Here is a 60,948-nt window from a genome sequence, read left to right on the forward strand (position 1 = left end):
ACTAAAGGTCTGCTGTAGTAAGACAAATGTTAATAACAAACAAGTAGTAAAATACTGTTTTGATCAGACAAGTAAAATAAATTTCTGTGTTTAAAATTATATAATTCACTGCTAATTTATTAGTAGCAAAATATGTTTTCAGTCAGACAGACGTATAATTTTGACTAATTTGCTAAAAGGTAATTAAAATATTTTTTTTGTAAAATCAATATCAAATAGTGGGGGAAAATTTTAATCGGACAAAGTGGAATAAATTTGTGAATTCAGTATTAGTAGAAAAATACAGTTATAGACAGACATAAAAGTGTGAAGATTAATTGTATTATTTTAAAATACTTTGGGTACGATTAAAAAAATGAAAAATTTTTTTTTTTTTTTTACTAAAATTACTACTTGAAATGTAAATGACTATAAACGGTGTGAAAAAATAAAAATGCTTGATGCCTGAGAGAAATGTTGAATGTTCGTTGAGTTATTTCGATGGGTATAAAGAAATTGCCAACAAGCGAAACAAGCTCTTTGGTATGCATCCTCCGTTGTGTCTAAACTAAAGTACACAACAAGGCCAAGGGACTTTACTTTTGTACGAGGTCGACCATATTTCCCTTTACGTGCATTTATTTATACAATACAAATAAAAAAATTCATCGTTTAGTGAAAACATTCGTTTTCTTTTAATATTTTCACCAAAATTATCATACTACAATTTTTTCCCCTTTTTTATGCTCCCAAATTTTTGAAAATTATTTCTACCCTCTTTTTAGCCACCAAAGAAGTAAATTGAATTATATCTCGAGCAATATATATATATATATATATATAAAAATTGTAAAAGCAATTTGAAAAAAAAATTAAATTAATTCAATAATAAAAAAAAGTGCTGAGTTTCTGTATAGAACCCTGGTCATCTTTATTTCATGAGAAAAAAAAATGAATGCCCAATGGTACGGAAACATGATGATCTATACAAGATTTTTAGTAAAACTTTTTTTCGAGTGGCCGCAACCAAAATGCCACAAAAAAAAATGAAAGAGGAAGGAAAAAAAGAGCTTGACTTATACTCGATTGAATGGTATGTATGTAACCAAAGGAGAAGAATTGTATGGCACGTGGCATTGTTCCAAATTGGATTGGATCCTTCATTTTACTATACGAGCCATATGTTGGTAGATTTTTTTTTTTCGAGTAAGAGAGAAAAAAAAGAACGATCCTATCTTTGGCAAGAAGAGGCGTTAGATATATTCAATGTAATGAAATATACGTTGAAAAGTGAGGGGCTAAAAGGCGCCCTTATACCTTTCGGACAAAACGAAAGGAGCCCCATTATAGACTATATATACTTCGTTCCGCTCTATGCTCGATCAACGACACACACCGGTTGGGAGGAATCCTCTCTCTCTCTCTCTCTCTCTCTCTCTTTAGGATCTCCCTTATTTTTTTTTCTTTTTCACATCAAAGAGAAAAATACTCCCTTTGCTTCGTCTCATCGTTTCAATGTCCAAGCATTTTCATCTCCTTTTCCTGGACCTCGAGGCGAACTTTTACGATCGGACAGCATCCGTACCGAAACATGTAAATACGAGTTAGATCCTTTTATTTTATGTACACTCGCTACCATTTTATTTTATACCAAAAGGAGAATGAGAGGGGATTTTTTTGATAGGGGATGAAGGGGGTTGAATTCTCTCTCCTCTCTTTTTCTCTTATACTATTTCACGTAGAAAATACACAAGATACGCTTTATTGGGTCCAGTTTTACGAGAGGAAAGCTTTTAGAAATATTTTTTTTCCTTCTCAATTCCAACTTTCTGCTCCATAAGCCGGATTGCAACTTATCGTATTTGATTTCCATTCAAGTGAATCGGGTGATTCGGATGTTGTATTTTAATCCGTGATCCAAATAGTTGTAGAAGCAAAATTTTGAAAAAGAAAATTTAGTCATTTTTGGAAATGGTAAGTTACTGTTTAACCCCTTCACTGTTATTGACCTCTATAGAGGCAAAAAAATGTCGTGCCACCAGTGTGCATGACCGCTATAGAGGCATCTCAAAAAAAATAAGTAGACACAAAATATGATAAATTATCGATAGTTAACTTCATTATTTTAATAATCGTTTACTTCATTATTTTAACAATACAATAAACTTGTCAATAGGTATTCTTAGATTTTCTGGTTTTTTTTAATATCAATTTAAAAAAAAATAATTTTTTTTTCCACATACGGGGCACTGAAGCTTTATTTTTGCTACACTGCGAAGGGGTTAATCAGATGGAATACAATAAAATTATGTAGTTTTAATATCAGAAATTTTTTTTTTTGTTATATTTGGTCCATTTTAAAGCGGATGCTGTTGGTTCTATCGAAAAGTGCCTCGAAATTTTTTTTTGTAGACTCTTAGGATAATTGTCCTAGTAATCCCTGTGTTATTCTCGAAATTTTATTTCAAAAATTTGTAATTTCGAACTTTTTGGTCCATCGTAGCTCGGATGCTGTTGGTCCTATGGAAAAGTGCCCCATACATTTTTTGTAGAACACATCTTGGAATAACTCTCCTGATATTCTCGAGGCGGTATCTAAAAAATTTTTAATTTTTGGTCCATTGTAAGCCGGATGCTGTAGGTTCTATCGAAAAGTATCTCCTACATTTTTTGTAGAAAACTTTCTTAGGATAACTCTCTTAGTAATCCCTATAATATTCCCGAGAGTTAATGTCGAAAATTTTTGGTCCATCGTAACTCGGATGCTGTTGGTTCTATTGAAAAGTATATATTTTTAGTAGGGCCCCATCTTCGGATGTCTCCAATGGTATCCCCGAGAGTTTTTCTCGAAAATTTAAAATTCCAAAATTTTTTGTCTAATTTAGTCCATCATAGCTCGGATGCTGTTGGTCCATACAAGAAGCGTTCTATACATTTTTGGTAGGTATCTGCAGATACCTCCTTTGGTATTCCCGAGAGTTTATCTCGAATGTTTCAAATTTTTTTTGTACACTGGTCCATTCCATCACGGATGCTGTTCGTCCTATCGAAAAGTGCTCCATTTTCAGTAGAGAATTCTCTCAGGATAACTCTCCTTGTAATTTCGGAAGCGATAAATTGAAAATTTTTATATTTCAAAAATTTTTGTTCACTTTGGTCCATTCTAACTCGGATGCTGTTGGTTCTATCGAAAATAGTTTTTACTAGGAAACTCTCTTGGTATAACTCTCATAGTAATACCGAGAGTTTATATCGAAAATTTCAAAATTTTTTTCTCCACTTTGGTCCATCATAACTCGGATGCTGTTGGTACTATCGAAAAAATTTGTAAATCTTTTCCTCTTTCTGAATGGTGTATGTTTTTTTTCTGGACCAATTATCGAATAAAATTGAAATTTTTTTTTAAATTAATTCAAAAATTGTATTCATTTGGAGTATTTTTTTTCCATTGTTTTAAAATACATTATCCAATGAATTTTAATTAATATTTATCATCTTTGCAAATTTATTTTTGACATTTGTTGTTACGTTTAAAATTGTCTGTGGATTTACTTAAAAATATTGTGAGTAGACAAGTTTTTTTTTTTTTTTTTCATACACATAAATATGAGAAATATTAAGTGATTCTTTTTCTTGGGTAAAGTATGAATAAATATTCAAATTTTGAATAAATTTTTAACACATTTCTCAATGATTCAGATGTTACGAGTTGTATTTTACCCTACATCTGACTGCTCGACCCGTGTTCTTCATTCATAAATAATAAAGCTGTTTGTTTGTGTGACCGGCCATTTGCCCTTGAGTTGAACGAAACTTCCATCTTTCGCAGACTACATCGTTTTATAAAGATTGATTCTTATCGTCCTCTCATTTTTTATTGACTCCAACATCATTAGCCATTTCTCACTGACTTTGTTAAATCCTAATTGCTTTTTATTTATAGATAGACAACGTCCATTAAAAAGAGATTAATATTTACTTATTAATATTAATATATAATTTTTTATATTCATATAATAATATATTTTTATTAATATACGATAATATTAAATAATAGTATTTAAATAATAGAAAAAAGTAGTAAATTTATCTGGCAAAGATAGCTTTTTGTTATTATCTTGGAAGAAAATCACAGAAAATTAAAAGGCATTTAAATAAGCTGCACTGCTTATTATTTTAATCTAATTTTGCTTATTTTAATATCAAAATGGATTAAAATAAGCAAAATTGGATTAAAATAATAAGCGTTGCGGCTTATTTTAATGCCTTTTAATTTTCTGTGATAATACCCATTTGGAAAGATTCCCGGAAAGTGCCCCATGGAGGTTCTATCAGAATTCCGCCGGAACTTCCAACGTAACTCCGTCGAAATTCCGTCGGAATTCCATCGGAGTTCCAAAGAATTTCCGATGGGATTCCGACGGAATTAGGACTCTAAAAATTTTGAAAAAAAATTAATCGGAATTCCGTCAGAAACTCATCGGAAATTCTTTGGAACTCCGATGGAATTCCAACGGAATTACGTTGGAAGTTCCGGCGGAATTCTGATAGAACCTCCAGAGGTCACTTTCCGGGGAATCTTTCCAAGATCGGAATGTTTTGATTGTAAACGCTAATATTTTGTGAATTATTATTTTATATGTCATGGTCACTCAATTTCAAGGACAATGAGACCCTTCTGGTGACTACTTGAATCATCAATTTTCACATAAAATGACCTCTTAACCTGAGGTCTTTTGTTACTGTCAGCCAGCTGACTATCGGGGAGAGTTAATTACTCCGAAGGGGTTGAACTCCTCGAGCCGGTATTTCTGACTTATTATAAATGAATTTGAGAGATTAAAATGGATTTAGGCAATTGGGAGGGGGGAAGGGAAAGGGATGAAAATCGACCCCTACACAACGAATTAACGATACACCAACGATCAGTCATGATATTAGATTGAGATTCATTCTTGTCGAATGATCAATTTTATAAAAATCAATTTTATAAAAAATAAAAAAAAATAAAAATTTTTTTTTTTTATAAACGTTTTTGAAATTATATCCCAAATTATATTTTTTGGTGAGATAATAAATAATTTTTTTTCTTCAAATTTTAATAATTGAAAAAATTAAATAGTCTTAGAAAAGGATTCCTAGCAATATTTTCGAAAAGAAAAATTTATTTTAAAATATAAAAAAAAATTGTATGTAATTAATATAACACGGAAAATTAATAATTTTAAATAAATATAATACTAACCTTAGACTGTAACGGATGTTGGTATTTCGATGATTTTCAGGTTGAAAACACACACGCAATTTAAAAAATTTCGTACACTCCCGAAACGAGGTTTAAATTGTTAACAAAATACTTTTACTTAAAATTTAAGCGATCGCGATTTAAAGAATTTCGAACACTCCCGGAATAGAAAAAAAAAGTTTAATACACGATTCAAAATTTTGAAATTATATTTACAATCAAGTTAACCACGTCTGAACAGGTCAATACACGAATTACAACTGATTTAATTGTCTTTGAAATTTTCCAGACGCTCATTGTTATGATTTTATTTAAAATGACCTTTGTACCTTTAATATAAAAATACAACACGAGATGCAGGTATAAAGGTAATAAAATTTCAAAATCAATAAATTTAGAATAATTTTGAAATTATAATTAATTTAAAAAATTATTTATATAAACGACTCAATGTATTACAAATTTTGAAATATTTGTTATAATCGGTTATAATTAAATTAATTAATGATTCTTGTTTGCTTTAATCAAAAAAAATTTTTTTTTCAAATTATATTAAATTATAAACATTTTTAAATAAATTATATTTATTATTATGTTATATTATTAATATATAATATAATTTTTTTTGTAGAATTAAAAAAAAATGACTGATTTGATCATAAATATTCATAATCAATATTAATTTTATTTTATTAATTTTCAATATTTTCAATATATTCGTGATAGCATTTTTTTTAGTGTTGTTTGTTTTTTTTATAGATACATTTCTCTGCTAAGGAAAAATCGAAGTGAGTCGTGGCAAAAGTGAAAGATAAGAATCCATTTTTTTTTTTTTTTTTTTTTTTTTTCTTTAAGAATCACACTTGTCTTTAAGGTCGACTGCGTTTGATTCCCACAAGACACTAAAAAGACCTCTTGCTTGATCGTTAAGTACGGTCGTTAGCTGACAGATCCACCCCCCAAATGTCCCGCGTCGATTTGTTTCGAGACACTCTTCGTTTTCTGAGAACGACCTCCGATGGTTTTATGCGCGATAAAGTCATCGCAATAGGCTGTGTAACAAAGGAATTTTTGCTCGAAACAAGGCAAAAAAAAGCTAACTATTACACGCATGAGATACTCTCTTCATCTAACTTGGTGAATTGAGGTGTATTTTATTTCTTCCATTGAGAATTTTTCCCATAAAAAAAAAGAAAACTAAGAAAACGAAATTTGTTGCAAATTGTATATCGTACAATCTTCATGAGAAAAAAAAAATTTTATTCATTGTATTAAAAATATGAAAATTTAATAAATTCTTTTTAACTTCTTTTTATATTTTTTTATAATAAAAAAATTTGATATTTTTCAACTCCTACTTTTTAGGAGAGACAGAATTTTTTTTTGTTTTATAAATTACAGACAAGAAATTTTTTTTTTTTTTTTAATTTTCCTTCGCAGGGTATTATTTTACATATATTGAGAAAATGTAAGTCGAGTAAACTATTGATTACTTTTGAAAATCATAGGTGGATGTTTAGAAGGTTGTTTCTTCGATTTTTTACTATAAACGGAAACGTGGAAAATTTTACAGTTCTTCATTGGAAATCAAAAGCACAAGTCATAAAATTTTTTTGCAAACAGACTTTTCAAAAAACGGTATACCAAAAAATTTATCATCAAATTTTAAGGTAAGATAAATTTTACTATTCTTTAAAAGAAAGGAACGATAAAAAAAATATTTCTAAAGCTTCAAAATTTATCTAATGAAAATATCAATTTTTACAGTGAACGAACTAGTTTAATTTTGAAAATTTTTCTTAAATTCTATCGAATTGTTAAAAAAAAAGTTGATTCGGTTTAAAAAGTTGAAATCAAATAAATAAAATGATTATTTAAATATAAATATTCAAAATAAAAATGTCAATAAAATTTATAATATGGATTCTAAATGTTTACATCATATTAAGCATCGGTGGTAAACAATTTCAATGGATAGACAATTTTATCGAATACATAAAAATCAATAAAAAAGAACATCAAGTATTGCTTCTTTATGAACAGAAATCAATACACGAATCATTGACAACAGAAATTATAATTAAAAAATTCTCAAAAAAATTGAATATCCAACAAATAAGTTATAAAAATTCAACTCTACAATTGGCACAAAATTTAAGTCGATTGCCCGATTTTTTGGAACCCCGTACAACAATGATTGTCATTATTCTATCGCAGGGAAATGAAAATTTTCGCAAAATTATTGAATTTTCGACACAAATTTCAGAAGCAAAAAAACGATCACGATTTTTAATTGTCAGTACTGTGAAACAGGAGAAATTAATTTTAAAAAATTTACTACGTTTTATGTGGTTAAAGAAAATTTTAGATGCAACAATTTTGGAAACTATTGAAACTCTGGAAACTGAAAATTATTTTGCCAAAAAGATAAATTTAGATGAAAAATCATTTCTGGTCCATCAGTATAATCCGTTTAGAAAAATTTACAAAAAAACAAATTATTCAAAATCTATTGTTTGGTTTCCGGCAAAGGATCGCGATTTAAATAAATATTTAATGAAAATTGGAGTAACAGAATATTCTCCATTTATTATGATCGATGAAAATAATAATGTAATTAATCCTCGTGGAAATAATATAGAAATGATTAGAGCACTCTCAGAAGCAATGAATTTCGAAATAATTTGGAAATCATCTGATTGGGGTTATATAAATTGCAAAAAGGAAAATAGCTTTGGTATTTTGAAAATGTTATTGTTGAATGAAATAAATTTTATTGCACTTGAAGCAACGTATTATCAATCATGTCAAGAGCAAATGCTTGAATGGACCAAAAGTGGTAGTCGAATTGTAAGTCTTGGTATTTTGGTACCAAATTTTCCAGCAACATCAAAAGTTGTTTTATTGTATGATCGAATTATTGGCACATGTTTTGTCAGTGTTTATTTTTTATTAACTTGGCAATTATTTCAAAGTTTTTCAAATAAAAAATTAAAATTAATGGAATTACTAGCCATTGTGTTTGGCATGACATCGTCAATTCAACCACATAAATCTGTTGAGAGAATAATTTTTGGATCAATTCTATTGGGTTGTTTTGTTTTTTCCAGTGATTTTCTTACAATGTTGACAAGTTTTAGTCTCAAGGAATATTTAACAAAGGAAATAAATAAAATTGACGATGTTCTTTCATTGAATTTACAACCACGCATTGATGTAGCACATTATCGAAAATTACAAAAGTTTAGTGAGGGAAAATTAAAAGAATTACTTGAAAAAGCAATTCATTATGAAAGTGATGATGGAAGTTGTTTTCAACAGGTTTTTAATGGTGAAAATGTTGCTTGTATTGAGAGAACTGAATATTTAGAAAAAAGATCACAATATGTTAAGGATCATTGTGGTCAATCATCAGCTAAAGTGATAGAGGAATTTATATTTTCAAATCCATTATCATTGTTACTTGAACCAGCGTCACCGTTTGTTGAACGAATTGAGAATTTAATGCGAATTTTTCTACAATCTGGACTTTCTAATAGGTGGCTTAATATGAAATTTTTGCCAACATCTTATCAAAATGGAAGTGGAACAGCATCATGTGAAACTCGAGGCAGTGAAGTTGGACTAAATTGGCAAATTTTGAGTCTTGTTTTAATTGGATATGTTCTATCGATCGTTGCTTTTGTTACGGAAATGGTTTACAATTTTATGAATTCGGTCAATTTCTTTCGTCGAGGAAATGTAGTCAATTTTTCTTAGACAAAAAAACAAAATGAGAGAAATAGGCACAACCGTTGCTAAGAAAAAAACGGTTAGGCAACATGGTGGTTGTCATGAAACTTTAAATATGAAAAGTGTTACTATGGAAACTGTTACTATGGAAACTGTTACTATGGAAACTGTTACCATGGAAACAGTTGACAGGGAAACGGTTACTATGGAAACGGTTGTCAAGGAAACGGTTACTATGGAAACGGTTGTCAAGGAAACGGTTACTATGGAAACGGTTGTCAATGAAACGGTTACTATGGAAAACGTTGCTATGATAACGGTTGTCATGGAAACGGTTACTATGGAAACTGTTACTATGGAAACAGTTGTCAAGGAAACGGTTACTATGGAAACGGTTGTCAAGGAAACGGTTACTATGGAAACGGTTGTCAAGGAAACGGTTACTATGGAAACGGTTGTCAATGAAACGGTTACTATGGAAAACGTTGCTATGATAACGGTTGTCATGGAAACGGTTACTATGGAAACTGTTACTATGGAAACAGTTGTCAAGGAAACGGTTACTATGGAAACGGTTGTCAATGAAACGGTTACTATGGAAAACGTTGCTATGATAACGGTTGTCATGGAAACGGTTACTATGGTAACTGTTACTATGGAAACTGTTACTATGGAAACAGTTGTCAAGGAAACGGTTACTATGGAAACGGTTGTCAAGGAAACGGTTACTATGGAAACGGTTGTCAATGAAACGGTTACTATGGAAAACGTTGCTATGATAACGATTGTCATGGAAACGGTTACTATGGTAACTATTACTATGGAAACGGTTACTATGGAACCAGTTGTCAAGGAACAGGTTACTATGGAAACGGTTGTCAAGGAAACGGTTACTAAGGAAACGGTTACTATGGAAAACGTTGCTATCATAACGTTTGTCATGGGAACGGTTATTATGGAAACAGTTGTCAAGTAAAGGGTTACTATGGAAACGGTTGTCAAGGAAACGGTTACTATGGAAACTGTTACTGCAGAAACTGTTACTGTGGAAACAGTTACTATGAAAACTATAAGGCTATCGGGCCTGGTCAACGGAACCCTAAAAAAAGCCATTAGGTTTAGAACCATTGTTAAAAATTTGGTTAATATGTATGTTTTGAAAAAAAATGTAACGTAATAATAAAAAATTAAAAAAGATTTTTATTTTAATGTCAATTTTTCTTATTCCAAATGTTTTTTTTTAAAAAAAGACAACTAGCATTTATGAAGAAATATGCAGAACATTGCGCGAGTATTATATAAGTCGTTCGGAGCAGTATAATGGGTCGTATGTATGCGCTCGAGAATGTTACGGACATTTGTTCCCTCGAAATGTAACAGAGAGAGAGAGAGAGAGAGAGAGAGAGAGAGAGAGAGAGAGAGAGAAGCTGGCCAAAACAGTCGAAGCAGGTCTTTGCGGGCAGTTCACAGAACTTCCTGATAGTATACACGAATTGGCCTTCTCACATTCCAAAAGCTTGTCGTGAGAATCCCACGTGTTTCCACATCCTTTGTCACATTAGTCTCCTATTACATGAAAAGGGGTTGACGCGCGGTTAAAACAGAAATTTTAATTAAAATCCTCCCCTCTTTCTTTATATGTATATATATACTTATCTGTTAGAAAATTAAATTTGGCCCAGAATTTTTTCATTTTAAAAATTATTAATACAAAAAATAATTAAGAAATTTTTAAATCTAATCTATAACTAATCTTCGTAAGTCGTGAAAATGTTTTTTTAAACTGTTATTAAAATTTCAAATTAAAAAAGAAAAAAATTCGTAAATGAAAAAATTTTTGTTGTCTCTAGAAAATTTTGATTGTCTCGTTCAATAAACTTTGGTTGATAATCAAAATTAGACGAAAAGAATTTGACAATTATTTTTAGATAAAAAAAAAATGTGATTCATAAAATTAGATAACGAATGTATTTTTCTCACAATTTTTTATTTTTTTTTCGTCATCATTCGTTATTCCCGTTGACTAATTACATCAAGTCATCACTGTGGCCATAAAAACTTTTTTCTCCTACACATAAAATAAATATAAATGGAAGGGGGTGTCAAACGTCGAGAATGACGAACGTTCTTTGTCTTGTTTCCTTCAAAGAGAGAGGGATATATATATATATATGCGAGTCGAAAATAATGTCCGAAAGAATAAGAAAATCTTCTGCTTTTTCTCATGTGTGAAGTTGAGCATCTGCAGCTATTTATTTCCCAGTTTCCTTAACTAGATTCTTTTGACATAAGGGGAGGAGGATTTTTTTTTTTGAAACTCTGGCAAACAAAAAATTTGACAATAATATTATACAAACTCTGCAGATTAATTAGTTTTATTTAGAAGCCTAAATTGACAATTTGCGGTTAGATAATAATTTCCAAAGATCGGGATAAAGGGGAAAGAGAGAGAGAGAGGGGGGGGGGAGAGAAGTACGATAATGTGTTCGAATATTACCCCATCTGGCTGGTAACTGTCGTAACAATAAACATCGTTGTCTTTAGCTTCGGGCAAAATGGTCTTTATTTGCAAACTCGATACCACTATACCAAGTGTCCATATATAGTAGAAAGGAAATTAGTGTAGATAGCGTTGAGAGAGGATCTTATCATTTTGATATTTACAAGGTTTTGGGTCATTCACGAAAATGTGAATTGAACCAAAAGTTATATTGTGAGGGAGAATAAAAGAAGAATGAAGGGTAAAACTATCCAAATTGCTCAATATCAGACAAAAGAAAACGATATCGTCATGATGATTGTACTTGTTGATGACACAAACTTTCCTTCATTACCGAACTTTTCATTTTTCTACAAAAGTCCAAAAAAACAAAGATAATAATAATAAATCACTATAATTTACTATTTTTTTTAATAATAATTAATACGATTAATGATAACAATTTATTTTTTTTTATAATTTATAAAACCATTTGGAAAAAAAAGAACAAGGTGATAATAATTATATTGTATCTCAATATTTCATCTCCTTGATTTTAAAATGATTGATGAATCGTTATGATTGAAGTATAACGGAGATAAATTTCCAATATTAATATATTGCAATTATAATTAAAAGTAGTTAATAAATTATTGTCTATAATTTAAAGATGATAATAATAAAAGTCACGTTCATTGGATCAAGGAGCGGATTATCCAAGTTATTTCCGTCGCCTTTCTATCTTCATCAGCACCAACTCATTAGAAGTCGGATCATTACTTCAAACAGTAACCAACGAACGCGACTTTCTCTCTCTCTCTCTCGACTTTGATCCAATTCTCTCATTAGGCTCTCATCCTAGCATTGACACATGGACAAGGGTCAACAAAACGCTATTAACGCCGCAATGGATTTTAGGCCAAAATCCTCTCCTTTTCCTGAACGTGAAGAGGATACTCTTCAGCCTATATACAGTTGTAACGATCACCCCTTGTGTCTTGTTCCTAAAACATTAGTGATAATAATGATATTAATCTTTAAGGGTTTTGTCGATTTCACGATTTCTCATTTCTTTTTTTTCTTATCCATCTTAGAATTTTTTTTTTATTTTTTCCTTTTTTACTTCGAATAACACAAAAATTAAGTTTGGAAATAAATTTGTGATATGATTATTTGTGGCTTTAGGATCAGGATTAAAGAAAATTACAAAAGATCGAATTAATGACGTACTAACAAAATTCAATGCAAAATTTAGCAAAATTCAATTCACTCATGAAATAGAAAAAAACAATGAAATACCGTTCCTAGACATCAAAATCATTAAAAAAAATGGGTTTTTGATAACAAATTGGTACCAAAAACCAACTTGGTCAGGAAGATACCTGCATTTTGATTCCATTCAACCATTAAGATACAAAAAAAATGTTATACACAACTTGACAGACAGAGCCATCCTTCTTTCTCACAAAAAGTTTCACAACAAAAATCTAAAGTTAATATCACAAACACTCGAAAAAAATGGTTACCCTACAAAATTCATTAATACAAATATTAAAAGTAGGTTACAAGCTATTAAACTCAAACAACAAAAAAACATACCTACATTACAGCCACATATCAACTGTCCAACACAACAAACTACACAAAATAACATGTCACAAATCAATAAATTTATTACGACACCGTACATAAAAGGTCTTTCAGAAAAAATCTCATCCATGCTAAAACACTACAACATACGAGCATCCTTCAAAAATCATAAAAATTTATCGTCCATCTTTACTAACAACAAAGACACAATTTGTAAAGATCTGATGTGCAATGTTGTTTATTCTATTCCTTGCTCTGGATGTTCTTCTTCTTACATTGGACAAACAATACAAAACTTAAAATATAGATTGTCACAACATAAAATAGATTATCGCAATCCAACTCACAAACAAACTTCACTTACAAGACACTTTCAACAATTTAATCACCAATTTGACTACAATAATACAAAAATTTTAGACAAAACTACAAATTACAGAAAACGCATGGTTCTAGAAATGACAAGAATAGTTACTTCTGATTGTGTAAACGAACGAACTGACACAGAAAATTTATCTGAAATTTATTTACCACTGTTAAACAAATCCCTTACTAAATAAATCACTGTATTCTACCTCAATTATATAATTTAAAAAAATTATAAATAAAAATTAGTATGAGAAATAATATATTTCAAGTATCAAAAAAAAAGCCAAAAAAAAAAAAAAAAGCCAAAAAAAAAAAAATAAATTAAAAAAATAAAATAAACTAAAAATGTAGACCCAAAAGAAAAAGAAAAAAAAAAAAAAAAAAAAAATATATATATATATATTGAAGGAGGAAAAAAAAAAAAATATTGAAGGAAAAAAAAAAAAAAAAGTGTACTGTAAAAATGTATGAACACATATGTTTGTAAATTCTGTCTTCATCCTGCAAAGAGTTCAATAGATAAAAAAAAAAAAAAAAAAAAAAAAAGGGACCGTGACTTATTCTCCGTGGTCCTTAGGTCAGTTTCCTCTTTCCTCTTCCTGAGGAAAGATCTATTTCAAACTTCGATTTCTAAAAAAGTGTTGTCAAATAATTATTAAATTCAAAATATCCCAAGTTATTAAACAAAAACTCCAAGTGTGTGTTAAAATGTGTATCGCAACGCTTACCAAAGGATTTACATCCAAAAAAATGTTATTAAAATCTAAAAAATAAGGTTAGTTGACATTCTTCCGTACAAAAATCATTCTTAATTCCTTTACACTTGAGATTAGTAATACAAAAAATTTATTATCTAATGTATAAAATATTATTAAAATTGAAAATTGAAGATTATATTCAAATATTATCATTTATGTTACAATTATAACAATTATTGAGAAATTAATGATTAAGATATTATTAAAATTGTGAATTGTTTTATCATTCACGTTATCTTTATAATATACTTTTAATATTTTAGAATAAAAAATTTTTTCCACTGATGAGGGCCTACATTTTGGCCGAAACGTCTGGAATTAAACTTACATAAAGAAGTAATTTTCTTTAATCCTGATCCTAAAGCCACAAATAATCATATCACAAATTACACCTTTGGATCACAAGACACTCAACTACTTAATTTTGGAAATAAACAAAAAAAATTCGAAAATTAACCGGATATATTTTTAATATATCTAAACCCTAATAGCATCCGGATATTTAGGATATCCTAGGGATAATCGGAAATATGTGTCGATATTATTTAGACACGAAATTTTTCAGGATTATCTCATAAAAATCCATTAATTAGAATTTTTATTTTTAAGAATTTTATTATAAATAATTATTTTTTAAACGAATTTACAAATTTTCCAAATACCATTTGATAGAATTTCTTTTTTATATAAATTTTTAATTAACAAAATTTTTATCAACCAAAATTTTTGTTTGATAGAATTTTTAATTTATAGTGTCATTTAATTTACATGACTTTTTATTTAAGAGAATTGTAATTTAACAGATATCTTATTCAATCGAATTTTTCAATGATAGAAAATTTAATTCGCCGAATTTTAATTTGTCCGCGATTTTTTATTTGCCCGAATTTCTATTTGTACGAATTTTTAATTGATAGAATTTTTAAGATGCCAAATTTTCATTTGTCCGAAATTCACAAATGGCCAAACAAACAATCGACAGAATTATTTTTGCGCAGTTTTTAAAAGTTAATCAATTATAGAAATTATTTGTTTGTTTGTCCATTTATAATTTCGGATAAATGAAAATTCGGCATCATAAAAATTCGTACAATTAAAAATTCGATGAATAGGAATTTTTGCCATTAAAAAAATTCAAATCACATAAAATTCAATACTGAATTGAGAATTCTGTTTAAATTAAAATTATTTTATATAAAAATTCATATAATAAGAAAATGACTGGTAAAATAAAAATTCTCTTCGATGAAAAAAAAAAAAAAATGAGCCAAGAAAATGAAATTTTATAAACAAAGAATATTGCTTGCGAAATATGATTATATTATGATTTGTGACCCCATGATGATTATTTTTTTGTATAAAAAAAAAAATTCTATATAGTTTTCAACAAAGAAACCTTGTCAAATCAACATCTGGAGAATATACTGATTTTCATGACCAGTGCGCGCAATGTAGGGGGTGTATATTTGTGTAATGTGGGTTAAAACCCCAAGGCTATCAAAACTTGGGGTGCGTCATTACTATTCACACGATACTATATATATATATATACTGTGTTTTCTCTTTCTCTCAGAGAGAACTCTGATTAATGATGAAGGCAGAACTCATATTTCTACAGTATAGTTGAAAATCAGCAATTGGGGTGTTTTAGAGGAAGTTCGCGTGCTCTTAAACGGAAGCACGTTAAACCTGTTGTATCCTGAATATATAAGACATTGAATTAATCGTCATTAGGAAACGAGCATGAATCTAGGGCTGATTTCGCTGTTCTCAAGTAAGAAGAACAGATCTCTCTCTCTCTTTCTTCTCTCGTCATTAATAATGCGTTTCCCTTCAGGGTGAACCTCATCCTTCCAACAAGCACCCCCCACTGATGAAACAAGACAAGACTTTATATTTCCTTCGGATATTAACAGAAATGTCCTTCACAGAATGAAAGCAATTTAAAAAACAATATTGAAGCTGGAATAATTATTTTCAATGATAATTGCAAATTTTATTTATTTGTTCTTATTTTCAAAAAAAAAATTTTACATGGCACAAAACTTGAAAAAATTTGTATAGAATATTTTTTTTAATATAAAAATGTGATTTTGAAGAATTTTTTTTTTTTTTTTTACATCAAACGACTGAGAACTTCAAAGTATCACATTGATCGAGTTATAAAATTGCTATTGTAGATGGATAAATCCACTCAATGGAGAAAGAATAATCGGATTAGAAAAAAAAAAATTTTTTTTTTTTTTTACGTAGATTAACTGCGTGAAAGGGAAAAAGCAAAATGAAAAGAAATTGTAGCTTTAACGAGAATAGAAATCCGAAATGTAATATCGGATTACTTTAGGGTGAAGGCTATCGGGTAAAAGTCCGAATGTAGTAAGTCTTATGATACTGCGCTAAAACCTTGCTAAGTAGACCACGAACAAGTGTTTAACTTTATTTAATCGAAATTCTTTTTGAATTTTATAATGCAATTTTTAATATAGTTTTCTAATTTTTTTTCCCCCCTATATTTTATTATTTCTTCAGTAGAATAATTTTTTTTTAAATTTTCAGTTAAATTGTCTCTTTTTTTCAAAACAAATTAAAATTCTACACTTGAATTAAATAATTAATTGAAATATTAATTGCATTTTAGAAAAAAAATGATTAACAAAATAATTAAAAATAAATTTTCATGAAAAATTTATCTCAATAATTATTTGTAAAATTAATTTATTTATATTTATTTTTTGAAAAAAAAAAAAATTCTAGTTTTTAGAATAATAATAATATGATTTGAAATTTTTCTCACGTTGCGATTTGTTGAATTTAATATGGAATGCGCGCAAGCTCGTTCAACATCAGACTCATTTTACGAAATATTTTTTCCCGTTATGTTTAATAATTCGGAGACAAGGCAATTTCACTGACGACAATGCTTATATATTCTTTGCAATCTAGAAAACAAAAGTGTGATTTTGCACAGAGAGGAAAATATATTAGTTTTGAGAACGATTCAAAGAAAACAAGAAATTGGAAATGAACTACGTGCTCGAGTAGCTTCATGGATACGACAGGTATATTTTTTTTTTCATTTTTTTTTTTTTTGCTCGACAAAAGTCTCGAGTGTAAATAAAGACAAAGTGATTGTCGGATTTTTTTTTTTTTTTGCCTTCGACGAATGAAAGCTTCGAAAATTTACTTTGCAAGATTTGCTTATTTCAATATTAATATAACCTGTGTTTCTTTATAATAATAAATTGCGAGAAAACGTCGAAAAGAAAAATAATACTGAAACTATTAACTTATGAATAATTGGATTTAAATTAAGTATAATTTAAATACAATTACCTATATATAAATTTTAAAGAAAATTAAAATTTTAGAATTTTCAAATAAATTTATGAAAGTAAAACTTCTTTTCTAATTGTACCACAAAAAAAAGGGATAAATTTATCATTTTAATAAATGGCTATTGCTAAATTAGAAAAGGATTTGTCTATTAAGAGTGAATTATTGCAGTAGCAAATGAATATGTGGCGCTGTACGTAATGTGTTTTTGCAAAAAAATAAAAAAATAAAAAAAAAAAGAAAAAAAGTTTTCTGCAACACATAACAATTTGATGGGAGTGTATAGGACCTCCCATGGGGATAGGTAGATTGGCATGTGCGAGATATTGAATCATACCGAACCGGTTTTTTCCCCCGAACAAGACTGATGATCACAGAAAATTACTAAATTCGATATTTATCGATCGACTCATTTTCAAGATTAAATTCATTGTTTCCTTATAAACATTCAGTTTTTGAATTTTTCTTTTTGACCCTCTTTTATTGTCTATCATGATTTTAGAAAATAAATTTTTTTTTTTTGTTTCAAAAATTAATAGTTTCTTAATTAGTTTCAAAATTTATTAGTTTATACCTAATAAAAATTATTTCATTCCTGAAAAATAAAAATTATTTTCTGTAGAATAACAAAAATTTACCTTCAACTTTATCCAGTGGAAAAAAAAATATTAATTTTCTGTGAATAAATTTTTTTTTGTAAAACTTTACCTTGAACTCTATTTAATAGTAAGAGATTTTCTAAAGATTTGTAGAAATTATAACAATTTGTTGAAAAAAATTTTTTTTTTTAATTATAGAAAAAAAAATGTCAAGCTTTTATTTTGGAAAATTTTTCTTAGGAAATTAAATTGCTACTTGAAAGGTATAATTTTGCAAATTTTTTTTATTTTTCCAGTAACATTTGATTTTCATAGAAGAAAAATTGTAGAAATATAGAATCCATATTTTCAAATGGAAATGTAGTATTAAAACTAAAAGAAAAAAAAAAATTCCCTGATACTGTTATTATTATTTTTTTATTTACCATTAGATATTTTTATATTTATAATTTTTAATTGACTCAAATAAATTTTATTTCCATTTTTTCATAACTATGTTATTATTAAATGCAAGTTTAATTACCGTTAGTTTTATTTATATATACCAAATCTCATATATATATATCTTATTATTTTATTCGCATTTCGATTATATTAGAAAAATCGGATTCACAAAAATTTCATCTTCCACAACAAATCTCGGGAGAATTGCAGGCAAAGGGCGTAAAAGAGAATTTTCGTATCGTGATTTTCCCTTTTTGTTTCGCATATAAAGGAATGTTTCGGTCGTTATCGCGAACGAATTCCCAAGCGATGTGGAAAGCTAATTGTGATTTTGAAAAATGGAAGTTACGCCAATAATCGACAGAATGCTGCCACGTGGAAAATGAGTAGATAAGAAACATTTTGCTCAAAGATTCTCGAAGATCAATTTTCAAGGAAAAAATTCGCAATGATTTTTCAAATCAAAAATATATTCTATTGAATAAATGTGTTGCAAAAAAGAAAATATAAAGGTGCATGGCGTCTCCATCGCAGGGTTTCGTGGCCAATATTAATATATTATCGTTGCTAAGGAAAAAAATATCCTTAGCAACTGTTGCTATGGAAACGGTTAATAAGGAAACGGTTACTATGGTAACGGTTGTCAAGGAAACATTTGGTATGGAAACTATTACTGTGCAAACGGTTACTATGGAAATGGTTACTATGGAAACGGTTACTATGGAAACGGTTGTCAAGGAAACTTTAATTATGGAAACGGTTGTCAAGGAAACTGTTACTATGGAAACTATTACTATGGAAACGGTTATTATGGAAATTGTTACTATGGAAACTATTACTATGGAAACGGTTACTATGGAAACGGTTATCAAGGAAACTGTTATTATGGAAATGGTTGTCAAGGAAACTGTTACTATGGAAACGGTTATTATGGAAATTGTTACTATGGAAACTATTACTATGGAAACGGTTATCAAGGAAACTGTTATCAAGGAAACTGTTATTATGGAAATGGTTGTCAAGGAAACTGTTACTATGGAAACGGTTATTATGGAAATTGTTACTATGGAAACTATTACTATGGAAACGGTTACTATGGAAACGGTTATCAAGGAAACTGTTATTATGGAAATGGTTGTCAAGGAAACTGTTACTATGGAAACGGTTATTATGGAAATTGTTACTATGGAAACTATTACTATGGAAACGGTTACTATGGAAACGGTTATCAAGGAAACTGTTATTATGGAAATGGTTGTCAAGGAAACTGTTACTATGGAAACGGTTATTATGGAAATTGTTACTATGGAAACGGTTACTATGGAAACGGTTATCAAGGAAACTGTTATTATGGAAATGGTTGTCAAGGAAACTGTTACTATGGAAACGGTTATTATGGAAATTGTTACTATGGAAACTATTACTATGGAAACGGTTACTATGGAAACGGTTATCAAGGAAACTGTTATTATGGAAATGGTTGTCAAGGAAACTGTTACTATGGAAACGGTTATTATGGAAATTGTTACTATGGAAACTATTACTATGGAAACGGTTACTATGGAAACGGTTATCAAGGAAACTGTTATTATGGAAATGGTTGTCAAGGAAACTGTTACTATGGAAACGGTTATTATGGAAATTGTTACTATGGATACGGTTACTATGGAAACGGTTATCAAGGAAACTGTTATTATGGAAATGGTTGTCAAGGAAACTGTTACTATGGAAACGGTTATTATGGAAATTGTTACTATGGAAACTATTACTATGGAAACGGTTACTATGGAAACGGTTATCAAGGAAACTGTTATTATGGAAATGGTTGTCAAGGAAACTGTTACTATGGAAACGGTTATTATGGAAATTGTTACTATGGAAACTATTACTATGGAAACGGTTACTATGGAAACGGTTATCAAGGAAACTGTTATTATGGAAATGGTTGTCAAGGAAACTGTTACTATGGAAACGGTTATTATGGAAATTGTTACTATGGAAACTATTACTATGGAAACGGTTACTATGGAAACGGTTATCAAGGAAACTGTTATTATGGAAATGGTTGTCAAGGAAACTGTTACTATGGAAACGGTTATTATGGAAATTGTTACTATGGAAACTATTACTATAGAAACGCTTACTATGGAATCGGTTGTAAAGGAAACGGTTACTATGGAAACGGTTACTATGGAAACGGTTGTCAAGGAAACTGTTACTGTGAAAACTATTACTATGGAAACGGCTATTATGGAAATTGTTACTATGGAAACTATTACTATGGAAACGGTTACTATGGAAACGGTTATCAAGGAAACTGTTATTATGGAAACGGTTGTCAAGGAAACTGTTACTATGGAAACGGTTATTATGGAAATTGTTACTATGGAAACTATTACTATAGAAACGCTTACTATGGAATCGGTTGTAAAGGAAACGGTTACTATGGAAATAGTTACCATGGAAATGGTTACTATGGAAACAGTTGCTATGATAACGGTTGTCATGGAAACGGTTACTATGGAAATTGTTACTATGGAAACTGTTACTATGGCAACTTTTAGGCTTTCGCGCCTTCGTTCACGAAACCCTAATAAAAAGGGGGCAGGTATAATTATTAGGTTGTCATTGTATTTTGAATCGATTTACATTGACGATTTTCGTTCAATTCCTATATATATATATATATATATATATATTATGGAAGTACACGTTAACCCCGAAGCTTTTGTAACTAGACCGTGACGAGACGGACAAATCGGCTTGACGTCGAGTCGACACTATTGCATTGGATCGAAGAGTCTACACATTGAATTGCCATTGGAATGAGATAACATGGGACAATATTTGAGCAGTCCTGTCGTTCGTTTCGACCTCTCTCTCTCTATATATATATAGTACACGTAGTCCTGTTTGTTTGCGACGAGGGTTCACGGAATTGCGTCATACGTATTCATCGAATGCTCCTGATACGTATATACGCGAGTCTTTGCATAAATGGATATCGTTTCGACAAATTTCGAGACAAAATTTCTCTTCTAATTTTTGTACTGACACCGAGAAAGTGCACATATCTATAAGTATATTTTATTTATTAACGAGATTTATATTTTTGGTTAACTATTTTCTGTTATATTATTAATAATTTGTTTTATCAACGAAATAATATTATTATTATTGAATTAATAATTTGATTTAGTTAAAGTAGCTAAATATTACAAGCAAAAAAAATTTTAACCTAAATCAGCGATATGTTTCACTGAAATAGAGAAATTTTTCGCTATTCTAGAGAAATATATCGCTGTTCCAGAGAAATTTATCGCTGTTCCAGGTGAAGATTGTTTTTGCGTTTAGTTAATTAATTAAACTTTTTTTTTCTCCGTGTAGTTATCAGAAATTTTAATTATTTTGCCATAATTCTAAAAATGAATTTAACTAATAATTAGATATTTTTAACTAATTCTAATTTAGAAAGTATAAAAAAATACATAATTATTAATTATTTAAAAAATATATATAAAAATAGGTAAATAAAAAAGTAAACTAATATAAATAACTAAATATATATATATATATATATATATATATATATATATATATATATATATATATATATATAAAGTGAGCGTGTTCGATTAACCGACATAACGTCTTTCTAGTGAGGATCCTTTCTATGTCGTCAGCTCCCGTAACGATCCTGCGGATAATTCCCACGTGACTATATACATATATTGAGGGAGGGTGAAAAACAGAGCTCTTTGTGTATCTCTTTCTCTCTCTCTCGTATAGACGCCAAATATCAATTTCGATTGCTCTTTGTTACTGCAATGTATGGCACCTGCGTAAAATCCAGTCTCCTTTGTGTCGACACAGAGAGCAAATATATATATATAAACAAACATGAAAAATAACCAATTCACTGTCTAATTTTCCATTTCCGTGATTTACGCTCCACCTCAAAGCGTGAAAATTAATTTTGTAAACAAGGGAAAGCACACAAATATATATATATATACTTTTCACAATTTGTGAATATCGATTCTATTTTTTTTTTATTTTTCAAAAATGCGAGAAAAAAAATTTTTTTCTGACACTCAGAAAGGAATTTCTGATAACAAAAAAGAGTTATACAAAGTGAAACAAAAGAATTTCGTGAGCATATAATATCTGAAATCTTTCATATAAATATGTTTCTCGTATATATGATATGTTTTTTATGGCCATATTATTAGTAAGAAATGAGTTTTTTTTTTTTTGGTTGGCTTTTATCGAACTTACTACAAACATGTATAGGCAGTAAAGCAAAGTTAATCCAAACAAAGCCACCGGGATTCAATGGTCCTTTATGTTTTTTTTTCTTATCGCTTACTGGCATACTTTGCTATAACTTGGCAGAACTTTTTTTTTTTTTTTTATTTATATAGTTTCAAAAGATTGTGAAAAAAAAACTTTCTATGCGGGCGCTTTGTGTGTGTGTGTGTTTATATTCAAGTTTAAAATTGTTTACATAATAATAATAAATTACAAATTTTTCATATAAAAATCAAAGAAAAAAAATGTTACTTTTCTAACAAAAAAATTTGTTATTTATAAATTTATATAAATTATTATTATTATTATTAATTTTTTTATGTTATTATTGTTATTATCAAAGTAGTGACTTCTCTTGAAAAATAGGTTGTAAACTGTTTTAAGTTAACTGAGTTTAATGATATGGGTTGACATGTGAAGAATAAATTGTATAAAACAAGGATTTTATTTTTTTCAGCATATTTTGATCATTTATCACTTTTTTCGAGTTATTGTAATTTTGATCAAAAATCTTGGAAATATGTATAGCAATTTTTTTAACAATTAGATACATTTTTAAGTTTCTTGATATTTTTACACAAATTTATATATTGCCAAAGGAATATTTTTCATGCTGAAACATTCCATTATATCTGTTTTGTGCGTCTAGACACTACTTTCATCTATAAATTAAACGAAAACGCTTTTTGTATATATATATATATATATATATATATATATATACAGTAAATTCCCCTGTTTTCTAATTTCTAAATTCCTCAGAAGCATTCATTATGTAACAAAATTAACGCATTGTTTATCGCACTTGTGTATTTTATTTTTAATTAAATTCTTCTTTTTGCAAATTTTTTTTATTACACGGAAAAAGAAAACGAAATTGTAAATTATTTCTTATTTTAAGACTATTGTATTCTAAAAGTATCTAAAAGTATCTAAAAGTATCTAAAAGTATCTAAAAGTATCTAAAAGTATCTAAAAGTATCTAAAAGTATCTAAAAGTATCTAAAAGTATCTAAAAGTATCTAAAAGTATCTAAAAGTATCTAAAAGTATCTAAAAGTATCTAAAAGTATCTAAAAGTATCTAAAAGTATCTAAAAGTATCTAAAAGTATCTAAAAGTATCTAAAAGTATCTAAAAGTATCTAAAAGTATCTAAAAGTATCTAAAAGTATCTAAAAGTATCTAAAAGTATCTAAAAGGTATCTAGAAGTATCTAGAAGTATTTAAAAGTATTTAGAATCTTTTTATTACACTGAAAAAAAATTATTTGGTTTGACTAATCGACTATTACCAAATAAATAATTACTTAATCCAAGAAAAATTTGTATTTGAATTAAAAAAATTGATTTGAACCAATAAATTCTGTATTTGATATTACTGAATAATATACTGAATACTTTGAATAATAATTATTTATTATAAATAAATATTTATTTGATAATAATCAAGTAACGGATTATTTATTAAAATGTATTTAGTAGCATTCAGAAGTATTTACAAGTATTTACAAGTATTTAGAAAATATTTAGAAGTATTTAAAAGTACAAATAGTCATAAAAAAGTATTAAAAAAAAATACAAACTGGCATTTACAGAATCAAATAATTTTTTCTTCAATGTAATTTTTATTGATAGTAGATTTTTACTTTTTTATTTTCCAATTTCTACACTTAAATAACTAATCAACATCAAATAATTTAAAATATACATTTAAAAAAAAATTGAGTCCCACATGCAATTAATTTATTTTCCCTCAACACATAAAGGAGAAAAATTCTTTGATATAAAATTACAAATGAAGAATTTTATATTATATCGTTATAAAAATGAGTAAAATACTCTTAAATAAGTGGTCGAGTTTTTCTATTTGTTTTCTTTTTTTCTATCGTTAACATTGTTTGCACTTTGTTTCTATATAGCGGACAATTTCGAGTACGTCTAATGTCAGCAGCAATAAGCAGTAATACGGCGCCTTGGTAATTTCACCTTTTGGATACAAAGAGAGAAAGAGAGGAGGAATGCGTATGCTATGGATATGTGTATATAAACGTCGCCAAGCTTTTCTCATGCTGGCGCTGTAAGTAATTGGATTTTACCGTTCTTTTGTGTATATAATATACACTGTATAACATGGACAGCACTAAAATTTTTAATTTACGACCAAAACGAATATATTTTACCACATCAGAGTTATATTAACTTGTTAAAAAATTGATAAAAAAAAAAATACTTGTATAATTTTTTTTTCAGACATTTTCTCATTTATAATTTACAAATTCAAATAAATATTGTGACATTTATTATTTATAATATATATATAAAGAATTTATCCCTTGGATAATAAATGTCTTCCTTATATACTCAATATATGAATTTTCCATGTAGACATAAATTTTTCCATGTTATTATATTTTTTACGGTGGTATTTTATTTTATTATTTATTCTTTCGTCCTTCTTTCGAAAATGTCGTTTCACATTTTTCTATTCTAATCCCATTCCGTTAATTTGTTAATTAAATATATAATTAATTAATTAATAATTTTTTTAATTATAACTTTTTTCAGTATATATAAAGTTGGGAGAATTTTTTTATGTAAAAAAAATTTTAGTTTATTTTTTGTTTTTTATTTTCCAATCTGGAAAGTTAGTTTCAAAAGAGAACGATTGATAATTCAAGTGAAATGTTGACATTTTAATGAATGTGAAAACTTAATTTTTCATTTCTTACATTCGCAAAAAAAAAAAAACCGGCAGTAAAATTACAGTTAATAAAAGACAAACGCTATGGGTGGTATTGACATTTACTAGTCAGGTAACACTGTTCAGTGTACAATAGTATAATGTGATTTACAATTTTCAAACTGTATGCACAATCATAATTCATCCAAGTTTCGAGAGCCATTTTCATTCATTACGAAAGCTATTGCTAACTATCGAGATTAATATATGATTATTTGGTATTTATGGGAATTTTGGTTCTAGTCTCAACAGGCTCTCTTAGCATTGCAATAATTAGTACTTATGATTATTGAAAGGTCTCCTTGTCTGAGTATGCAAAATATACAATGAAAAAAAAAAATTATTTGATTCAAATAATCCGTTATTTAATATATAACTAATCTTTAATATTTAATTAATATTTAATATTCAAATTTCAATTAAATATTTAATTTTCAATTTAATATTTACTCCTATTAAATAATTTTATTATTTGACTCAATTGAATGGGATTTATTTAAAAAACAGAAATTATTGGTTCAAAAAAAAAGTTTATTTTATTCCAATAAAAATTATTCGCATCAAGTAAATATTTATTTGATAATATAGTCAAGTAATCGAGTATTTAAATAAAAAAAAGAAATTATTTTTTTTGTCATTGTAATCAAATAAATTTTTTTTGTATATTTTCTATAAGAGTCAATTATATATATCGAAAAAATTCACAAATTTTTCTCTTCTATATATATATATATATATATATATATATATATATATATGAGTGGCAAATCATTCCGGGTAATTTTGGAAAATTAGGGGACCAATCTAGTTACGACTTCGTCAGTATATTTATGATAAATTCAATTATGCTCTGTCATCAAACGTATTTTTACTCTCGATTAAACTAAACTACTCAACGAAATTGAAGGGCAACTCTCCCTCATTGCTTAATAGGTCAAGTGAACCCTTAATTTTTAGGTTTTTCAAGACGCATGCGGAATCTTATATATTTATGTGAAAAACGCTAATAAATTATATACACCGAAAAAAATAAAATCTTAAAATGAGAAGAAAATTCCTCTCAACATTTACTTTTACATTTTATTTTCAATATATGAATATTCATCTAAAAAATAAAGGATTCTTTTTTTTTATTTAAGAACATTTTGGTTAGATGATTACTTTTAATCTTTCTTTTTCGATTGAAAGTATTCTTTTTCAATTGAGAATTTTTTTCTATAATTGAGATTATTCCTCTAGAAATATAGTTTTTTGTTTTTTTACGCACACCTTCAAACTGTTCGAAAACTGACAGTTAAAAAATAAATAATGGACATCCCACTAAGAAACCTTCTATGTAAAGTGGGACTAACAAATTACATCTGTAATATTGAAAATAATATTAATTACTAATAATCAATAATGTTATTATAATAAATTACGAAGCTGAAGTACGCAACGTTTATGATAAACGATTTTTTAAGAAATAATTTTTTTAAATAAAAATTCTATAATTTTTTGCCTAAAAAATATTTTTTTAATTTGCTGATTAATGAAAACTACAAGAAATATTTTTTAGGCAAAAAATTACAGAATTTTTCATTTTACAGCTTTGTAATAAATTAATGTCAATGTGTTTAACCTCTATTCTTTCTATGATTAGAATTTTGTAATATTCCAGTTAGAATTAAATTTTTTCAGCATCATAATCTATAAATATTATTTTAAAAATATATTCATTTTTATATAAATAAAAATAAGAATGAATTTTTCTCTTCCATATTTTTATTTGTAGGAATGTTTATAAATTACTTTTTCGATTTTTTGGAAGGAAGTAAATAAAAATTATTATGTTAATAATTCATAAACTTTTTCACTTGCATACTATTCATTTTATTTTAAAATTAACCTAAGTTAAAAGTATTTTTCATAAACTAAAAATTTTTAGTATTTTTATTAAAAATAGAAAATCGTGTTTTTGCCATGTTTCGTTCTCTAAAATGATTTCTTTCCTATAAATAAATAAATTCAAGTTCTAAAGGGTGAACTAACCCATATAATTTCTTCTAATTAAAAAAAGAAGATTGACATTTCTGAACTTAACGTAGGATGAATATCTCTGTATTTGAGATTATTCCTCTCAAAATATAGAAGAGGAAAATCCTCTTAATTAGTTATGAATACTTTAGTGCTCATATATAAGAGGAAAAAATGCGTCAAAAGAAGAGGAATCCTCTAAAATTAAGAACTTATTTTTTTCGGTGTATTACGAATAGTTCTAAAAAAAAAATGTATTCTGAAATAAATAATAAAATAAATTGAAATTTTCTACAAATAGGTGACAAATGATTTGTATTCTCAATTTTAGAATATTTTTTTAGTGTTACATTTATATATATATATATATACATACCCTTGAAACTGACACCCAATTTGAAAATTTAATGAAGGTTAGTCAATTTATGTAAACTAAAATTTGGATATTCTTTGATCTTTTGCAAAATTGTATTTCATTTTCTTGTGGCTTTGAGCCCTTCGATTATTTTAGCTGGATAATACGTTTGAAATTCTAGAAGGGTCTTGGAAGGGAAAGTTTCTATCTTACTCCTACGGTTTCCGTACATACTGTATAAGCAAGGATCACCGTCTGATTACACAATATATACATACATAGGTATATATATATATATATATATCTTGAACGACATTGCACGGGGTTCGCAATTGAAAATGATTGTATCAGGTAATTTGAGAGAAATCGCTTCATTAAGCGAGAAGACTTAGATTTTATTGATTAAATTTATGTAACATATAATTTTTTGGTTTAATCTAAATATCATTGATTTTTCGTTTGACAGATAATATTTTATTTTTTTTAGTATTAATTAAATTTTAATCACACGAAACTAATTTCAAGTAATTTAAGTGTAAAGACAGACGATTTTATTGCAAATTCTTGCACAAAATACATCTAAAAGTGTAGAAAAAAATTTACAGCCAAATCAAAGTAGAGGAAGACACCTATTACCACCCTTAAGGCAACCTATATCATATAAAAGTTTCAAAAAAAATTTATTTTTTCTTAGTCAGGTGAAAATTTTTTTTTGTAACTTTCTATCAGTAGTAAAAGTAATTTTCAGTCGGACTATAGAAAATAAACTGAAAATTTCAGTTTCAGTAGTAGAGGTAAATTTTGGTCAGACAGCGGTTAAAATTTTGGTATTTTCAATTTTAGTAGTAGAAGAAAGTTTTAGTCAGTCAAAACAGTAATTTTTTTTGTTTTTAGATTCAGTAGTAGAAGAAATTTTTAGTCAGACGAAGCAGTTTTATTTTTTTCTAATTTTTTTCTATCAGTAGTAAAAGTAGTTTTCAGTCAGACAAAAATAAAAATTATGGCATTCATCATTCAAATGTTCAATATTCTATTTCTTCACAATCAATATTTTTTCTTCTTTTTTTTCGACGACAATACAATTTTTTCCAATTAAAAATTTTCAAATAAATTTTTCCCTCTCCATGAGAGAATAATAAATTAAAAGGAGAAATTATTATTAAATTGAAAAATGGTGAGAAAAATGGTTGCGGCTACCGCGTATACGTGAGTTGACAATATATAGCATATTGCAGAAAAGAACAAAAAGACCCATTGAGGTTGTGTTATTACCCATAGTATTTTATGTGTCCTCTTCCAATGAGAATTACGTTGGTCACTTTTATCGGCTTTCAGAACCCTTTCGGTAAAATATATGAATGCTTTTTACGACAAATAAAAAATTACTTTCAAACGTTCTTTGTATCTTTGTTTTCGTTTTATCTTCATTTTTTTTTTTTTTTTTTTTTTATTTTGTTAACCATTTTGTACCGCTTGTAATAAAGAAATTTATTTTTTACACGTTCATTATGTCACTTTTGTATATAAAGAAAAAAAATCTATAAATTTTATTGTGTAAATAAATAAAAAAAATGTAATTTTATTAAAATTTTTTTTTTGATAAATATTTATTTATATCGTTCCCGACCACTTTTCCCAATCCATTCTTCCCAAACCATTTTTCCCAAGGTCCATTTTTCCCAAAAGATCTTTTTTCCCAATCCATTCTTCCCAAACCATTTTTCCCAAGACATTTTTCCCAATCCATTCTTCCCAAAAAATTCTTTAAAAAAATTCCACTTTAATTAATTATTTATAATCATACAGAAAGTATTCAGAGGTTGATATTGTGTCCTATTAGGCGTAGATACCAATGACATAAAAAGAGACCAAAGACATTTGGATAAAATTTTTATTGATTTCCTACCTTCTGTGGAGTCACGAAATTAAAAGTCCCGAACCAAAATGGAAATAGGAAATTTGGAAAATTAGTAAATGTTGTTCTATAAATTGAGTAAATCAAAAAAACTTTTAGAATTGTACACAAAAAATTTGGAATATTACAGTAATTTTTCAAGTTGAACACAACAAATTTTGACAACCTCTTATTCAGAAGGTTACAAACAAACTAACTGTCAAAACAATCAATTGTCAATTCATTTGTGTTGCCTAGTAACCAAATATTTAAATTAAGGCAGTGATTTTAATGTGAAAAATTTTTTTTTTGGGAAAAATGACTTTGGGAAAAATGCAATTTTAATAGAATTGGGAAAAACGGTTTGGGAAAATTGGATTGGGAAATTTTTTTTTGGGAAAAATGTCTTTTGGGAATAATGGATTGGGAAAAGTGTACGGGAACCATTTATATAAATATTTATATTTATTTGATAATAGTCAAGTAATCAATTATTTTAATTAAAAATAAAATTTTTTTTTCCGTGTATAAAAAAATAAATGAAAAATAATTATATATATGTAAAAAAAATGGAAATAAATAAAAATACTAAAAGCGATAAGGAGTTAATTTATCATTTAAGATTAAAAGTTGTAAAGACAGCGTTGATTAAAGTTGAGGAGAATATTTCCTTTCATGAAGAATTTTAAAGTACACTTAGGGGACGTTCTTCTTGTGCTTTGATATATTTCGTTTTTCGAGAACGAAGGGAATTCCCTAGAGGCATTCGAGCTAACCCTTTTTGGTTTGTGAAGGACAGTAGGACGAATGCTCGATTAAATTTAGGCTGGACTCGAGATGGAACTGTTTCCACTCCTTATAAAGGAGGGAGGAATCCATTGTTCACATACATGTGTATATGTATATATATATAAGTCGAAAGGTGAAGAGGGTCTTTGTAACAGTGACTTTGCGCGCCCCGAAGGCATCAACATGTTACAAAAGGGTTTCTCTCTCTCTCTTAGTTTTGTCAAATTGACCAAATTCCCCCCCCCCCACCCCTCTTGATGGAACCGCATCAAGTGAACTTTGGAGTGGACACTCATTGCCACTGACATTGTGATCAGCCATTTGAGAAAGAGGAGATACTCCCGCGAGAAATAAAAATTTGTTATTCCCCACGTGACCGGGAAACGTGCCCCGCATTTTTTTTTCTTGCGATTCTGTAAAACGAATCAACCAAATGCCAACTGTACAGCCCTCGAATCGTCGAGGGTGATTATTTCCTCCCATTCGGGATTCTAATGCTTTTCTTTCTTTCTTTCTCTTTTTTCAAAAAAAAAAAAAAAAAAAAATCATATTACGAATTTAGTACGTGACTGAATAAATGTCATTCGTTTTGCGAAATTTTGTTTATTAATGTTTTAAAAAAATCAGATAGGTATAACATTTTTTTTTGGATAATTTTAGAATTAGTAGAAGAGGTAAGATTTAAGACCCAATAAAATAAATTATTGTAGTTTTAGTAACAGTAACAATTAGTAGTAAAAGAAATTTTTTGTCAGACAAAATATTATGAATTTTTACTTATTCACTAGTTGTAAAAGTCATTTATTTCCAAACAATTTTTTATTCATTAATTTTAGTATTAGTGATAAAAAACAGTTTTAGTCAGACACACATAATTTACTTTTCACGGTAATTTTGTTATCAGTAGTAATAGGCAGTTTCAGTCAGACGACTTTTTGTTCATAAAAAAGCAAATATAACGCAAGAGTGAGTGATTTAACTTTAATTTAAGCTATATATATATATATAGTAAAGAAGGGAAATTTTAAAAATCTGATTGATATGCTGAAGAATTTTTTTCTTTTTCAAGTTCATTGCACAAACTCGGCAAACTTTAGGGATATATCCAGACTCTTCAGACAACGTAACGTGACAATATCGTCAAGCGAGAAAATATTAGAACTTTCTTGCACGGTGACAGGTGGAATCCCAAAAGCCACTGTGGAAGAGGAGACTTAATCGAATTTCACATTTCCGAGAGATGTTATCGGTATGACCGCGCGCAACACGTAATAAATAAATGGAAAAAGTTTCAGAGACACGAAATATATATTTTTTTTATACAGGTTAACGCACTTCAAGAAATCAACGAAAATTATTTTTTAAAAAAACATTTAAATATTACAATATAAGTAATTAAAATATGCAAATATTACCAAACAATTAAAATTAGAAAATTTCTAATCTAAAAAAAAAATTATTTATTAAAGAATTCCATTGAATTAAAAAAAAAATATTTCAAAAAAATTCTTCTCATGGAATGTAATAAAAAAATTGAGACTACTAAAGAAACAAATTACAATTTTATGTGCCTCTGAAATAAATTCCATTTATTTTATATTTGACAAAATAAATGTGTAAACTTGAAATTTACATAATTTAAAAATTTCCATTCCATATTATAAATATGGTTAGATGAAATGGAAGACAATAAAAAAATTTTTATGTAATACCTATACATATATGGTATATTATTGTACCCTTCATCATTGACATAGCGTATGTTACTGGTCGCATTTATCGTCCGAGTCTCTAACGCATGCCATTAATGTCGACCACATCCCACCCCATCCTTTTCACTTCACCTCCCCTTACAGAGAGAGAGAGAGAAAGAGAGACTATATCGTCGAGTGTTGGAACTATAATATAGTGTAACATGGCAGCCGTTTATTACAGCTGGTATATAGTAAAGGTACAGTCAAGTGCATAATTATGCAACATGATTGCCATAGTAGATGATTATAATTATGTCCTTATAAAATCTTATCGCTATTTAGAGACAGATTATAATTTTGTAAACGTTCAATCATTTTGAATATTAGGAATATTTTGATAAACATTATTGACGAATAAAATTAATGAAAAATTATGAAAAAAGAAGATGCATTCAAAATTAAAGCAAAGTACTTTTAAGACTCACAGAAAGTTAATATTTTTTTTTTGAACACTGAAGAAAGAACAAATTTTTAGAAAATAAGAAAAATATTTCATGAAGCTACTGACAAAGAGAGAATTCTAATTTTATTATTTAAAAAAAAAACAATACATTAATAAAAAAAAAGAAGAGAAAAACTCATTTTAAAAAATTCTATACAAAATGAAAATGAAGTTAACCGAAAATTCTTCATACTGAAGAAATAAGTGAATTAAAAAAATATCAACTTCATCTTGTTAAAATTTTATTAAGGAACAAAATTATAGGAAAACTTAAAAATAATGACGTATTTAAAATTAGGACACTGAAGTAATTTTAAGATACAAAGAAAGTTAATTGTTTTAAAATCTATACACTGAAGAAAGAACAAATTTCTTCACCTGAAGAGAGAAATAAATTTAAAAAATATTAAATTATAATCTGAAATACTAAAATGTTATTAATAAAATAAATTTAAAATTAAAGACGTAAAATTAAAACAATAAAGTTCTTTTAAGAAGCCCAAACGAAAATATGATACAATGAAGAAAGAACAAATTTTTAAAAACTAAGATAAATTAGAAAAATACTTCAATAATCTACAAAAGAGAAGTTTCCCGTGTAGAAATTGCCTGAAGAAAATCTTATTTGTGGTTTGGCCCTGATCAGGATTGACTGATCACGGCCAGTCTTCAGGGCCTGATCAGGTTCCAGGTTACTTCTAAAAAGGGGTTATTAAAGTTTTTGACAACACATTTAGCTACAATCAATTTTTTAAACGTCATTCTACGACGATTTAAGGAAAAAAATTGTTACTTTAAAAAAGGGTAATAAAAAAATTCTCATTTCCATCCTAAAATTTAAAAATGAATTAAATACAAAATCTATTAATGCAACTAAATGAATTCACTACCAATTTTTTTCTTAAACTTATTATATTTTATTATATAATTTCATACTGCAATTTATTTTTATTATATTCATTAACAATGATTACAATTGTGAGGATTGAAATACGTTAAATCTAAAAGAATATACGTAAAGAAATAAAAACAAAATTTATATTCTTATTTATGTGAAATTCAATTAAGTTATTCACTTACATTATTATTCATATACTTACTTCTTATTTAATAGTTTTATTTATTCACTGAAAAATTGAGAAGGAAATTTTGACATCTATTAAATAAAGAATAATTATTTTAATAGGTTAAGAACTAAATTCAGATTGAAGTTAATAGAAATAATAATTTTAATATTGTATTACTATTATTATTATTATTATTATTTTTATATAATTATATTTAAATAAATTCTTATTGATTTTAATTAAATTAATTGTGGAATAATTAAAATTATTATTTTATTATTCTGTCCTTTTATATTCAATAAACAAGTTATTTATGTTGTAAATATAAAAAAAGTTTTTCTATATGAGATAAATGCTCTAAAGAGTTCAAAAAAATAAAATTTTTTTAATTGAAAAAGCAAATTGACACGTTTTCCTTCCATATTGAAAAATAGCTTCCTCCACGAGGAAGCAAAATTAATTATTACAAACAATTTTATTAAATTAAACTTTTTTAAAAAATTCACATGAGATTAATGCACCAAAAAGTTCACTTAAATAATGTAGTTTTAATTAAAAAAATATACGCTACGTTTTCTTCTTATGTTTAAAGAATTAATTATTAAAAGTGATATTTTAAATAACAAACCTTTAAAAAGTATACAATTTGATGAGTTATTTCCTTAATTTATTATTAATTAATATTAATAAATTAATAAAAATAAGTTTATTATTGTATTTATATTAACCTCCATTTCGTATATATATCATAATGTAAATGTCAAAAATAAACTTAAATTGACGAAACATTAAACTATTTTAACCTAAGTAAGGCCCTGATCAGAACCTGATTTGGCCCTTATTTTGAAAATACCTATTCAGGTCCTGATCATAAAAAGCGTTTCATTGCATATTCAGGCCCCTATTTTGCCAGATCAGGGCCTGATTGTAACCACGTTTCAATTTCTACACGGGATTCTTTAGAAAACGAATAATTTTTTAAAATTATCTATCATTACGGAAAATATAAAAAGTAATGATAAAAGAAGATACAAAATTGTTTCTAAATGAATACAATACATTAGTATACTGTTTACTAAAGAAAGAATAAAAAATTAAAAATGTTTTCAAAAAGAATGTATATCAATAGATATTTCTTTAATATAAATCCTTTTTCAAGGCAAAAACAAAAAGGTAAGATATGTTCCCCTTGCGTGGATTTATTCATGGTTTAGACAGCGAAGCGTGACTGTGGGTTGAATATAAAGAAGTGTTGGTTAGAATAGAAAGAGAAAGAGAAAAGGAGAAAAAAAGGAGAAAGAGTCTCGTCTAGCAGACCTTGAACGGCCCTTTAACTAGCCTCGCTCAGTCAAGGTTACCTTGTTCCTCTATATACGAAAGGAAGGAAAGAAGGGTGAGTTCCCGTAACAAGCAGACTGCATTTTGCCATCGCTTCAAGGATTTTGCAGCTGCGAGGCGAAGCAAAGTCACTTCCTTCTGTTCTCTGTCCCTATATATATATTTACAATTCTACAATAAAGGTGTCGTATCTGCCACGTGTCACTTTTTAAAGACACACACACACTCTCTCTCTCTTTCTCGTCTAACTTTAAAATTGACTTCAATGATAATGTCAATACTTGTCACATAGTCACATGAGTCAATAACTATTATATTCACGATTCAAAAGATAAATTGCTTTCCTGAAATGTTATTCTCGTATTGTAATTTTTTATTCCCATATGATTTAAAAATAATTTTTTTTTAGGAAAAAAATTGTTTTGTTAAACTAAAAAAAAAAATTATTTTTTCACACTGTTTTCTTTAAATTAAAGTAATTTATTCCTTAAACTAGGTTAAAATTTTTAAAAAATGCTATCTATTTATAGTTTTAGCAATTTTGAGAATAATATAGTAAAAGATGGTTTTAGTCAGACAGTTAATTAAATTATACACAATTTAGTATTCAGTTATCAGTAGAAAATGACAGTTTCAGACAGACAAAAAAATTATTGTGAAGTAGTGTCAGCAGTAAAAGTCTACTATTGTCATACATTACGAAAATTAGTGATTTGGTAGGAGTAGTAAAGGAATATATTAGTCAGACAAAATAGAATTGGTTATTTTAATATTACTAGTAAAATACAGATTTTCGAAACCAATTTTTTTAGCATAGTTTAGTATAGTTTAGTATAGTTAAGAATAGTTTAGTATAGTTTAGCATAGTTTAGCATAGTTTAGCTTAGTTTAGCATAGTTTAGTATAGTTTAGTATAGTTTAGTATAGTTTAGTATAGTTTAGTATAGTTTAGCTTTGGTTTAGCTGTGGTTTAGCATAGTTTAGTATAGTTTAGCTGTGGTTTAACATAGTTTAGTATAGTTTAGTATAGTTTAGTATAGTTTAGTATAGTTTAGTATAGTTTAGTATAGTTTAGTATAGTTTAGCTTTGGTTTAGCTGTGGTTTAGCATAGTTTAGTATAGTTTAGCTGTGGTTTAGCATAGTTTAGTATAGTTTAGTATAGTTTAGTATAGTTTAGTATAGTTTAGCATAGTTCAGCATAGTTTAGCATAGTTTAGTATAGTTTAGCATAGTTCAACATAGTTTAGTATTGTTTAGTATAGTTTAGCATAGTTTAATATAGTTTAGTATAGTTTAGCTGTGGATTAGCATAGTTTAGCTATGGTTTAGCATAGTTTAATATAGTTTAGTATAGTTTAGCTGAGGTTTAGCTGTGGTTTAGTATAGTTTAGTATAGTTTAGTATAGTTTAGTATAGTTTAGCTGTGGTTTAGTATAGTTTAGTATAGTTTAGTATAGTTTGGTATAGTTTAGTATAGTTAAGTATTGTTTAGTATAGTTTAGCTGTGGTATAGCATAGATTAGGTGTGGTTTAGCATAGTTTAGTATAGTTTAGTATAGTTTAGTATAGTTTACTATAGTTTAGTATAGGTTTAGTATAGTTTAGTATAGTTTAGTATAGTTTGGTATAGTTTAGTATAGTTAAGTATTGTTTAGTATAGTTTAGCTGTGGTATAGCATAGATTAGGTGTGGTTCAGCATAGTTTAGTATAGTTTAGTATAGTTTAGTATAGTTTAGTATAGTTTAGCTGTGGATTAGCATAGTTTGGCTATTGTTTAGCATAGTTTAGTATAGTTTAGTATAGTTTAGTATAGTTTAGTATAGTTTAGTATAGTTTAGTATAGTTTAGTATAGTTTAGCTTTGGTTTAGCTGTGGTTTAGCATAGTTTAGTATAGTTTAGCTGTGGTTTAGCATAGTTTAGCTGTGGTTTAGTATATTTTAGTATAGTTTAGCTGTGGTTTAGTATAGGTTAGTATAGTTTAGAATATTTTGTTATAGTTTACTATCGTTCAGTAATTTTCGTATCAGTAGTAATAGACCGTTATAGTCAGACAACAAAGCTAATTCTCATTATTAATTTTATTAACCAGTAGCAATAGTTAGTTTTAGTAAAAACAACAATAAAATCATTATTTTTCTTTTAGTATAATTCGTAAAAAACAAATTTTTAATCCAGGCAAAAATGAACACTTTCTGTACAAGTAATAAAAATCAGTTTTAGTCTATAAAATACACATTATAATATAAAATTTATTTTCGAAACATACAATTATTTTAAAATAATAAAAAGAAAAAAAAGACAACAAAATCGAAAATCAATGATTTTGTAACTATTTTATTGGAAAATTTGTGAGGACAAATATATATCTGAATAGTTTTGTAATCGGTTTGCCATTATGGGAACGTCGGTTGCTCTTGGTTTGAAAGTTACATAACGAGAGACGTCTGGTTCACAGCCGTGACCTCGATCCCAGGTTCTGACTTCGGCTTGGAAAGCGACATGAACCACGATGGCGCACGCGCACATGGAAGCATCTATATAGAAGAGAGAAAGGGAGAATAAGAGAAAAAGAGAACGAGAGAGAGAGAGAGAGAGAGAGAGAGAGAGAGAAACCCTTACACGTTTCCATTACACACATACATATACACAAATACCACCTGTATATATGTATAAGCCAGACGCGAACTCTCTCGACCAGACAAAACAACCACCACGAATGGCATCACCACAGTGTTGCAAAAACCTTCTTGCCTCAAACTATATAGAATTGACGTTGCCCAGAAATAGCTATCGAAGCTTAAAGCTTGACTGCACTTCAACTTTAGCTACCGTTGCTGATTCAATTCGACTTGGTGTAAAGACTTGTTGAGTACTCTTTCGTTTTGTGTGACAGCAATGCCAGAGAAACAATCGATTTTCTATGACTTTAATACACGCGAGGAAGTGGCTTTTTTCTTCTTCATAATTTAATAATTTCTTTTTCTGTTTTTTTTCATTCCTTTTCCGTAGAGAATAAAAGTTTTCTTTTTAGGATTTATTTTTATTGTTGATTTTTATTTTTACTTCCTTCTTTGTGTTCTTTTTTTCTTTAATTTTTTTTGTAGAGAGAGATGATTTAATTTAATTATATATTAGTATAATTTAGTATAGTTTAGTATTGTTAAGTATGGTAAATATAATTTACAGAAGGAAATACAAAAATTTACAGCTGTAAATAGGAAAATTTCAAGCAATAAAATATTTTTAGTTTAGCGTCAAAAGTTTAAAACATTTTTATAGTCAAAAAATTTATATTCACTACTACAAGTAGTAAAAGTTAGTAATAGTCAGACCGATTATTTTTGGTACTATTGGCATCAGTAGTAAAAGACATTTATTGTAGACAATTGTTTAGAAGTATTTAGGTACTAGTGATAAAAGGTAGTTTTAGTCAGACTAAAAATATATAATTTAATGCTATTTTGTCAGTAGTGATAGACTGTTTTAATCAGACATTATGTATTGTTTCGTTATCAGTAGTAAATGGAATTTTTAGTCAGACTTAATAAAATTGATTATTTTTACTAATTTTGATACTAGTGGTAGTAAGGAGTAGTATTAAAAGATATTTATAGTCAAACATATAGTATATTTGTATCATTAGTAAAAAAAACATTGTTAGTCAGACAAGTATTTTTTAGTTAATTTTGTACAAGTAGTAAAAGTCATTTTTAGCTAAACAAGTATTTTAAACTAATTTTGTACCAGTAGTCAAAGTCATTATTAGTGAGACAAATATTTTTTAGATTTTTTGTACCAGTAGTAAAAGTCATTGTTAGTCAGACAAATATTTTTTAGATTTTTTGCACCAGTAGTAAAAGTCATTGTTAGTCAGACAAATATTTTTTGTTTATTTCCTATCAGTAGAAAACTCATTTTTTAAAAAGTAATTTGCTTGCAGTTTATCGATTTTTGAACCAGTAGAAAATGTTAATTAAAGTCAGACAAATAGTTTTTATTTCCTATATTTTCAGCATTAGTACAAAATAACACTTTTAGTAAGACAAACAAATTTTATTTAATTTTGTTACTAGTAGTAAAAGGCAGTAGCAGTCAGACGAATTTATAATAAATAATAATAGCAATAAAAATAAGTATTATTACGACAGAAAAAAGTTTACCATTTGTAATTTTGTCATCAGTAGTAAAAGTAATGTCTAGTCAGACTTAACAGTTCAATTTCTTTAGTAGTAAAAATATGTTCCAGTCAGACTTTTTAAATATTAAAAAATTATTAAAAGTAGAAAAAATTAGTTGCATTATTAACAGAAGAATATTTAAGAATATTAATGCAAAAAAGAAGAAAAAGAAGAAATATCGATTTCAGTGACCTTGTCAAATACGGCAGGACGTCTGATGCGCACCATTGGCAAGTTTCTGTGGTCTCACAACGGGTGGGAAATCGTGTTTTCGTCGACCTTGTCAGTACTCAAGTTTTTACCGATATTAGACTATTGCTTATTTCGTTTTTCGGTCCCTAAGGTGAACTTCATTGCCTCCTTAAAGTCCCTACTCAGCACGACGTTCTTTATGCAATATTTTTTTTTATGCAATAAAAGAAGAACTTGACATATACTGACAGAAAACGATTATAGGAATAAATTATCTTTCCTTCAGACGAATACACTTGAAATGAAATTTTTTTTTAAATTACTTATTTTAATAATGTTTGCAAAAAAAAAAAAAATTTTTTTTGTGTGTGTAGGAAGCAAGAAAGGGGCAAGTATAATATTTATATAGAATAATATAAATGCGAATAAAATAGAAACTATATACCAAAAGGGGGGTAAAATTTGGAAATAAAAATATTCCAGAAGGTTTCATAACAGTCAATGAAGGAAATATATGAGATACTTTTGTCAGTTTTACGATGGAGCTCACTATCAATTGTTCTCATTTCATCCCGTGACCCTAACCTTGCGTCTATATCGCCCACAAGGTTTATTATACCACCACCGTCAAAACCTTGAGGCAGTCAACTTGATCTTACGTATATAATACAAAAGGTGTGACGGATATAGGGAGGTTTTTTTTTCTCTGACACACTAGGTTCCTCGATTAGACACATATCTTTAGACATATATCTCTCTGTCTCTCTTTCTCTTTTGTTTCTATTTATATTCAGCAATATTTTTACCCATAATCCTATATTCCTGAGTTTTTATTTATTTATACCTTATTTTTCTCCTGTCTTATTAATTATACATATTCGACTAGTGAAATATGCGCCTCGAAAGAATTTTTTTCCACAAAATATATTTTTAAATATCCACAAATTTTTGTAAATAATTTTCATTATTCTAGAAAGTTGCACAACTTTTTTTTCTTGAATCTTTGGAAAGTTATAATAATAAAAAAAAAATATGAAAGAAGCAGGCACATGGCGCCTCCATCGCAGGGTTTTGTGGCCAATATTAATATTACCATAGCTAAAGCAAAAAAAAATCCTTAGCAACGGTTGCTAAGGAAAAAAACGGTCATAGTAACGGTTGCCCTAGTAACGGTTGCTATGGTAATTGTTACTATGGAAACTGTTACTATAGTAACTTTAACTATGGTAACTTTAACTATGGTAACTTTAACTATGGTAACTTTAACTATGGTAACTTTAACTATGGTAACTTTAACTATGGTAACTTTAACTATGGTAACGTTACTATGGTAACTTTAACTATGGTAACTTTAACTATAGTAACTTTAACTATGGAAACTGTTACTATGAAAACTGTTACTATGAAAACTGTTACTATGAAAACTGTTACTATGAAAGCTGTTACAATGGTAACTTTAACTATGGTAACTTTAACTATGGAAACTGTTACTACGGAAATTGTTACTATGAAAACTGTTACAATGGTAACTTTAACTATGGAAACTGTTACTATGGAAACTGTTAGAATGGTAACTTTAACTATGGCATCTGTTACCATAGTAACTTTAACTATGGAAAGTTTTACTATGGTAACTTTAACTATGGAAAGTTTTACTATGGTAACTTTAACTATGGAAACTGTTACTATGGAAACTGTTAGAATGGTAACTTTAACTATGGCAACTGTTAGCATAGTAACTTTAACTATGGAAAGTTTTACTATGGTAACTTTAACTATGGAAACTGTTACAATGGTAACTTTAACTATGGAAACAGTTACTATGGAAACAGTTACTATGGCAACTGTTACCATAGTAACTTTAACTATGGTAACTTTAACTATGAAGAGATTTACTATGGTAACATTAACTATGGAAACTGTTACTATGGAAACTGTTAGAATGGTAACTTTAACTATGGTAACTATGGTAATTTTAACTATGGAAAGTTTTACTATGGTAACTTTAACTATGGAAACTGTTACAATGGTAACTTTAACTATGGAAACAGTTACTATGGCAACTGTTACCATAGTAACTTTAACTATGGTAACTATGGTAACTTTAACTATGAAGAGTTTTACTATGGTAACTTTAACTATGGAAACTGTTACTATGGAAACTGTTAGAATGGTAACTTTAACTATGGTAACTATGGTAATTTTAACTATGGAAAGTTTTACTATGGTAACTTTAACTCTGGAAACTGTTACAATGGTAACTTTAACTATGGAAACTGTTACAATGGTAACTTTAACTATGAAAAATGTTACTATGGAAACTGTTACTATGAAAACTGTTACAATGGTAACTTTAACTATGGAAACTGTTTTTACGGGAACTGTTACAATGGTAACTTAAACAATGGAAACTGTTACTATGGAAACTGTTAGAATGGTAACTTTTTAACTATAGAAACTGTTACTATGGAAACTGCTATGGTAATTGTTGTCATGGAAAAGTATGCTATGGTTTTTTTTGATTCCGAATAATTTTGCTTTCATGAAAGAAAACCAATTGTTTTCTAGAAAAATAATATTAATATTGTGGAGTATATTTGAATTATTATTATTATTATTATTTTTGTTATAATTAAAATATCGAATGTTATTGAGACTGTGTGTTAACGACATGGTATTCTAACTATACATTGAAAGTTTGAACGAATATACCTAGTGTATGCAAAGTGTTGGCGCACCACACACGGGGGTACCATCGACGTAACTCATTGTGATATCGTGTCGGCATTGCCCGCACCGAGTGTACAGGACTGATATGAGCCGCCATTACCCATCCCACGTGTTACCCTTGTTCAAGTCTTGTGTGTGCTATCTTCATGTGAATTCACACAAGCTTCCGGATTTGTCGATATACATACACACAAACATTGATATATATATATAGAATTTCGTTCAATCTCGAATCTTTTAGTTTCTTTTTTTCCCAGGCAAATGCAAAATGTATATCCTTTTTATTTTTGTAAAATGAAATCTTTATTTTCTAACTAAAAAATTGGAAATTTGGGAAAATTTGGTAATTTAATTTTAGTAGTAAAATTTAAGTTAAATAATTTTATTTTGTTTAATTTTAGTACAAGTAGTAAAAGAAAGTTTTAGTCAGACAAGAAATATACAAATTGTTCCTTTGGTACTAGTATATGAATTTAGTTATAATCTGACAAATTATTTTTTGGTAATTTTCATACTAGTAGTAAAAAACAGTATTAGCTAGACAAATTATAATTATTTTGTTGTAAATTTAGTATTAGTAGTAAAAGATAGTTTTAGTCAGACAATTTTATTTTCGTAATTTTAGTACCAGTAGTAAAAGAAAGTTTTTGTCAGACACATTATTATAATAATAATAATAATATGTAAAATAAATTGTTGTCATTGTTTAAAAGAAAAAAAAATATCTAACTGTTGTATGAAAATATAAGACAAGTTTGAAAAAAAAATTGTAGCAGTAGAAACGGAAGTTTAAATCCAAACTATTTTCCTATTTAAATCTCTGTGAATTTTCCATATATATACACCGAAAAAAAAAAGTTCTCAAATTTAGAGGATTCCTCTTCTTTTGCAGCAACTTTTCCTTTTATATATGGGCACTAAAGTTTTAATATCAAATTGAGAGGATTTTCCTCTCTTATATTTTGAGAGGAATAATTTCAAAATAAGATTTATTCATCTTGTTTCAATCTTACGTCAAATTCAGAAATGTCAACCTTCTTTACTTGGTTAAAAGCAATTTATGGGTTAATTTACCTGTTATTATTTGGATTATGTAATTTATAGTGAAAGGAACCATTTTTGAAAAAAAAATATTGACGGCGAAAACACGAGCTGAGTTTCTATACAATAAATTACCAAAAATTTTCAGTTTGTTAAAATGTTTTTAGTTTTTGTTAATTTTAAAATAAAGTACTCAGTATAAAAGTGAAAAAGGGCTTATGGATTATTTAATTTAAAGTGAATATATATTTAAAAAAATTTAAAGGTTAAATTGCTGAAATATTAAATTCTCATTGCAATATTATTAAATTCTAACCCTAGAAAAAATAGATGTTAAACACATAACATTGTTGATAAATTTATTACAGTACATTTATGACAGTTTTTAATTTAAACAGAAATAAGTTTTTATAAATTAAAACTTTAATTTGCAGTGAAGAATTTGTTAATTAAATAATTAATGTAAAAAAGTGGTTTTTTGAAACTGAATGAATTTTATGAATTTTATTTTATTTTTTTATGTATTTTTTAAGTATTAATTGCACACAATATTTTGTATTTTATTTTTACATTAATTTTTACTAAAAAATAAATTAGTATCTTTTTTCTTTTAAATTTAATTTTAATTGTAAATACTTTTTATAAATAAATAAATACATCAATATATTTTTAAACTTTTATTTTTTTTAAACTCTAAAAATGATAAAAAAATATACAACATGGATTACAAGTTATAAATTTATTTAAATAACCATGTACATAAATTTAAAATTTAAATTTAGGTGTTATCATTTTTGATCCACTTCGGGGCGCTATTATTATCTTATGTGGAAGATAATAAAAAAAATCTTTATATTGACAACACTTCCATTTTTTCGTATCTGTCAATTCGTATGAGTAAAAATGATTATTAAACCCTATTGTTTTGATCAACGACAAAATAAAATAGACAGTATTTTCTTGTAGTACAATAAATCTTACTAAACCAAATTGAGGGAGTTCGTTTTTGAAGCCCAATACAATTGCGACATTTGTTTCGTACTTTGTGCCTTTTATTAAAACCCAGTTTATTACTGTACTTTTTGATTGCGTTAATGTATTCGGCAAGATATTTCTAAACATAGAATATTCCTTAACAGAATGAAGTGTCTCATTATTACGCGAAATGGGTCCACAAACAAGATCAATGTATAAAGGTTCGTTTGCAAGAAATCTACTGCATTGTTTTAATTGAAATCGCGTAGCCAACGACAATGGCAAATTAGTTCTCGAATTAGAAACATGAGCAGCTTGTTTAAAAGGTCTGTGATTCGACTCCCAACGACGAGATTCAATAAAAATCAAAGGTCCAAGTATCGGTTGCAAGTCAGGAATATGCTCCATGTTGTGAAATTTTGGTTTAAGGGTTTGCTCAAATTGCGAGATGTACATTTCATTGTGCTCGGATATTATTACCCTTAAATATTCTGTCATTTCCTTGTTAACATAGGGAGCTGTTATAAAATCAACAATTTCCCTAAGTCTTAAGAAAAAACACCAGACGGGATCATCCTCAGGAATGTAATCTCCGACCATTAGAGCAAAATTTCTAACAAGAGTTAGCATTTCTGATGCAGATAACTTTATATTTTTTGAGCGCAAGTTTTCTTCCGAGATGGTAGGGATAACATTTCCATCATCTGTTAAAGAATAATCAAAACTTCGAATACGTTCGTTTAAAGTGAGAAGATTAAGGAATTTCTTAACCACTACAATGTAATAAATAATTTCACCCATATCATATCTTGCAACGCCTTCAAAAACGTCATGCATAATATCTAAATGAGGATTTTCAGTTGGGTCAACGTAACTAGGAATTCTATTTAACATACACATTTCATGAATTCCAGTTTCTGTTGCATTATTTGTCTCAACGTCATCAATGTAATTTTTAGAATTTCGGAGAAGAGAGTGGTCAACAAATAATTGCGAGTGAAGTTTGTCTTTGTGAATGGTACATATTCTGCAAGGATAATTCGAGTTGAATCCTTTAATAAATCCTAATATTTCGTTAAGTCCTAAATTATCCCCGAGAATTGCGCAAAGACAAAAATAAATTCTCTGTCCATTAATTTCTATTCCATTCACTTCTAAATCAATAAGATCGTCAATTATAGGTTTAAAAACATTAGCATTTCCGAAAACTTTATTTTCTGATAGAAAAAGCAAACCTAGGAAAATATTTTCAATTTTTGATATTAATTCTGGAGGAAGGCAAGCTATAGAATAATATAATGCACCAATCTTATGATCTGTGGCATGTGATCCTAAAGCGTTATCTGGTTCAAAATCATCAAAATAAAGAAGAATTGGAAGTACTATTTTATCACCAAAATTTTTAATCTTTTTTTGCCACATTTCTCCTTGAACAATATTTGTAATTAAATCATCGTTCTTTGATTTATAAAGTTCTTCAAGATTTTTCAAAATACTTTCGAGTGCTCCAGGCAATTGAAGAAAACGAGATAGAACCTCCTTCATTGGGATATGTTGACCATACACATTACAGTGCTGAAGTTGTGTTGTTTGATCATCTTTTTTAGTATCATATTCAGATCCAATGATATATGGTTCTGGTTCAATGTACATGCCCGTTTCCTTGAAAGCCTGAATTCTCAAATAATCAGTTTCTAGACCATCGAAAGGATTTGAAATGGTTTGAAAACCAGTTTGAATATCTAAAATGTCTTTATCAGGCACAGAATTTGATTTTAAAATATTTAAAACTTTTTTTTCAAGAAATGAAATGTAAGGACCACTTAACAATTCTGAAACACCTTCCACTACAGTTTGCACTGTGCTACGAGTCACTATACTAGATGAATATAGTTTTGACGTAAATAAAAGAGCAGCATCTGCTACGTCTTCCTTAAGCTCAATATTGGTAGGATTGTACTCTACATTTTTCGAACTATCCTCAAACTTATCATTGTCATTATCACAAAAAGAAATGGAATCAGTGCTAGTTTTATCATCAAAATTCATTTTAATGAAAACTGAGGAAGAGGAATTACCTTTATCGACTTCTGAGTATTCGGAATGTAATATTTTATCCTTGAAATGTTTTATGAACGATTTTAAACTCTTATAGGATCTTAAACAATTAGAGTTTGTACATCTATATATATCAACTGATTTGTGACAAAGTTTTATATGAAAAATTAAGTTGTCCACATTGAGGCATTGAAAATGTTTACACGCGAAACACGAGTAGACCATTTTGTTAATTTTAATTCGAGTATTGTAAGATTTAATACGATGAAAATAAAAACGATATCACTTCAAATTCCGTTTTAGAGAAATTAAAGTATTAACAAATTCTAATGCAAAAGTTAATGTCGTTCTAATGCTCTTCTAAATTTACAATTTCAGTTGTACGCTGAATATTCACTAAAGTTTTAAAATTGCCCACCATTGTCGAAATATTTGCGCTCTTCTTATCATACTCTGTAAAAATATCGTATAGAGCTTGTTGAACAAAGAGCCAAGGCTGATAAGCTTCTTGTGAATATTCCGTATGAAGAGCAAAGATGGCTTTAAAGCAAACGTCGAAAGCTTTTTTCAAGTTGGGGAATTCGTACTTGATGGTGTCGATAATACAATAACTTCTTGACAATTTTGCACGAGTTGTTCCAACACATAGAATGAAAGGTTGAAGTTTCTCTTTTTTTTTCATTTGATTTAATCGTCTCATTATGGCAGGATCAATGTCATTAGGTGACTACAATGCAAAATGATTTATTATTTGTTTTTTAATTTAATTTTTTATTAATTAAATTTAATTAAATTAAATAATTAAGATAATTAAATTAATTAAGCTGTCGGATCAAAGAAGGGCACATAACCAATGTAATTCAAATGGGTTATGTGCCCTTCTTTGATCCGGCAGCTCAATTGTTTGATTGTTTTTTTATTATGCTTTTTTACAAAAACATAAAAATTTTCCTAACATACTTTCACATGGAGAATAAAAGCTTCTTGAGATTCTATTTGCGTTGGACGGGGTGTAATCGACTGACTTTTTTTACCCCTTGACTTTGGCTGCTTAGGAAATAGGTAAGGCAGCAGTTGAAAAAGTAAATTATCTTTTTCATCTAAAAATATGTGATATTTAATAAAATGTAAAACTAGGAATCAGTATTATTCATACAAAGTGTAAAATATTCTAGTATACCGTTTGTAAATGACTTAAAGTTGTCAATAGTATCTTTTATTTCTGCAGAATGACATTCTAGTCCTATCAATTTTAGTAATGCTGCTTGTTTTAGGTTCCAATCAGAAGATAATGCTTGAACGGAGTTTGGATATCTCAATTCGAAATCTGCTTCAAGCAGAGTGTATCCTAACACTAATCTGAGGACCTTATAGTTTTCATAATATTGACTAATTGGCAGAAATGTGTTTTCAGATGAGGTCAGACTGTTTAAACGAAAATGATGTGTGGATTTCCATTTCTTTTCGACTTCAGACCAGGGTTCTAAATTTTCTTTCAACCATCCATCTGCATTTAACACGTCATTGCTCACTTTCGATTCAACATTCACTTCTGCTTCATCCGAATCTTCAGTATCTACTACGCCTTCTTGGTGTAGTAACTTGGCATTGCGATATTTTACGTTTCTAATATAATTTGGCAACTTTCCTTCGTGATTTTTTTGATTTTTACCATTAACTTTTGCACGTATAAAATAAACGAACTAGAAAAGAAAAGGTTTTATAACTAAAAATCCGAGGTCAGAATTTTTATATTGGTTCTTATTTCTTATTCTACAGATGTGCTCAGAAAACGGTTCAAAAATAAAAAAAATGAATTTTTTTTAATTTTCACTTCAAATCGTATATAATTTAGAAAATTCCATAAAACTTTATCACACTCACTTGAGGTTCCGATGGAAATAGTTGCCTAATTTTTGTGTCAACTTGTTCATAATCGTTTGCACTGGGGCTGTGTGTAAAAAAGAAAATAAATTTTATTTTCATGATTACTATTTTAATAATTAGATATACACAAATTAAAAATAATTTAGTTAATTATTAAACCTACTTCCTGTTCAGCTCTAACAATTTCTCACCAACAATGTGAATCAAAATTGAACGAGATTGTGAATTCAATAATTTATTTTGTTGATAAAATTGCAAGATGGTCCTTCCTTTACTAGAATTTTTTAATAAATCCTCAAGGTTCTAGAAACAAAAATATCTTTATAATATTAAAGTATTAAGTATTAAAGTATTTTTTTAAATGAAAAAAGTCCTTCTAAAAGGTTGTTTGCAGGAAGTTTTACAAAAATTTTTAAAAATCAAATCTTACAATTTGCAAAATTTCTTGACTCACAATCCATTTGCAAACGCGCTTAGATTTACTTTCTCTTGGTGTCTGTTTATCTCTTTTTCTACTGCAGCTGGGTTGTCCAATATTGTCAACAATTTCAGTTTTGTCACTACAGATAGAGTTTACAAGTTTTTCAATATTTTCAGTGTCTTGATTCCAGTTGAGTTCTGATTGTACAGTTTGTTCAATAATTTGAATATCTTTGCTACTATTGGACTGTAGAAGACTTTTAATAATTTGTTGGTTACCGCTGGGTGTTTTATGAAATAGAATATCCTGGCTGCATCCAGGTTGTACAATATAATTTTCATTTATTTCTCGCAATAGATCATCATTTAAAAGTGAAGGATCTGCGAAATCGTTTGGATTCTTGGTATTGGAAAATTCAGAGTGATCATTCTAGGAAAAGCACGCAATATTTATTTTATATATTTATTTTATTTTTCGTTTTTAGTAAACTTATATTTTAATTATTTTTTTTTAATTGATCGATGCTACATGACTTTTTCAAAGTAAATTTACTTACCTTTTAATTTGTTAGTCCAATTTCAGAAATAAAAAGATCAAAATAATCTTAAAACCTTCTTCTTAATAATCCTGAAAAAATCTATTATTAAACAGAAAGTTTTGAAGATTATTTTGACCTTTTTAATTTTATAATTGGATTGACAAATTAAAACATAAGTAAAATTGTTTAAATATTTTTTTATTTAAGAATTCATGGAAAACACCAAATATATTATTTTCGATTTTTCATTATAAATTTTTCAAAACTAAAACGAAGTTTTTTTTTCAAATAGAACGTGAGATATACCGAATTCAAAAAGTTTCCAACATTTTGAGATTTAATATTTTTGAGTTACATGAAAGTTTATTATTTACGCCGTTAACCTTTAAAACTCACATTAAATCGATCATTTATTAATATTATTTATTTATATTTACTTTAAATTTTTCATTTATGTTACCTCGGCTTTTTGAATTTCTTCTAAACGGGATAAAAGAATTGCCAAATCTCCAATAGGTTTAATTAATTCGTGCAGCAGGAAAGGGACTTTTTGAATTTGCTTCAACGTTTGAAGATTTAGAACCTTATTATCTATAAAACGTAATTTAGCAACAAGAAAGTTAATTTAAAGAGTCAACAAAAAGTTATAAAAATTCAATTACTTTCAAAACTGGAAACGTAATCTCCGAGTCCAATTTCAAATAATACGTTTTTCAGCTCGGTGTCCATTTTATTTTGAACTGTCACTTTGTGAATAAGTCTGAAGATGCGCACAACAAAACAAAATAAAACTTTAAAAATCTTTTTTACAGCATAAATTTGTTTAATTTTGAGAGGAATAATCTCAATTATAGAAAAAAAATCTTAAATGCAAATGAATAAATTCAATCAAAGAGAAAAGATTAAAAGTTATCCTTTAATATAAATATTCTCAAATAAAGAATAAAAATCCTCCTTTTTGTAGATGAATATTCGTATATTGAAAATAAAATGTAAAAGTAATTTATGAGAGGAATTTTATTCTCATTTGGAGATTTTATTTTTTTATACTATTTCGACAAATTCTTCTGATATAAATTCAAATGCGACCTACGTTTCAAATTCAGTGGTGATTTATATCTTTGTCTGACAGTAAACTTCCTTTTCTACTTAAAATGTATTAAAGAATTTTTTTTTTTTTTTAAATAACTTTTCTACCTTTACGGTGAAAAAAATTGTCTTAAAACAAATTACATCCTGGGAAATATTTTATTTCCATTTATTTGAGATAAATAAAATTTATTTGTATTAAATAAATATACATTTGTTTCAGAACATTTTTTTTGTTTTTTTTTATTATTTTTTAATTTTTTAATTAAGAATTCTTTAACGTCCGAGAGAATATATTTAAAAGGTTAAGGAACAAAAACGATAACATTCGGACAAATTTTATTTTTAATTAAATTTACTCCAACGTTTCGAAATCACACTGATTTCCTCTTGAGGGTGTCTAGTAATACAAAATTATAAAAAATTAAAAACAACAAATAAAAATACAAAGAAATTAAATTAATATGAGACGAAGACTATTACAAACTTTAAAAAACAAAAATAAAAAAGGTAGTCAGAGTATTGAGTAAATAAATAAAAATATATATACAAAATTATATAAGAACAATTAACAAAAATATAAATCAATAAATAAAATAAATTAATATATAGAAAAATTAAAAAATAAATAAAAACAAAATGAATACAATAAATTTAAATAATAAACAAAATACAAGTTACCAAATAAGTAAAATAAAATAAAATAAAAATTTAATTTTTTATTTATTTTAGTTTTTTTTCTTTATTATTTATTATCTGTTTCAAAAAAAAAATAATAATATAGTAACTGAAAATGGAATTTTTGAAGTTGATCATTGTCGAGCACGTGTTACTCGGCAAAAATAATAATAATAGTAATACTGTGAATCGCGTAACTTGTCTACTTCTAGGAAAGCAATCAAGTCAATTAAACCATTGGCTTGCTAGAAAGAAAATGCAAAAGAAAGATGGACACCTCAATGATCAGAGCGTAACATAAATTGTGAGCTTAAGTGGGCCTGTAATCATTCATTATTTATACGGTGAACACGTTGCAAGGATAATAACTATCCTCCTCCCAAGACATAATTACACCCTAAGATGGATATATTTACGAGTAAAAGAATATAACAAGTATGTTCTCCCTGTTTCTTTCAACATCTGTGGAATGACCCATGAGATGATCTCTTTTTCTCTCTTTCTCTCTCTCTTCAAAAAGTCTCTTGTGCGGAATGCGGGTATATATGAGCACCGTTTATTTTCATCCTTTCGCGCACTCACCCGCCAATTGTCTTTATATCCGTCTCTTGAGAAAGTAGCCATTTCGACCACATAAGAAGCTGCGCGCGATAACCGATTTAACCAAACGCCTCTGTTATTATACCGTCGAAAAATCTCATTATCACTGTTATTGCGCCATGTGCATTTCATTTCTCTCTTCAGAGAATGGATTTTTTTTTCCTCACTCTACATTATATTTTTACGGATTTAATAAGCGACAACGTTCTTTTTTTTTTTTTCTTTTTCAATTTTGTGTTTTTAATATGTTCTTCGTCTTTTACTTAATATTATCTCAATGATTGACCTTTTTTTTTTTTTGAAAAACGTAATTATTATATCACAACTTGTTTTCAAGTGGTGTGCGAGATTTTTTTTTTTAGTAAATAAAATTTTAATTTTTTTTAATTGATTATAAAAAGAAAAAATTTAATTCAAATAAACGGTATATTATCAAATAAATATTTTACTTAAACAAAATAATTTTTTTCTTAAATTAAATAGTATATTTGAATTAATAATTTCTGTATTTAAAATAAATATCATTTAATTGATTCAAATGAAAATTATTTGGTTCGAGTAAATATATTTATTTTGAACTAAATACATTTTTTTAATGAAAAAAAAATTTGTTTCAAAAAAATTTCAATTTTCCAAAAAAAAATTGTTATAATTAAAAATAAAAAGAAATATTGAATATTTTGATAATTATTTGTGACCGTACTTCTAAAATCTCTTTTTGCTGTGTACTTTTTTTAATTTCCGTTTGACACTAAATATTAATGTCACACATGATGACGAAACTTTATCAACATATACTCCTAAGATTACCACGCTATAATTATCTGATGTCTTCATTTTTGTATAAATGGGACATATGTAACGATTTTTATTCACAAATTTTCTCTATTCTCCTTTTTTTTCTATTTATAACATATATTCCATCGTCATTTGCGATATATAAATTTTTCAAAATTTCAGAGTTTTAATAATTTTTTATTTTTATTGTCATAACTTCCTTAAAATTGCATCAATTTTGTTTCATTCGTTTATAAACGTAAAATATGAAAAATTTTCAATAACAATAATAAAACAAATAAATAATATGAAATAAAAATAAATAATAATAATAATAATAATAATAATAAATAATAATAATGATAAATAATTTCGATTTTCCAAAGAATGAAAAAATGTCGTAATCATAATTTATCAATGTAGGTGGCAATTAATATATATTTCTTAGAAAAATTTGAATTATCAATATAACAATGTGGAATCTCGATTACAATATTAATACAAGGTAATTGATAAGGTTTTGTCTGTGATAAATGTTTAAACTTATACTGATAACAGTCAGTTATTCTGATAGAAATTTTATTCATACATGGTTGAATATCAAGAATACAAAAGATTTAAATTAGTCTAATTGTCAATAATAATAATAATAATAAAAAATAAACTATGTGTCTAATTTTTTTAATTTCTCTCGCGTGTTATATTGTGACAGTTTCCGTTCAAGGTGAGTGCCTTTAAATTTCAATCTTGTTTTCACTGTGATAAATGCAAAAAAAAAGTGTATGATTTTTTCATAAAAGGATTATTTTTATAAAATTATAGTTTGTTACTTTCTTGAAAATTTACTATACAATTCTAATTATTTTTATACTTTTTTTATATTCTTTTTATTTTTTTTACTAGCAAAATTAAACGCGCGAAATTGGATTTTTTTTTTGTTTTATTAAAAAGAAATTTTAAAGAAACCAACTCCAAAATTTGGAAACACAATTATACAACTTTGGCAAAAATGAGAAAAGTCATTTTCAAAATTTGACACAAATTTGACACGTTACAAAAAAAAAAAAAAATGAAAAAATCCCTTACAAAGTTAAATAAAATTAAACAGCATGTCTCTATTATTTTTTACCTTTAAACAACACATATTACCTAATGTAAGGATCAACACTTCAAGTTAGGACAGAAGGACAGACCAAGCATTTTATTATTATGCACTCAGAAAAAAATTCGTTTAAAGCAACCAAATTTTGGTTAAATCAACAAAATAAATGCATTGATATACAGTTAACCAAACATTTGGTTGCATAAACCAAAGGTTTATTTAGCTCAATCAAATTTTTTCTTTGTTCAAAAAATTTATTAAAATAAAACAAACAGTTATTTAGATCAAATAAATATTTATTTGAATTAAACAATTTTTGTTTGAACTAACCAAAAAATTGGGTAAATATAAAAAAATGGTACATTTGATTCAAACATATCTTTTTTTCTGAGTGTATAATTAAAAAATTTATTTTATTCTTTTTATTTTTTTATTTATTCTTTTTACTTTTTTTTGTTCTTTTTATGTTATATTTCAAAAAATAATTGTTATTGTTTAGCATTGTAGTATTATTTTTATCATAATTCTAATCACATTGATGTTTATATTTTTGATTGTCAATTATTCTAATTTTAAATGAGATAATAATTTTGATTAGAATTTGTTTATTATTAGTATTTTTTTTATCGCAGCGTATGTAAAAATTTACTTTTTGCAAAAAAATATTAATAAAAATAGAATTTCATTTCTATAAAACGTTGTCAAAGTCTCTCGAGTATAGAATCGTATCGATCATTTTGTTACTGTATCAAACAGACAGAGCCTTCAATCATATTTTTATTAGCTTTCAATATTGTATATACAAGTGTAAGAAATAAAATATTCACTTGATTGACTTGTCTCAAAAAAAGTAATAAGTAAAATAAGACAAATTTTTAAAAATCTTATTATTATTATTTATTTATCATTATAATGTATTATATATTTATTATAAATTATTATATATTATTATTATTTTTATTATTATTTAAATATTTGTTTGACATATACATGTGTAATTTTTGAAAGCTTGTAATGGTGAAAAAAAAATTATGACATATGATTATTGTGTCTGTGTCTGGTCTAGTACTCTCTTTTCGCAATTTCATATAAAATCAAAATCATACGTTGTATATCAAGACATATTCTGTTGAAAATTTTACATTTTGAGATATTATATATTAGACAGGTTACGGTAGTATATATACGATTATTTGATTTTATTTTGCTTTCTGTGTAATGAAAATTTATGAAATTCAAAGACATAACTTCCCATTAGTGACTTTCTGAAATTCTCTATGGCTCTAAAGAAAGAAAGAGAGAGAGAGCACTGAATATATTATTATTTTGATTATTATTTGATGTCCAAGAAAATCGAAAATATATTCTCCGATTTAAAATTTCTCTCTCTCTCTCTCTCTCTTTCTCTTTTTTGCCAGGAAATTTATTTTATAGAAAATACTTTTAAATTACTTCACTTTTGTTTTTTTTTTTTAAATAAATTTAAAGGTACTTTTTTTTACATAAATTGACTGAAAATTATAGAAATAAGTTGAAAACAATTTTTAAAATAACATTTTTTTTTTGGGAAATTGTTTCAGCGCAAGAAAATGTTATTCAAAATTCAATACTGGAAAATAAAGCACTTTTGGAAAATGAAGTTGCATTGGATGATGAATTAATTGTCAAAGATTATGTGAATGTGGAAAATAAAACAATTTTAAAAAATGAAACTAATTCCGAAACTATATTATCAGAAATGAAAATTATTTCAGAAAATGCAACAATTTTTGAAACGAAACCAAATTTAGAAAATTCAACAATTTTTGAAAAGAAAATAAATTTAGAAAATGAAACAAATTTAAAAAATAAAGAAATTTTGAAAAATGAAGAAAGTTTAAAAAATGAAAAATTATTAAATAATAATTCAAAACTTATTGGTCGTATAGTTAATGGAACAGAAGCTTATTTAGGACAATTTCCACAGCAAGTAATTAATTTGACAATTACATTTAATGTGTCGAGAACGAAAAAAAAAGAATTAGCTATATTTAAATTAAATATTTTTTAGGTGTCATTAAGAAGAACTGGTAGTCAAAATCATTTTTGTGGTGGTAGTATCGTTAATTTAAAATATATTCTAACAGCAGCACATTGCATGTTCATGTAAGTTATTAAATATCATAAAAATTAATTAATATTAATATTAATAAAAATAATTATAATTATTATTATAATTATTATTAACAATAAATAATCGATAATTTTTTTTAAATTGTAGCGGACAACACATGGAAATACAAATACCACCGACATCTATTACAATAGTAGCTGGAAATATTTTACTGGAAGGAGCTTCAGTTACTAGACAAGAGAGAATTGTTAAAAAAATAACAATACACAGAAAATTTGATAAAGATACTTTAGAAAATGATATTGCACTTTTACAGGTATTTTATCATTTCAAAACCTTTTTTTGTACTTTTCTTTCTTTGCAAAAAAAAATAATAATTTGGTTTACAAAACAAAATAGGTATTGTTTATACAAAAAAAAAAAGTTTTTATATTTATTTATATTTAAATAAATATATTTATATATTTGTATAAGTATTTACATATTATTGAAATTTAAAAAAAAAACTTATTTTGCAGTTAGAAAAGCCACTTGTTGAAAATAAAGCTATTCAGGTGGCAAAATTACCAAATAGTACAATTACACCTGGAACTTTTTGTGATGTCTCTGGATGGGGTTTTCTAAAAGAGGTAAATTTCTCCCCCCCCTCCCCTTACAAAAAAGTAAAAAAAAAGATTTTTTTTTTTAAATTTAATTCTGCGGATAAAAATGATTTTTCAGGACGTTAAAGAAGTCAGCAATGTATTAATGTTTGTAAAACTCCCTTTGCTTACACAAAAAAAATGTCGTGAATTACTTGTGAATATATCACTTGTTCCCAATGGAATGTTATGCGCTGGTTACGAGAAGGGTGAAAAAGACGCATGTCAGGTAAAAATTAAAAATTAATTTTCAAAAAAAAAAAAATTGGTTCAGTTTTTATAATTATTAACTTTATTATTTTTATTGAAATTTAAGTGATAAAAATTTTTTGCAAAATATTACAGGGCGATTCTGGTGGAGGAATGTTATGTAATAATAAATTGACCGGTGTTGTTTCCGGTGGAATTGGTTGTGCAATGCCAAAAATTCCAGGTGTTTACACTGATGTTTATTTCTATAAAAAATGGATAAAAACTGTAATTTTGACTGAAGAATTCACAAATAATTTACGTAGATCAAATTCAAGTAGTACAATTTTTGTTAATCTTTTTTGGTTAGTTGCAACATTATTTTCTGCATTTTTGCTCTCTATGTATTGTTGACTGTCACGAATTGTTAATGGATATTATAGAAAATATGATTACAATATGATTTGGTAAATTTTTTTTTCATAGAAAAAAGAAAACAACTTTTTTTAAATCAATTTAATAAATAAAAAGAATAATTTAAAAATAATTTAAAATAATAATAATACGAAATTTGTATTTTTTTTTTGATGAAATAGAAAAATATTGCGCGCGCAGCATGTGAGGAGTGGGAATAGCGTTCGAGCTCTAATCGACGAGCGTTGTCCCCCACTTCCAATGGAATGCGCGCGCAGTATCCAGTAAGCGTTTTTAATGTAAAAATAGTAATAATTCTCAAAAAATATGAAAAAATTACTATTCTGTATTTTCTTTTATTGAAATCGTTGAAAAATCTATTTTCCTTTTTTCTGATCTTTGGTCTTTTGTAATTTTATTTTAAATAAACTATTTTTTCTTAAGTTAAATCCTTGTTATTTATTTGACAAAAGACTCGTGGTCAGTTATACATATATATATGTGAAGACAGAGTACATCGAGAGAAGAATTCATTTTACTTTGTGGTTCATGTATATAACGCACACACTATCCATTAATATTTCCGTATATATTCCCGCAGTCCCAGGCTTAAAGTCTCAGTGGTTTTACAAATTTTTCTTTTTATTCTATTTGAAAGAAAAAAAAATAGGGGCGAAAAATATATAGAAAAAACTCGTCTCAAAAATTAATATTCAATATTTTTAAAAAAAATTATTACAAAAATAAATATGGAAAATATAAAAATGAAAAAAATAATTTCTCTCTTAAAATCAATGAAATTTTCCTCTTAGCAATGAATAAAAAAAAAATTTAGAGAGGAGTTTCATTGCTTCGCGTGTATATATATATATATACGAGTACAACCGCAATTTCGTTGAAGGACTTCCGGTCGAGAAAGTTAATCTGTGAAACCTGAGCGTCGCTTGGACGCTTTTTACGAGATTCTCCAGTCAATACGAAAGAGAGAGAAAGAGAGAGAGAGTCGCTTCAGCGGATTAACAAATTCCTTTTACAAACCGCACAAGTTTACCCTCGTTGACGCCCGTCTTTTTTAATTCCAAAGAGATCGAATAAAAATTTATTAAAGCTTCATTTCCCACTGTGAGGCTCCTCTTTTTCTCGCATATATCGTGTGCCAGCTAAAAAAAAATCTGCTTTTAAGAGGGTTTTAAATATATTAAAACTTCCACTGCGTGAATTACGGGTTCTTTTTTTTTTTTACTCGAAATGGCAGAGAGTTAAAACTTGTATGCCAATACATAAGAAAAGCCGAGGGTTGTGTCTGAGAGGAGATTGCATCCTTACGAAAAGTTTTTATCTAATTATTTCTTTATTGAACCAGAAGCGATGAAGGGACGTTTTCAAATTATATATCAAAATCAATAAAAAAAAAAAAAAAAAAAAAAAAATGAGAAAAGTAGGCACATGGCGCCTCCATTGCAGGATTTCGTGGACAATATTAATATTATCGTTCCTATAAGAAAAAAAAATCCTAAGTAACGGTTGCTATGGTAACAGTTGTCATGGAAACGGTTGCTACGGTAACGGTTGTCGTGGATACGGTTTCTATTGTAACTATTAGGGCGCTCGCACAAGAAAAGACGGAGCAGTGTGCAGGATGTGTTTCAAATGAGATAGAAAAAGAAAGAGCGATATTTCTGTCATTTTCTAACTCATTTGAATCATATCCTGCACACTGCTCCGACTTTTCTTGTGCGAGCACCCTTACCATAGCAACCGTACCAGTGTATGACGGACGGACAGACAGTCCAGATAGCACGGAAACTTGCAGCAAGCTTGCGGCAAGTTCACCGTGCAAGCTTGTCTGAGCTAGCGAAATATCCCACCCAGGGCAAGCTTGCCGTGAAAGCTTGCTGTAAGCTTTCCAGGAAAAGTTGCTGCAATCTTGCCATGAAAGATTGCTGCAAGCATACTAAGAATGATTGCGGCAAGCTTGCCGTGAAAGATTGCTGTAAGCTTGCTACGTAAAGTTGCAGGAGAATTTCAACAAGCTTCTGGAAAGGTTGCTGCAATTTTTAAAAAATACATTTTAAATTAAAAAAAAATTTATTTGTTTTTTTTAAATTTGAAAATCCTTGTGACGTTTATTATTATTAATTATGTCCTGTTTATTTTTATTTGGAAACTTAACGAGAAAATTTTCGAAACAATTTTGAGGGGACTGGGAATTGAACCCGGGTTTGACAGACACTAACCAAAGACCCTAATCAAGAACCTACTCGACCAACTATCAGAGAATAAAAAAATCTTGCTCTTAACCCTCGTTTTTCAACCCTGGGTGGGACATTCCGCTAGCTCAGACAAGCTTGCAGCAAGCTTGCGCGGCAAGCTTGACAAGGTTTCACGGTGAACTTGTCGCAAGTTTCCGTGCTATCTGGGAGACGCCAAAGCGAAAATATAAGGCTTTCGGGCCTATGCCACAAAACCCTAAAAAGTATTAAAATTATTTTTATTTTTGCCCTGAAATTGCAAAATTTTTATTTAAATATTTATTTTGAAAATTATATAAAATAAACTTTCCTATGTAAAGAAATTCCAAGTTTTGTTTTTTATTTTATATTTTTTTGGTAGCTTAAAAAAAATTATTACAATATATATAGTATTGGAAGCTATTAAAGCTTTAGTAAGACTTTGAATACTTTTCTCTTTCTTTCGAGACATTGGCTTTGAATGCTTATAGGCTATAAAATTATTTTGCGATCTCAGAACTATCTTTAATAGCGAGACTTTTATATTAGGGACTTATGGTTAGTCCATCGTATGCATAATTGCTCTATTATTCGGTGAACATTTACCGGAAGTCACGGGGAGAAAGTGTTCTGTGAGAATTGCTTCTTCTACATTTTGCAATTGGGGAAAAATAGTCGACGAAAAAGGATGGAAAAAAAATTTACATAATGACAGAGCACGCAATATGTATGCAAAAATTAACAACCTCTACAACTCTCATTCTATATATATATATATATAGACAACGAAAAAACTTTTTACTAAGAAAAAAAGAATAATTAAATTGACAATGAAAAAAAGTTTGAATGTCACAATAAAAAATAAAAATGATTGTTATTATATTATTTATTAAAAATATTTTCAAACCTTGATAAATTATTATTGGTCCTTGTTTCATCTCAAAGTTGTAATGGAAAAATTATATCAGCTGCCGGAACAACACACACACCCGGAAAAAAAATTTTTATTTAAATCAAATGAAAATGTAATTGAGTTCATTAAAAATATATTTTTAAATTTTACATATTACGCGGTTAATTGCAGAAAAAACGTAAATAAAAAAACACACGATAATAATAAATTGAACACTTTAAAACTGTTTAAATTTCAAATTACAACTGACGTTAGCGAAAGGTTTGGAATAAATTTTATAAACGAATTTATTTGCTATGGACAAGACAAAATTCAAGGTGACCGCCCTTAATTTATACATGGACTGTAAATATACCGCTAAGGGATGTTGTGTTAACAAATTTCAAAACCACAGCTATATAGATTTAATTTATTATATTGAAATTTACTCGGTTTATTTTGAAAATTTTATTTTCATTTAAAAATTATTCTCTATTTTTAAAAATAAATCTTAATTTAAAAATATAATTATTTTAGAAATGTTTACTAAGAATAGTTTTTAGATTATAAAATTTTTAAATTAAAAAAAAATATTAAAACAAATATTATTTTAAAGAATGGAAAAATATTACAAATTGATGGAAATTAGAAATAAAATAATTTATAGTAATATGAGTAATAATCAAAATCACAAAAATAGAAATAATTAAAAAATAATATAATAATAATCATAATATAGAAATAAACAAAATCATCAAAATAGAAATAATTAAAAAATAATTTTTTTTTCTTATCCACAGAATATTTACTATTAAAAAAATTTTTTTTTTTACATTTTCGGAAGATTTTGAATTTTTAGAAAAGTTTCAAAAAAATTTATATTGAAAATTTAATATTTAAATAATTATAAATTATATTTCAAAACAATGTAATATTTTCAGAAAAATAAATTATAAATATTCATCA

General features: G+C 27.4%; 2 protein-coding genes across 2 annotated transcripts; one reads left to right on the forward strand and one right to left on the reverse strand.

The window, feature by feature from the left end:
• Positions 1–46,750: 46,750 nt before the first annotated feature.
• On the reverse strand, positions 46,751–50,195 carry LOC127288170 (uncharacterized). Its single transcript, XM_051315475.1, has 8 exons — positions 49,919–50,195; positions 49,717–49,847; positions 48,728–49,147; positions 48,461–48,600; positions 48,295–48,361; positions 47,591–48,113; positions 47,371–47,510; positions 46,751–47,137 (listed from the first exon to the last, which is right to left on the reverse strand). The coding sequence occupies exons 1-8, from the start codon at positions 49,983–49,985 to the stop codon at positions 46,760–46,762; spliced, it is 1,866 nt and encodes a 621-aa protein (XP_051171432.1). The 5' UTR covers positions 49,986–50,195; the 3' UTR covers positions 46,751–46,759.
• Positions 50,196–52,957: 2,762 nt separating this feature from the next.
• Positions 52,958–57,308, forward strand: LOC127288173 (trypsin 3A1-like). The gene is made up of 7 exons (XM_051315479.1): positions 52,958–53,124; positions 55,083–55,471; positions 55,553–55,647; positions 55,763–55,931; positions 56,134–56,244; positions 56,336–56,485; positions 56,602–57,308. Exons 1-7 carry the CDS (start codon positions 53,067–53,069, stop codon positions 56,857–56,859), a joined length of 1,230 nt encoding a protein of 409 aa, XP_051171436.1. The 5' UTR covers positions 52,958–53,066; the 3' UTR covers positions 56,860–57,308.
• The last annotated feature ends 3,640 nt before the right edge of the window (positions 57,309–60,948 follow it).

The sequence above is a fragment of the Leptopilina boulardi genome, unplaced genomic scaffold, assembly GCF_019393585.1.
Source record: "Leptopilina boulardi isolate dan_hultmark-lab unplaced genomic scaffold, ZJU_Lbou_2.1 LbouV2_38, whole genome shotgun sequence".
Taxonomy (NCBI): Eukaryota; Metazoa; Arthropoda; class Insecta; order Hymenoptera; family Figitidae; genus Leptopilina; species Leptopilina boulardi.

Bases quoted from the DNA above. Each gene is read 5' to 3' on its own strand.
- LOC127288170 (XM_051315475.1), bottom strand. From the start codon at position 49,985: ATGGACACCGAGCTGAAAAACGTATTATTTGAAATTGGACTCGGAGAT. The intron at 49,148-49,716 runs GTAACATAAATG...TGCTTTTCCTAG, and splicing joins AAGAAATTCAAAAAGCCGAG to AATGATCACTCTGAATTTTC. The intron at 48,114-48,294 runs GTGAGTGTGATA...TTTCTTTTCTAG, and splicing joins TATTTCCATCGGAACCTCAA to TTCGTTTATTTTATACGTGC.
- LOC127288173 (XM_051315479.1), top strand. From the start codon at position 53,067: ATGTGTCTAATTTTTTTAATTTCTCTCGCGTGTTATATTGTGACAGTT. The intron at 55,472-55,552 runs GTAATTAATTTG...AATATTTTTTAG, and splicing joins TAGGACAATTTCCACAGCAA to GTGTCATTAAGAAGAACTGG. The intron at 55,932-56,133 runs GTATTTTATCAT...CTTATTTTGCAG, and splicing joins ATGATATTGCACTTTTACAG to TTAGAAAAGCCACTTGTTGA.